The 72,089-nt window shown below is 35.5% G+C and overlaps 1 protein-coding gene and 1 long non-coding RNA gene across 3 annotated transcripts in view; one reads left to right on the top strand and one right to left on the bottom strand.

Annotated features, from left to right (window-relative positions):
* Positions 1-1,875, top strand: part of LOC149791103 (uncharacterized) — a 21,595-nt gene extending 19,720 nt beyond the window's left edge. For both annotated transcript variants that reach the window (XR_016423927.1, XR_016423928.1), the window contains 2 exons: positions 1,206-1,312; positions 1,765-1,875. This is a non-coding gene — a long non-coding RNA (uncharacterized LOC149791103). The remainder of the gene's footprint in view (positions 1-1,205; positions 1,313-1,764) is intronic.
* Positions 1,876-44,612: 42,737 nt separating this feature from the next.
* On the bottom strand, positions 44,613-70,119 carry LOC149791102 (chymotrypsinogen B-like). Its single transcript, XM_089973282.1, has 5 exons — positions 70,070-70,119; positions 69,189-69,304; positions 51,225-51,389; positions 46,657-46,833; positions 44,613-44,734 (listed from the first exon to the last, which is right to left on the bottom strand). The coding sequence occupies exons 1-5, from the start codon at positions 70,117-70,119 to the stop codon at positions 44,613-44,615; spliced, it is 630 nt and encodes a 209-aa protein (XP_089829408.1).
* Between the last annotated feature and the right edge of the window lie 1,970 nt (positions 70,120-72,089).

Genomic DNA, 72,089 nt, shown 5'->3' with positions numbered 1-72,089 from the left:
TTAGGTGCATAGAAATGTCAGACAGCATTGTACATCATGGATGGTGTCCAACATACTTTTATGATCATAAAACAAAATCCCATCTTTTAGTTATGACCACTGATTTAAAAAATATTCATCCAAGCTAAATATAATAATAATAATAATGAGGACTTTGTATAGCGCCTAATCTTTAGAAGCTCTAAGCGCTTTGCAACATTAGACAACATAAAAACATACACAATGATATGATTACAAAAACAAACACCATGAAATTAGAAAACATAAAAAACATGCTGAGAATATTTAAGGTAGTTAACATTATTAAGTCATTAAGTTTGTTTTTGTAGTCAGAATAAGTAGTTTTGAGAGCACTCTTGAATGGGATCACTGCGTCTTTGTGTCTAAGTTCAGTGGGCAATTCATTCCATGTTGCTGGGCCCTGGTATGCAAAAGAATGCTGTCCATGTGACTTTGTTTTCATAGTGAGAATAATGAGTATATGATTGTCGGAAGAGGAGTGTAAGTATCTTGCTTGTGTGTACACATAGGTGAGGTCGGATAGGTATGTTGGACTAGAGTCTGTCAATGAAACGTAGCACAGAGAACTAATGTTGTGTTTGATTCTGGATCGAATGGATAGCCAGTGTTGGGTACAGAGCAGCGGGGAGGTGTGCTCTGATTGTGGTACTCTAAGTATGATCCAAGCAGCTATGTTTTGAACTTTTTGAAGTCTCTGCAGTAGATATTAAGATGAACCAGACAGAATTGAGTTACCATAGTCCAGTCTTGAAAGCAGTAATGAACACACAAGTGTTTTAGTGGCATCAACTGAAAGATATCTGAGAATGGAGCTGATGCGTCTCAGCTCAAGATACGCAGCCTTGCATATGTTCATGACATGTTGGTGCAATGTGAGAGTACTGTCCAGAGTAACACCTAGGTTTTGTACTGATTGTGTGAATTTAATGTTGGTGTTGCTGATATTTATTGTGTGAGGTAAAGGATGTGAATGAGAAAGTCTTTGATAAGTAAGTATGGCTTGATTTAAATTGTGTTTTTCATGTGACTTGCCAGAGATTTTTAAATGAATTGATAAAGTAACTTGAGACACATTTCAAAGTACATGTTTTAAAAATATTCCATTGATTATTGCTGGCATTTAGAAAAATGCAATGCATCCTTTGTTGTGAAACTTATTTTAAAACATTGTATTACTCACGCAGAAGCCTGCTTGAAAACAAATGGCAAAGCAAAGGCAAATGGAATGGAAGAGACCATATCAGAGACCCTCAAATATGCACCCAACCAACGCAGAATGATAAAAAACAAGGTAATCCAAATGACTCTTATTTCATCAATATTGGATTCAGTTTCGTCTTTTAAAGCATAGTATTTGCAAAGCGGATGCATTTCTAAACTGATAACAAAATCAGCTTATCCTATTGCCCAGGACTATCAGAGCTAGAGTCCAGCTAACTACAATATGCATATATCTTGTCTGATCGGACAAGTGCCTCCATTTGGAATTTTTATTCACATGAAATATTTGGATGAAATAAATTCATCTTTGTGCAAATTGATTGCACCATCCACTTGCCAGAAATGACAAGTAAGTGCAAAGTTATCTTGTATCATGGCTTAACGATAGTAAGGGAAGCACAAGTGCAGTGAAGAAAATTTCATACATTTTTATAATGCTGATTAACATGACTTCTGCATATGTAACTAGTGCTGAGATGATATGACTTTATTTAAGCATTACAATTTTGTTTTAATTTGCAGGTGCCTGATCAGAAGAAGTAATAGATAAACTTTACAGTGGAGTTGGAGACTGATTCTGATTCATAATCTTAATTAAATCTAGAAAATAAACATTAAAGTCATATTAAAATATCTGTTGTATTGTTTCCTTCTTTCATTTTTCTCTTAAAAACAAATGTCTGAACCTTTAGTCTGTAAATTCAGTGGATTCCTTATCAGCCCATCTACTTTTACTTTACACCATGCTACTTTAAAAAAAAAAATGAATTATCCCCATTGGGGTAGGTCCCCCCAACCCCCCACCCTACTTTGTCAACTTACCTGCCACATTTAAATCTAATGGAAGGCCCTGCTGTAAAGCCTGTTAGTAAAACTACCCAACAAGAGGATTTCATACATTTGCAACTCCTAGATGGATGGTAATGTTTTCATTTTTGTAATGTAGATTTGGACATTCTTGCCACCAGTATGGAATATGTGTTTCAGAAACACAAGCAGCTTTCATCAGATTTGCATATAGGTTTTATATGTTGTGAGTATGTTGTAGGAAGTTTTTTTAAATAACATCATATGAGATGATGCCAGTGGAAATGGCAGAAAAGTGTCTGTATTGTTCACCAACTACACCTTGTTCTTACAAAATGTGGCTGTTACACATTCCCATGATGATGTCACTGACAGCCATCAGTGAGGAATGCCCCAACAAGCATAATACAAATTGCTTCCATTGTAATTGTTACAATTCCATTCTGACCACTCCGGTGTCCTAGTGGTTAGAGCGTCCGCCTCAGAAGCGGGAGGTCATGGGTTCAAACCCCAGCCAAGTCATACCAAAGACTTACAAAAATGGTATTAACAGCTACCTCGCTAGACGCTCAGCATTAAGAGGTTAGTGTTAGGACTGATCGGCCTGGTGTCAGGATAATGTGACTGGGTGCAACATCATACTACATGTTTGCAGCATGATGCCCCAGTGCTATACATCACTATAAACTGCCACACTGCAGACATCGTAGCAATATGACTGAAAAATTATTCAAGCTACGTTAAAAATCCAATCACACACACACAATTCCATTCTACGATCCAGAACCAACACTAATTCCGTACTACAGTTCTTGCATTTCAATCCAATTTTGCTTTTGAAATGTAGTGCCACTCAATTCATAATGAACCCATTCATTTCAAACACTCGCAAATACTTATTATTCCTGTCTACAACTGAAAAATATCTATATAAAAAAAACGTGTAACTGTGTTTTATGCAAGGGCATGGAGATGCACAAAAACTTGCACCTGAAGCTTGAATAAAACCCCGACTGTGGATAAGACTTTACCCATCGATTACCCCAGCTTGGGGATAAATTCCGACCGTGGCGATTTATTATATATCCTATGACTGCTCCAGCTTGAGGGCAAAATCCAAGCACATCCCTAAAAAGATAACAAGTATAGCGGCTCTTTACCTTCTGTAAATGCTACTTGAGCTTCCTGATGCTGTTGTATCTGCCATTTGACAGAATCACGAATGTGGATATATTTCTTAATTGCCTCTAGTTGTTGAGCTAGTTTAGCTGTATGAAATTCCTTTGTGCAGACTCACTCATTATTAATATTACAACAGTGATTTAATTACACATCACCTGTCAGCACACCGATGATAAGTCAGTTATTTTATAACACACCAACAAGCTTGCCCCTTGCACCCCCCCCCTTTTTATTTTATTTGGGCACCTGTGGACATGAATCTGCAAGGCTCAAATTGTCATTTTTAATATAAGATCTCAACATTTTTAAGGCCTTAATTTTAAAGACATCCTTAAAACCCCCAAAAGGTTATCAACTGGATCACCAGCCTTCGTTTAGAGTAACAGCAAGTATATATATATATTTAGGTATAAGGAAACACAATAAAAATGTTTGATTTAACAATGACATATTTGCCTCAGGTCTGTGATCCTGAAGTGAATATTAACTGTCCATTTATTTTCTTGGCTTTTCTTTACTAGGAAATTGATTATAGAGATTTCTGCAATGGTGAAGGCAATGTAAAAATTGGTTACTATAACATACTTTTTACGCCATGTTTGAAAAAATAAATCCAATGGAAAGGTTATAGTCTGAAAATCTTCATTAAATTAAGTTAATATAGGGGAAAAGACTTTAAGAGTTCATAAATATTTTTCAGTGCTGAATAAAGATATAACATAACACTTTCTGCTGTGATTTTAATAGTTTCTGAGAGCATGAAAAATTTCTAGAACTATAATGTATAAATGTTTTCAAAAGATTATATTAATATGAGGGAAAAGTCTGTTATGAAATAAACTGACAAGATCTTGTATGAATTCATGTTATCTTTAAATATGATATTTGTGTGAAAATATCTGGAAGAAAAAACAAGATGGTGCCACTCACACATACAATGTGGTTGCCACAGTAGCCATATTAAGAAACTTTTTATCGCTACTTCTGAATGGATAATTGTGTCAGCGTGTCAGCATGTGTACAAAATACTTATGTTGATGTCTAGCAGGTCCTGAATGAGAATTATGGTGCTGTACAGACATCCTATAAGGCCACCAATGTGGCCATCCTGAAAATCTTGGTATAACTACTTCTCCTGAATGAATCGTCATATCAGTGAAAGACTTCTTATGTCTAGTTGGACGTAAATGAAAATAGTGCCAATCTAACCTCCAATATGGCTGTTTTAATGGGCATCTGGAAAACCCCTTCCTTGCTACTTCTCCTAGATGGCTGGTCATTTTGACATTGTGCTTTCACTAGATGACCTATTTGATGTCTGGTTGGCCGTAAATGGAACTATGCATATGGTTTTGATGTCTAGTTGGTCCTAAATGTGGTTTTTGCTGCTCATAAACTTCTAATGGTATTATAGTTGGTTCCTTAATGAAACTGCTGTACAAAATTAAAAGGCCTTCTCACTTTCTGTCAAGTTGGATACAACTATCTTTACCAGCTAGGATTTCTTGATCCTCTTTTTTATACATCAACCCTTCGCATATGTAGTTAGCTAAAACAGTATTTTGAACAATTAATTGCCCTCTTGCAAATACAATCCCAATTGCATGCTTTTACCAGTGTGAGAGCTCCTTATATAAGTAGCTAAGTATTCAGTAACTGAATTTCCACATCCACATGCATCAACTCAGAATTAAAAGTTGCAAAACATATACAAATTTGAAAATCTTGAGACATGTGTCACTTTGCATGGTGGGTGTTATGATTTAAATGCAACAAGGAAATTGAATTAGGGTTAATTTCTTTAAGCTGTATTCAATCATGGGGCCCTGGATTATAGAATGGTCTAGGCATACACATCACTAATCAACTCTCTCTAGTCCAACCAATGTGTGTATATGAGAAAGCTTGCCAGTAGCGTTATGTGTGTTGATTTCTTCCAATAAATATGTTGGCTGCCATGTAAAGTCTATGATGTCCTGAAAAATTGTGTTAAGCTCCATACAAGCAAGCTAAACAATCAATGATATAATGGAACAGTAGACACCATTTTAGCTAAATATGCCAAGAATTGATTTAGAGACTTGGTTAGTGATGATGACTTAAAATTGGCAAGGGATTAAAAAGATAAAAGAAATGACCTTTCATGGCACTGTAATATAACAAATGAGGAAAAACAAAAGTTTATTGCATTTGAACCTTTTGTTTTTTCACAGTTTCAATTTAAGTCATAAGGCCCCTTATTTTGCCTTACCAAACATATAGCAAGTTATTACCTCAAGCCCTAGCACTAATAATGCCTCACAAGTAAGCAGTCTTTTATGAAGTCTCAGGTCTGAGTATATGTCTAGCAATACTTATGTCCAGTTTGTTTATAAAATTCTTTCTCACATGGTACAGTTTTCAGAGAGACACGATAAATTCAACAAGTGTGGTAATGAAGGGACAGGCATTCTTTATTTATGCACACATCCCAAAGGGACATTGCTATGTTTGAATCAACACTGAACTGAAGAATGGAGCATCAGCTGCATCAATTAAAATATTGTGGCCCACACAAAATACTGCAAGGACTATAATCAATTTATGAGTGCAATGGGCATGAATTACTGTAGCAGACTGGAGGAAGTAATCCGAATTTATTAATATCTTGAAGCTAAATATAGTAAAGTTTTCATCTATAATCTGTGGAATCATTTTTGCACACAGTTTGCAGGATTTGTCTTTGGGTCATCGTTTTTCTTTTTCTTCATCTTTCTAGCTTATGGTATCTTGATAAGTCTTATGGTGCCGTGCAACTGCACTTGATGATTACCACAGCCAGTGACATTGTATCAAATCTTCTGGGATCAGATGATTCAATGCAAATTCCACATAACCTATCACCATCCTCATGTTTGCCATCTGACTTACTAAGTTATTTTGCCTAAATAATAATAAAAACAATCTGGTCTGATGTATTGATAGCGTTCTGAATGACCATAATATATTCTCTGTATCTATCCTAGAAAATCCTGAGTGGATTGCTGTTTGGTTTTAATAAACCAAAGTAATCCAGTGAAAGGCATTTTACAGACACAAGTGTCTGTTTCCTGTATGCAGTGATTAAATGATAGTATTATGTCTTTATTTTTTTAAAACTGATGATACATATGATCACCTTCAATGTGCAATATTAGTTATGTTAATTAACGAGTGGGCAATATTTGAATTTCAAAGATAAAAGTGTATGCCATGATCACTTTAGTAGGATGATTTGTCAAGTGAGGTTATCTTTTCTGTTTGAATAAATATTGTTAACTAAACTATTTTCGCAAGTTATGACATAAGAATGATTCAAAGAAAGAAAATTCATTAAATTGGACATATAAAATGTAATACTGCAACAGAGTCTAGATGAACTATTTCTTCAGAGACACAATCCAGACTCTGTGGCAGCAAAATTATCAAATAGGACACAACTAAGAGACAATTACATTTTCAGTCACAATGGTTTGACAATTATCAATGGCTTGAATTCATTGACTGTGAGGGCAAAGTGATTTGCAGTTACTGCAAAAAAAGTTCCCAAACTGTCACAGATTTTAAATTCTACCAGTGGACTTGTAAGTGTAACTGACAAATTCAGGATTTAATCAAGCAAGTCTCATGATAGTATTATACCTAATAAAGCAAAATGTAGCACAGTATATTCATGACACTTAGGCCAGCATGTACAAAATATTCCTCAAGTTACAGTTGCTAGCACTCCACTAAGAAATGTCATTTTATAATAAATAAAAATGTAATGGAAAAAAAAATCGATAAAGTGATTGCACTCTTTAACATAGCCTACTACCTAACTCAATAATGAAAATGATTTGGTTCATTATATCTTTGTGTTTTATGGAATAAATGCATACATCTGATTGAATTTTAGGCAAGAGACTGAACTTTTGGGTTAAGTTAAAATGTATGTGGAACAAATGCATTTTCTAAAACTACTTGTATCAGTGTGCATTGTGACTTTTCTTTAAGATAACTCTAAATGGTACTGGGTATATATCATTTTCTTCAACTGCACACTGTTGTCTTCCATTTGATTTGATGACTTACAGCTATACTGTCTACACAGTAGGCCTCAACGTCAGGAAAAATTCTGTATACTTCAGTTACAGCTGAAATAAGTTTTGCATTAGTACCTGAATCAGACAAAAAAGGTTGTGTTCTGGTGTGTGAATAGAAATGGCTAAAAGTAATATAGACAAAAGCCATAAGAGTACACAAGTTACATATGAAAACCACCAATTCACTTGCATGTGTGGCATACAAGTTCAAAGATTTGCTTCAAGTTTATTTGTGTACACAGATTGTTCAACTCATAAGATATTTTAAGAGCTATTTCTCTATTGTATGCATAATTCATTTACAAATGTGATTAGTGGGCCACACCGAAGGCCATACTATTAGTTCACTTGGCAATATGGTAACGTCAGCTGAAAAGCATAATCATCCATTAAAAGAGCATTATGATATGAACATTAGGTATTTAGGACATATAGATTTTTCTTTTCCAAATGGAGTCCAAGTAATTATTGCCCAATCCAGGTATAATTTTGTACACAAGTAAAGAACAAAATAAGATAAATCTTCATTTATTTGCAATTGACAATACACTTCTTAATGAATATACACTTTTGCATTTATTTTGTATCACTTGAATAAACAATATTTCTTTCAGTTCATTTTAAACTTTTATTTTATATCACTTGAGTAAACAATATCTCTTTCGTTTCATTTAACACTTAGAAACAGGTTCTTCCAGTTACAATAATCAACTCTGGAAACAATAAACAAACTGGAACTTTTGACCTAATTATATTACATTTACTAGGGTTAAAACAATAAATTCCTTAACATAATAAATTAACAGTTCCAGTTAATCAAACACAAAATCACCTTTTATACAGGGTGTGAACTGTTAATATTTACAGGATAAAGCTTATAGTTTCCAAATTGATTGAAGCTTACATGTTGCAGTTGCTGGCACATATCTATTTCCAGCATGGTTTGCATACATTCCACCTTTAATAATTTTGTTACTTCCCTACCCCACCCCATTCAGTAACAAGTATCAAAAATCAGGCTCATTCTAAGGCAAAGTCTGTAACTTGTGTACCACAGTCATCAGAGAGACAAAGATGCAAAACTTTATGATGCCTGTCGAAGGAAGAAAACAGTTTGTTGTTTACCCAAGTTTTGAACCAGTTAACTTGAATTCTCAGACCATCAATTGCTGAAGCCCCACTAATTACAATTGTTAGGGAATAATGAGAACTCACCTTCAGTTATCTGTGTATATATATAATTTTAATAACCAAGAATACCGGATGTCTGGGAACATTATAGCATTCAATGGTAACGTCAGAACTGAGATGAGAGAATTAAACAAGCATAGTACATGACATAATATATCCATAAACTATTGACTGGGAAAAATACTACAGAACACCATTTCTGCTGGCAGTAAGATGTTGAACCTATATGTCATAAATATCAGGTTGGACATCTAGGACCAGTAATATTCATAATGGGCAGTACCCACCCCCCACCCCCAAGTGAGAAGGGCCTGATTTGTAATCTAAGCCACCCAACCTATCACAGCCTTTATAGTACTTGAAACAAATATTGAGTAATAGTAAAACAAACTCTGAAAGTTATTAAAACCAATTTGTTATATTTCCATAACTCTGCGTAGTTAACTGTGCAAGCAGACTTAAACATATCAGTGTATGACAGTTAAATTGAGCTATAGCATCGATTAACAGAAGCTACGAATTCATCAACAAGCAGTGAACAATCATCTTCACAATAAATGTCAAACATTAGCATCCATAAGCTGTCAAGACAAGTTGTTACACTGGATATATAATCATCCATTTATTTCAAACAAGCTGTGAAAAACGAACCTCACGTCCGCTATATGTACGCTGGCCATTGCAAAGGATGCCTTAATAGATTAATGTTTATCGTCGTGTCTTGACAACCATTTTGCGCGCGCACACCGGAAAGTCATGCTATATATTTGTTACTTGTGAACGTATTCGTGGGCAGTACGCTATATATTGTTCCTATGGCCGTATTCACGGGCAGAATGCTATATGTTTGTTCTTCGTGAACGTATTTTTGGGCAGTTACTTTGTCATCTTCAACCTAAAGGTCAAAACTGCCCATGAAATATATATATCTGCCCACGAACCGAAAACATGAATAGGACTATAACATAAGTGTATATACTTATTTTCAACATATACATAATTACTATGTAAGAAATACAACCTATGTATATGTATTTTGATTTGAAATGTAAACTATATCATGTCCTTCCCGTAAACCCACTTTCGGGATGACTGCCCACAACGCACCTAAAACGTGTATATATATATATATATATATATCTATATATATATATATATATATATATATATATATATATATATATACATTTATATATATATATATATATATATATATATATATATATATATATATATATATATATATATATATATATATATATATATATATATATATATATATATATATATATTCACTGTGTACGTGACAAGGGGCAATGAATTGATAAACAACATGATACATAGCTAAAATCTTATCTGTGATTGCGGAATAAATATCCAGATCAAGATGAATGTAGCCATGTTTAACAGAATTTGAATTCAAAGATGCCATCTTGACTCTGACCCTATACACTTCTAGAATGGAAGTTTCCATTAAGCGACAGAATATTTCCAGTATATGGTCATTATGGTCTAAAGCGCTCTTAGTTACGGATCACTGCCATCTCACCTCTGTCTGCGGCGGTTCGAGTCTAAGATTCAGCTAATGTGGGCATGTGAGAAAGCTTGCCAGTAGCTTCTCGTGGGTCGGTGGTTCTTTCCGGGGTTCTCCGGGTTCTTCCTCCACCATTAATACTGGTCGCCATGTATAGCCTATCGCGCTGAAAAATGGCGTTAAACCCCACAACAACAACAAAATTCATTTTCAGTTAAAATCTAGGGAAAAAAATAATTTGTTAAATTTTACAAAACCTGATGGTTTTCGCTTTTTCTATTATTTAGTTTAAGCGTCATAACAAATCCACTGTCCATATAAATTGATTTAACAGCTTTCTAGTAGCCACACAGCAATCAGTGACCTTGTGACTAAATAAGAGAATTCCTTCATATAACATCTTTGTAATACCAAATTTGCATAATCGTACCATATTTTCAAATATAGCATTCTTTCAATATTGAAGACCTTTCCTTTATATTACTATTTGATAAAATATTCAACAGAGATTGTTAAGAGGTAGGAGGAAGATTTAAGGTAGTACATTATTTCAAAGATTTATATAAATTATACCAATCTGCCAACATATATGGCTGCAATTACCAAGATAAGAACATTATTGGAATGAATTGTCGGCTTGACTGAACCTAAAAAAAAAGACATACACATATCATCCTTTTGTCCGTTTCTATCAAGTTTGTACCATGATGTTCATTTTCCAACTGATGTGCCTACCATTAATTAAAATAGGTAATTATTGAAAGTAATTATCGAAACTTACTTGAAATAATTTTACCAGGTGTGACTCATATAACATGTACATTGACATACATCATACATTTACATATATATATATATATATATATATATATATATATATATATATATATATATATATATATACATATATATATACATACATACATACATAGATATATATATATATATATATATATATATATATATATATATATATATATATATATATATATATAATGAATACCGTTTACCATGGAGATATCTGTATGAATATTGATGTGCTAAATCGGTATGAATATAGATGTGCTAAATGCATGTGCATAGAGATACTGACTGAATACAGTTTACCATGTCAATATATGCTTGACCGATGTGATGTAGTAAAAGACCATGACTAAATATTTATGAGTGTTTTAATTACGATTATCTTTTTCAATTACAAAGTCTTCAAATAATTTTAACTGTAACAATAATTCAAAAATACGTGAACTTTTCAGTGGCATCTACTCAGGAAAACTAGTTAAGTTAATAACAATTATGTTTTAGGTTATAATAATTATATCAGTAAGCATAACATACCAAGAAAGGTATATAAAACGTTTCTGCTCCTTATTAAAGCTTGCATCCTATACCAAATTATTTTCTGAAAATGTAAACACAGAACTCTAGGACAGTGACAGATGTCCATAATAGCAAATTTCGTTTGGAAGAGCATACTCCTTGTTGTAAAATATGGGGATATTTGATTGTAAGAATACTGATGAATTTGCAAAACATAGTCAAAATACCCTTATTACATTCATTCTATAGAGTCTATAAACGTATCTCAAACCAGGGTGGATCATTATACGGAGACTATGGGACTAGGTAATTTAGAGTAAAACCTGAAAAATAATTAGATCTTATAATATAGTGTTGATGATGCCAAAAGCTTTCCGAATAAGCACAATACGAGAAATATTTTACAGTGTGGACCAACTTATTTGTAATTCTGAGCTGTAGATGATCAGATACAATAGGTTACTTCCTTGCTCTGGATAATTCATTAATACTTTCCCATACAAAGAGCATAAATATCTTCAGAATTTGACAACGAAATTCATCACTAAACATGGATGAGAGACTGAATTACCACCTATCGACACAAGTCTCATTATATCACGTGACCATTATATGTCGAAATTTTTTTATTTTTTTTTATCGAAAAGTTTGAATTCATAAGATGTTTATGCTCTGAGTATGGGAATTTCTAATGGTTCATGTAGTTGAGCAGTTCATAGGAAAATATATGCAATGAATTTAATACTTGTCTAGATTCGGATCCCAACATACTGCAGGCTGCCGTAGTTCCCATAATCAGTGACAGTGCATGTAACCGTGTATACAAAGGACTCATAACTCCACGGATGTTTTGTGCTAGTTACTTGTCTGGAGGTGTAGATAGCTGTAGCGGAGACAGTGGGGGACCTTTTGTGTGTGACATAAACGGTAATAATTTATTGGTAATTTATGTTTTTGATATGGGAGTCTGTATTGGGGTCATCTATCTTTTTGAGTAGCACCTCTGCTACCACTTCAGATTTTGCTGTACAAATCACAAAAGCAGCCCTTAATTGGCAATCTTACAGATCAAAAGCGAAAATACAAAACATATAAAGATTGATCTAAAGTCCAGATATTTCCTTGCTAAGTTTTATATTGATCTTGGCTTTCATATTCGAGTCAGTGGAGCTGATGAAGTTCGTCAGGGCGATATACAAAGTTTAGAGGAGTACCTCAAATGCCTTAATTGGCCATTCATTTATTACAAAGTTACTTGATATTTATATATATTCCTGAGGCAGTACATATAGCAAACCAATTCCCAAAGTAACGTGAATGATTCATTGAATTACCATGTAATCTGTTGCATTTATCAAATCATGAACGCTAAAAAATTAAGTTCTTTATAGTTTTCAAAACAGACTTTATATTGTTATTTTACTGTTGAAAATATTGTTTTTAGGTAAATACACAGCTATAGGAGTCATATCATGGGGTGACAAATGTGCCGTGCCTAATCAACCCGGAGTGTATGCCAAGGTCAAAGAGTTTTTGCCATGGATAAAACGGAAGTTGCAGCTATACTAAAAGAAAATATAGATTGATTGTAACTTATGCATGAAACAACTTTTTGTACCCGTTACTCACATCAAATATAGCACTTTGTTTTTATAAGATGATAATAATGTCAGAGAACAATAAAAGCGATATTTCACTATTCTGAACTTTGTATAACTCTAGTTTGCATAATGTTTGCTCATAATGGATATGTGCAATCTATAAATATATCCTCTTTGCATTAATCGATAATAGTAATTTACAAATACAACCAATGTATTGCAATACAATTCACTTTTATTCTTTAAATGACTCACTGCATTTGCCAAAACTGTTAAATTATCTAAAAGATTTTTCAACTTTACGGTTTACTGCCGTTACACATCTGTCTGTGTGGGTTCGTGTGTCGGCTTTGGCCAATATGGATACCTGCTAAATCTTGCCAGTAGCTTCTAGTGTGTCGGTGGTTCTTTCCGGGATTTTCTCCGGGTTCGTAATATATTGTTCTAATCCAGTCGTTAAACCCAACCACAACATGAGATAGTTCAGGTAAAAACCGAGGTACAGCAGTCAGTTAGTGAAAGCTTTTTTGTTGGCAGTAGAGGTGGCGATACGGACTTGTCTATATGGATATGCATCAGACTTTCAGACAAATTTTCCGATACAGACCGAGCACTCTTCAGGATGATTGGTAGTGGGTAAAGAAAATATTTAAGTTCACAAATGAATTGTTAGTTTCGGTGGTCATAAACCATAAGAGCTCATGGTTTAACAGGATAGACCTGAATGGATGCCTGGATCGAATGACAACACAACATAATGTAATGAAAAATGATAGTTTATATAAATATATTTATTACAAAAGCAATTATTATTTCACGCTCCAAACACAAGTTTCAATCAAATACTCTATCCGAACATTCACAAGTTGGAAAACAAAAAATTGATTCAATTTAAAGTGAGAGTTAAATAATCTCCTGGAATATAAGTGAGATTCACGTAATCTCATGTAATTAAAAATAAAGATTCAAATAATATTATGTAATCAAAATGGTAGGGTGATATTTATTGTCGACTGACTGTGTAACATTTACTTAACAATTCCCAAATGTTCTCTGTTTCGCAGCACACGCTACAAAAGAAAATGTTGCAAAGTTTCTACAAATCTAAGGGCGGAAACAAAATTCAGAAAGCAGCACCAAAACGCTCCTCGTTATATCGACAGTATAAATTGAGTGAAAATATGTCAAACATTGTTACATATTTTCGGTACGTTTGTTTTGATTTTAGAATTAAGTATTAACCATAGGCGAGGAACTAAAATGCAAGGTCACTCGTGTCTTTCTTGAAAAAATCGTGGGTTTGTTCCCTTTCTGAAAACGGTATATCTAGTGCTAGAAATTGTATCCGTAACACATTGCAGTGCCGCTATACACATAAAGCTAATGTATCTCAGTTGTAAAAGCTTGCCAATACAAGATTTCATTTCATTCAACGATTTACTGATTTACAATTTTTAAGGAAGCAAGTTTTTAAAAACAATACGTGACACACATAACAGTTCCCATATTTATCGTAATTAATGATCACAGTTTTGGAGAGGTATATTCAACCAAATGCCATTATAATTTCAATCAAATTTATTGCGATGGAGAGAATGAGGGAGAGAGACTATTCATATTTTTAAAAAGGAGTACGACACTTACGTTTGTTTATTGTGGTAAATTTTTCCTAAAATATCACCAGAGTGAACTGATCGCGAACGCGACGAAGGCGTTCTCACAGGATAATATAATTAAACATTCATTGATGTTTTATGCAATAACATTTTACACACTTTACATGCATCGCCCCACGGTATGATTGCTAGTGCATTAGTTTAATTATTTTAAATATGTTTTAAAATCGCCTAGAAAAAACATGGCGTATGTCGTTGCGATATGTTGTTGTTGTTGTTGTTGTTGTTGGGTTTAACGCCATTTTTCAGCACACGATAGGCTATACATGGCGGCCAGAAAAACCCCGGAAAGAACCACCGACCCACGAGAAGCTACTGGCAAGCTTTCTCACATACCCACATTGGCTGAATCCGAGACTCGAACCCACGCAGACAGAGGTGAGATGGTAGTGATCCGTAACGGAGAGCACTTTAGACCACTCGACCACTCGGGGCCCCCGTTACGATATGAAGAACTAGTGAAGTCAAAACGAAACGAACGCGGTAAGAAAATAAGTATAGCCAATGGAATGATGTGATGCATTGCTTTGTGCTAAAGCAGCGTGGCACACTAATGCCTTCACTCTTGCATTGTTACCATTGCACTTAGGAAGAAATATGACCTCTAAACACACAGATATAGGACAAGCATGATTATAAACAAGACAATAGCAGCTAACTTCAGTAACAAAGGGGTTTTCATTCAAGTGGGCGTAACATAGTTTCAAAGTACTTTGCTATATACATTTTAGCAACTGACCAAACAATATAAATACCATTATAACAATAGAAAGTCTTAAATCTTAGATAAAAATAAATGCATTGAACAATGCAATGTTAGTGTCGTCAACATTTAACAGTTTATCATCTAAGAAAGTTCCTAACTCCTCTTCTGTAGTTTCTTCCATGAATACTTGGGGATACTGTCTTCGGTAGCCTGAAATTAATAATCTTGCTGCATACATTAGGTAGACGTAGGAAGAGACAAGGATCTTGAATCAAGCTTGTCAGAACATTGTTTTTTTAAAAGTTGTGCCAGTTTAACCTTTTGAAGGGCTTGTATTAGGCTGAAATACCTTTCTGCCGGAAGACTGTTGAGTAGAATTCTTATTTACAAAAGGAAATTTATGAATGAAAGAGTTCTTATCAGCAGGTCGTGCACTATTTTGCAAGGTTTCAATCTGATGCTCGTCAAGATAAGACGTAATTTTACTATGGACAGAAGCATTGAAAAATATAACAAATAGTGTGTTTCCCTCGATAAATACCGTACAAATGAAAATAATATGAGAGCATAGGTTTCGAGAATCAAATCAAAAAAAAAAGAAGAATAATCCACGTATACAATTGTTGAAGTCCTAATATTGAAATGTACTAACGATACCAAGTTAGAGTCCCGACGAATAATCTTAGATTTAAGGCGATGACATATAATTTAGTCTGTACTGTCCTGACGTCTACAATTCCTTGTACAAACAGAATAACAAATCAACCGGGTCCTGGAAACCCAAACATAACTTTCAATAAATCTCCTAAAAATATATATGAATACAACAATATTTCAAGAGAAAATAATTAATCTTTTAGAGTCTGGAAGGTTTTGGAACTATAATTTGATAGTTCACTTACCATTCGTCATAAGCAGGTACCTCTCATAATAATTTCATTTGTAATGACATAAGAGTCAGGAACTTCAGTAGCTTCAGTTTCACTAATAGCCTTCCGAAACAAACAGGATATATCAGGATCTATTTCCTCTTCGACCACAAGTGATTGTCCTTTATCACTCTGATCAGAATAAAGAGAACAAGTTGGTAATGTGATCACTAACTTCTGATTGGTCGATGCATTGAGTGAAAGTGACCTCATCAATCAAACTGATGGCATTGGATATGACGTAGTTAGACAAATATTGCTAGTTACAATCGGTGTTATAATACTTTAAGCGCGATGCTGAATTTATCATGACATTGAAACAACGACAGAATACTCAATGTGTGCGCTGTAGCAGAGTAATGTTGTGGCAATGTTCAAATAACAATGCAAGACAGTTTACCGTATATAGAATTAATAGTCGTCTTGATAACACACGCGAAATTGTGATTCTGATCTGTTTTGAATCTGATCAACCTCGAGGCGCCATTTCACAAAAGGTGAACCTGGTATTAATGTGTTTTCAGGAAAAACTATTACCGTCAATTTTGAGGAAAAGTCATCTCGTCGTATTGGTATATGTTTTTTTGCGATTGCATAGTTTCATATGCATTGCACAAGAAATTTCATTATTTACCGCAGCTATCACACTTGTTATTATTGCATCCCACTCAGGAGATCCCTTGTATTTCTGACCTTTGTTCTTTAATATTTCCTGCACATACTGATATCCAATAACAGTTCAGCAAGTGCTCGATTAAATCACACAATAATTGTCTGATAGAAATGAATTGTGGCATGTCCTGGTCTGATTTTTTATGTTAGGCTTTGCCATCAGAGGTGATAGGGCACAAAGAAATTCCTTGCCAGGATCAAGATGTAGTCAATATGGTCATCGTAGACCGACATGTTGATTAATTCATTCAAAGGCAGATGCAATTTTGGGCGCTGTTTATGTTGATATTGGTTTAGCCTCTTACCTACTTGAAAGGGCAAAGACAGTCAAAGCGTATTTATTTGTGCGTGATTGACGTCTGCGTGTTTTATTTGTATCGAGTGTAAAAACAAATGATTTGCCTGATGATCGTCATTGGGAGCGCTGACATCAAAATGACTATGTTTAGGTGGTGGCAGTTAAGTTTGACATATTGCCTGACGGGCTAACCAATTTGCAGCAACATAACTAATGACATTTGCTGCATCGGAAGGGTTACTAATCGCTGCTCTACCCTTCCAATATCCTTTAGTGCTCTAAAAATTCGTATTCATTGTATGATAACAACCGGTTTATTAAATACCCGCTCTAAATAATAGTTTACCTTTCATCGCGGATTTTCCTAGACAACTAGCAACACAAATTATGAGAGATTTATTTTTATGGAAATTAACGAGTGAATCAACTTGACATCTGCAATATGTCGTTGTTGTAAATCTGTATTGTATACGCTATCTCATGAACGTGACATGCTTGACCAATCGTATTTGTTGAATATCTTTAGGTCTTTGTTGTTAATTTTTTTGTTAAGTCAGATATCAAGTCGGGTTATAGGACCACAATACTGACATCCAGGAACATGAAGCTCTCCATGGGATTACGCTCATGGATATTCTGGTATTTTCCCTAAAGAAGCAGCACTAGCTTTTGCATCAAATAGTAGATTAAAACAATCCCCCTCCCATCCCATATATTGAAGTGTCCTGAATTAGAAATTTGCTTGAAATGAGCAAATAACCGACATGTTTAATCGGGTTGATGAAAATATTTTAGTGAAATATATCCATTAAGCACTCAAAGCAATCACATTTTCTTCCTATTTCATGTTCTAATAGCTGCCAACACTATGTATGCTTCTTTTAATTTGATGCTCAGATATATTGGCTATAAATAGTATAAGACTGATAGCATATTTCTTACTGAATCCCTTGAGCAGCTGGGTTGGGGTATGGGTTCTGGTTGGCCGACCTTTGGGAGAGGGTGCGAATATCACCCATCCCGCCATGGCCACGATTCTTCAATCAAAAAAATATAGATTTTATTATTGCCAAAAGCCAAAGCGAACCTTCTATATAAGCCTGGTTGGCAATAGACCCAATGTTGTTTTAAAATCCACAAAGGTTAAGAGCAACGAGGTGCGACAAGAAGGCTCAGATGCGGTGCCATGGTGCAAACAAAAAGTATGTACGCGCAAGTCGCTGCGTTTCCTGCGTTAACTGATTGATATGCATTTAAGAATATCCGCGGACCGTGATGTGTAACTAAATCGTTCTTGTGATAATAATAATAATAATAATAATAATAATAATAACAATAACAATAATAATAACGAGTGTATCTGCGCTAACTATGGAATATCGCAAAGCTAAAATAGCTCGACATCGACTAGAATTAATTAAGAAGTATATCCCCCACCGTGATACTATCAAGCAGCAAATATAACAGTGTCAGGAAGCTCAGCTGGAAGTTTCAGAAGGTACAAAACAGTTATCTAAATTAAATGTCTAACCAACCAAAACAAATTCTTACAGCAACTGAGGCAACACAAAGATTTTTAGACATTACCCGAGGATATTGCTGGTCATCTTCAACCCGATCCACCACCTCATTAACCTCTTCAACCAGAGTTCGAGTTCGACCACGGCCACCACTAAAGTTAGAACCAACATGATAGATACATATACTGACGACGGTGTTGCCGCTATCATGGATCCAGACTAAGTACTTTATAATGTTGTGTATAGATACGGGGGAAGACAAACGATACGTAAAACCAGAATATATTAAAAGTCTAAAGGCTGCCTATTGGGTTAAATATTTATGTTGCGTTGGTTTTAATATTCATTAGATCCCATCTGTGGAAGATGTTAATAACTGTGTTATCAATGACCGGACAGCAAAGGAACACACTTCAAGAGTAAAACAGAAAACGACACACGAAACGTTCGTGGTGATTGTCTTTAGCGTAGCCCTCGTAGGGACGATATTACCATTACGTATCCATATGACGTATCGGACGCTCGCAAATAATTAATAAAACGATTTCGACTGACCTTGCTATGAGGGTGGAAACTAAAATCATTTTTATGTTGACCTATGGCGTCAAATCCTTTAGAACACTCACGTTTTAGTAATATACCTGTCAGAACAGAACATAAATGTATACATCTATCAATGATCGCATTTTTCAATTGCTGACGAATGCGTTGAAAGCAGCATCACCCAAGGCAAGTACAACTGCTGGAAACCTTCTCGCGAGGAGTACATCACTCGTAACTGACTAACGCTTGGGACGGAATTGAGGTTAGTTCTGGCCGTCACGGAATAATTTTGAGAAACAGAGAGAGACATAATGAACCCTAGAACTCGCTGCTGTAATACGTATTGTAATTTTAAATGCCCCAGATTAAAAAGATGTTACAAGATGTATATTGCTATTTCAGCTAATGTCCTCAAACATATTTAACTGCTTGTAATACGAAAGTGTCAAGATTTAAAAATGGCGATCCATGAGTTGAACTTTTAACATAGAAATAAAAATAATAAGAAACAATTGATAAAATATTTAATTCCAGCAATTGATTGTACAATAAAACCAAATGAAATCAAATTTAATTATATATATATATATATATATATATATATATATATATATATATATATATATATATATATATATATATATATATATACATTCTGCTTTGTAATATCAAGTATTCTCCCATATACATCAAGGGATAGCACTTTCCAGCATGTTTGGTTGACATATATATATATACATATATATATATATATATATATATATATATATATATATATATATATATATATATATATATATACATATGTGTGTGTGTGTGTGTGTGCATGACTTTCGTTTCGCAACTGACTGTTTATACCAGTCAGCTTTAAAAAAATAACAACATGAAACTCATAATCAGATAACATCATTCAATAAGAACAAAATCAACTGATGTTGTTTCTTGCTAGTCAGTTGTGACTTACTATAATTATGATCCGGTTGGAATGCCGCTATTTACACGGTATTACTCATCCGCTAGTTGCAATTATTGTATTATGTGCAGGTTAGCTCTGCAACTAAGACTGCTGATCACTGATATATATTACATAATTAAACTCCAGTCAGCACACAGCAAATAACAATGTATCACTCTTATCTTGTATTGCTGTTCAGTTATCAGTATTGCATAATTATGTTCAGGTTAGCACACTGCAACAAATATTGTCTTGCTGCCCAATTATATTGCTGGCTGTTTATGCGTGCCATATAATTAGCATCATGTTAGCACACTAAAACGAACAATAGACTGCTGACCACAAGTTTGTCTTGCTTGGTGCCAGTGTGATAAACTTAGGGTCAAGTTAGCACACAGCATTCATTTTCAATGAAATGGCTGTCTATTATATTATTTTCGGATCAAAATCCTGACTTCTTGCTTGTCTGGGCAAATCTGACAGATTCCTGATTACCACTGCATAACATATACAAATTTAAATAGCAAGTTTTAAAATATTACAAAACTCCCTATATTTAATTTTTTAAATATTTAATAGCGATTTCATTTCAACTTTATTTATCTGTTTGCTATAGATTGCTAAAAAAATATCGTCATAAATTATCAAAGCTATTGTGTGTTATTTAATTAAAAAAAGAAATATGTAGCAATGCATTATTTATAGTGTATGCACTTTGCACCCATGTATTGGTAGCTCATTAGCTCTTCATGGATGGCAAACATATTTAAATGACAACATAATGATCAGGGTCTGCAACTCAGCAGAAATATGAACAATTAGGTTATCAAGTGATGCATTATTGTGTACTGATTTCCTAACTAATGAGATCTATTTTAGGGCATGATGCATTTCCAAAGATCTATGGACTGCTATAATTGATAACAGGAATTATACTTGCTACAGCCATTACTGTTGCCACATACCAAAATTACACGTCAGCTGAAATTATCCAATATGATAAATCCATTATGTTCTTCTCCAATGGGATCAGTCCTCCAAAAATTGTTGTTTTGTGGGACAAAAATACATCCATGTAATTTTTTGTCAGAACATTATAAACACAATGGCTTACACGATTGTATCACATGATCACATTGTTATGAATTTAAATGTATCATACAAGTAGCAAATAATTACATTCCATTACATCACAAACGATCTTATCAAGTCATGTAATAGAAATACGTAATAAATATGGCTTCCAAATGAATTCGGCTGTCATTTCATGACATATCTGCTGTTTGGTGTTAAATCGGTATTTTTAATCACACCGTAAATAAAATCTGCGTTTATGCTCATTCCAAAATAAATAATTGAACTAGTCAAATTATTAAAATAAGGCCTTAACAAGATGAAATTATTTTACTTATACCAGAGGGCCCCGAGCGGCCGAGTGGTCTAAAGCGCTCTCTGTTACGGATCACTGCCATCTCACCTCTGTCTCCGTGGGTTCGAGTCTCGAATTCGGCTAATGTTAGTATGTGAGAAAGCTTGCCAGTAGCTTCTCGTGGGTCGGTGGTTCTTTCCCGGGTTTTACCGAGTTCTTCCTCCACCATTAATACTGGCCGCCATGGATAGCCTATCGTGTGCTGAAAAATGGCGCTAAACCCTAAATCATCAATCAACTACTTATATCAGAATTGTCATTTTGAAATGAATACTTGTATCAGATCAACTATTTAAATATTTCTTCTGCAGTAAGATTTTTCACTTAACAATTGTATTGTAGACTTTATACTTTATTCTTCTCCAATTTCCATTGCAGCTATCTGCTATGTGTGGATTTAAAGCAAAGAATGTATCTACTTGATTTTTGTCTGAAAAACAATTAGTTAAAAAACACTTTTGGAGTTGAAGTCAGGTTACAAATAATACAGCTAGTTATGCAAACATTTACAGCTTATGTTCACCAACGTTTCACAAACACACACTCCCCCCCATATATATATATATATATATATATATATATATATATATATATATATATATATATATATATATATATATATATATATATAGATATATATATATATATATATATATATATATATATATATATATATATATATATATATATATATATATATATATATATATATAATTTTAAAACAAATTGATTATGCATATATATGTTTATTTGGAAACAAATACTGTTATGTTTTCATCAAAATATAATTTGTGGAAATCAGACAAAGATAACTTGCTCTGCGCGGTGTTTCTGGTCAGTGTATTGCAGCACATGCCTGTGATTGTGGCCGTGTCTGATTGTTGGCGCAATTGATATCAACACCATTTATCTGATATATGCAATGCTTATTGCCTTGAGCTGTAATGCAACAACACAACTATACAGGAAATACCTGGCTAAGTAGAGGGAGCACATCTACAATCATACACTATGGTCACTTGATGTACAGTTGAAAAATCACAGGGCAAAGTTGCTTTTGTTAGCCTAAAAGAAAAAGCTGAACTTAACATTTTTTATACTTAGTCACCCACTTCGTCTGGTAGCATGAATTATGCAAAAATCTTTCTGAATAGGAATACTTTATCAATGTCTTTAAAGAACTTTACTATGGAAATGCATAATTTTGTATATGTGATCAAGGTTTTGTCATGGAAATTAAATATCACTTTTTGGGAGACAGCCATGTTGTCGACTTACTTAGAATATGGAATGTGCCTGGTCTAGATTTAAGGTGGTCACAGGCACTAGGTAGTACTAAAATGTACGATCAATCACTTGATAGTTATGTTTTGGTTGCACCAGGCCACACATATCATGTTATATTGTAGGACTGGGGCAAAATGCCATTCTTTATTTCAAGTACTTGCTGTTTATGTAATAATTATTACCGCACAATTTTTTATAATTACTATATATTAAGAATTTTTCCATTACAAAAGGAAACTTTTAATGACAAACATTCTAAATTATATGAACCAGACCCCCTTCTCAAAACTACAAAAAAATTCTGCTTTTGAAACTAATTTTTTAACAACCCGACAAGACATGTGGATGTATGCATGCTAAAATATAATTGTTATTATATGCAGATACTCAATACAAATACCTTAGTTAAAAAAGTGCCCATTCCTAGAAAAAGGTGCCCCACTACTTGTTTAATAAACTAAATCATTGACCCTAATGTGAATATTTTTCTTATATACAGGACAAACATTGAAAATGAATATGAGCAAAATATCGAAATTAAAGCCGTTTATGTCTTTGATATATCATGTATATGTTATTATGTATCCTATTAAAAATGAGATTAAAAAGTATCTTCTGATTGATTTTCGCGAACGCAGATAGCTAAGAGTTTATACATGATGACCCAAATTGTGTGCCATAACAAACCATTCAAGGCATTACACGAGTAGTTTTTGTTTTTCTGTTCTCACTAGATCGCAGATTTAATCTCCAGAAATGTCAGCCTTAATTTGCTATTGGAAACGTCAGGCTATTCTTCTAAATAACACCGTAATATATAAGTATCACCAATTCTCTTCAACGGCATAAAAATAATGACCTATATCTATCAGACATAGAAAATAATTATTTTACAGTACAAAGACACCAAATTTGAAAAACAATTCTTGCAAGTCAAGAGTCTCATGAATAAACAAACTATGGGCAAAAATTCATTACTTAAATCATTGAGATAAACACTATAGCGTGATACGTATAACGACCAGTGATCTCTTGCTAATATTGTCAAAGTAGCAGCTAAATGGAACACCTTTTTGACGAAACGAACTTAAAGGTTGTAATAAAAATTAAAAATTAAAGGTACACAAATTGCGATATGTTTAATAAAACGTATTATATGTCAATGCACAATATAATAAAAATGTGATATAATGTCTTGTTTATAATGCTTTTATGTAACTAATGGTCAATAAATTCGTTTCGTTTATTTATTGTTAACAAAACAGTTCCTGAATAAAACGCAAAATATTGCTGTTTCTTTTCTGCATTTCAAAAGCTTGTGTGTGTCATTGGTTGCCATTGACTTTGATCTTAAAGAAAAACCATTACAAAGTGTTAATTACTATTTTAAATAATTTCAATTAATGTCCTAAAAATATTACTTGAATTTGATAAAAGTGGAAACATTTTTTAAAATGTTGCCTTAACGGTTATTTAGTGACGGTGGGGCTAAACACAACCTGAACAAACGTATACATTTTTGCATAATAATAACTTAATAACTAGATGTATATCTTGAGTAAACAACATTACAAACTAGTTGAAGGCGATATTATAATACTTACATGAAATTCTGTATGAGAATAAATCAGAAAGGTAATATACAGCAAGAGAGCATACATTAAGGTGACATAAAATTTGTCACCGTAATGCTACTGTCGCAATAATGACTACCCAGTGACAATGAACAATGGCCGTAATGACGGTTTCTCAGTTTGACACACATACACACATACACACACACACACAAACACACACAGGGTCACTCACACACAAAGTCACTCACACACAAACTTTCAAACCTTCCGCTTAATTGAAGAACTTCTAGGATATTTTAGAAAAAGTAAAATAACGTTTGGGTGATAAATTTAAAAAATTATTGGGATATATCCTTTGTACTTTTTCTACCATCGACTAACAATTGGCTTGAATCCGACGAATAGCTGATATACAGTGGGTGATGTTTAACTTTTTCATCCACAAGATGAAATGTATTCATTATTCACTGAGTGAAAGGAATTGTTGTTTTATATTGAGCTCAAATGTGGTGGCTTGTAATGTTTCCCATTTTTATTCTGCTGTTTCTGTCATCACTCGTATGAGGCGGACAGAAGCTGGTCCCATTTCGAGAATGACCAATTCACACGTATTTAATTGTTTGCGAGGAAATATCCATTTTATTAGGCGAGTATTTACATTTCATAGGTTGAAAGTCATAGCAAAGAGAAGCATTCTCCTTGTTTAAAAATAACGCGGTACGTTCACGAGAGCGACCTCTAAAAGAAATCATACCTAGTAACTTTCTACATGTGAATAATAACTATCAAAATGTAAATTCATGAAATGTAATGCGCATTATAGATGAATATACGAATGGTGTATCTTAATACTCGATATTGTTTTGAACTGATAAAGTGGATATTGTGTAATGTTACTCTTAACATCAGCACATCATTTCCCCATATGAAATGGAACATTCAACATAAACTCTTTGAACCAGTACGTAAATTAGGAAATATCGATATATGACATTGCAATTTCAAACATCACCGCGTAATTCAAACGACAAAATCTAAAACCTCGAGATTGAAAATATAATTTTCAACCACTATTGTTTAATGCAACAGACACAATCTAAACTTTCGACCTTGAAAATGAAACTTTGAAGAAAAGCATTTTTTATGCAACATGTGGAATTGTAATTCTTGACATCTGACATTAAAGATTCCAACGGAAACTTTCTGATTGGACCAGCATTTGTCCGCTACGGCTCCTCATACATTCGCACAGATAATATAAACAGCATTTTATTTATCATTCCCATTTCAAAGTAAAACAGAAATTTTAGGAAATAAACATTATTAGCGCCTCGTTCGGGAAGGCCATCTGAACCACTAAAATACATAATATTCCAAAAAATAACATCAAAATTTGATGCTTATAATGTTACCAGTGCCTATTGAAGGCAAGCCGTACATTTTATGTTATTTTTCTCCAGTGAAATATCTAGGTTATAGCTCTTTGAAACTCAAGTACTTAATTGTCAAGAATTAATTCATAACTCTAATATTAAATGATGTAACACTGCTAAATAACCAAAACTAACTGGATCTGGCAGCAGTCGACGCATATATATATATATATATATATATATATATATATATATATATATATATATATATATATATATATATATATCCTCGTCTCTTTCTGAGTAGAACCGAAGAGAATGATAGTCTGCTTCTCAAAATGCAGGCTCCGGGCGGACGAACATCGTATCTATAATTTCGATAGCCTTTGTAGATCACTGTCAATGAAACACATTACGTGTCTCTTGTGTGCATTCTTTGATAATAATGTAACTTTATAACTAGAATACATGTATTTCAATATTACATACAGCCTAAGTAGATAAAAATGCAACAACTATATTAATTAAATACGTGTATTTAAATGTTGCAGTCTGTCTTATTTAAATGTAGAAGTATCACATACTCATAGTCATATTATGAACATATATAAATTATACATTATATATATATATATATATATATATATATATATATATATATATATATATATTTATATATATATATATAAGTATGTGTATTGAGAAAGAGAATAACCTAATAATTTAATTCAATTAATACACATTGTATGTGACTTGAAATTAGTAGAATGGTTGAGAAGGTACGCAATCAGACACTGATTTTGCTAAACTAGCCCCTTTCATGTGATGTTATGTTGTTTTCTTATTACAGAATATATGTAATGTGCATATAAATCATCATTGTCTGTTTGATTCAAGTTATTTCCATTTTGCTGTATTTACTACTATAACATGTATAGCACGTGTGCATGAAACAGATGATTTTGTCAGATTCAAAGTATATCCCTTCTGTCTTATCGTATCTATCGGATGTGTATTTTTAAGCATCTCATTCTGTAAGATTTTTAAAAAAGTCTCCATATTCCTACTGTATTTTATTACTAATGATGTTTGCTTAGAGCATCTTAGAATGTCAGATTCGAGTTACAGAAGTAATCAGATAATGTTTTTTTTTTTTAAAAAAACAATTTATAAAGAGGTTCCAGAAGACTAAACACAATTACATAATGACTAACTAGACAGATCTGATTTTACATTTGTTTCATACTAAAACTGATTACAAAGTTTTAAGAATAATTCGAGATTAAAGAGACAGATGGAAACTAACCAACATTTTGGCGGGTTAGACGACTAATTGCTTTACTGATAAAAAACTTCTATATTTCACCTTTACATCTGAATCATGGAAAACCTGTTCTATATTTCATCGATATGGAAACGATCACTATTCTGTGCAAGAATACGCAATACCTTTTTAATTTCCGTGGTTCACTTGTCGCTTTGTCTAGGTACGTAATATGTAAGCAAATACCATACAGATAAACATTTTTAATGTCATATGTATTGCTCTGTGTGAATTGTTCAACCGTGTACATTCTCCATATCTACAATGAACCAGTGAAAGAATCATACAGAGCTTTAGGAAGAAAATGTGTGGATAAATCACCAGTTTACACGGAAGCGCCATCCAGTCTGTTTGGAACAGTATAGCGTGCAACGGATGACTGAGACAGTAAGTAGTGCGTAGGAACCTTGATGGCTATCCTAAATGACTTCGACCTTGCTGCACACGCGAATGCCCCAGCGGGAATTATTCATATGCATGCAATCACGGGTCAGTGGCAGCCAATATGTTTTCACAAACCAAGCCCAAACGGTTTCGAAACACCAAATCAAGAAACTAAATCACCCACAAATCAGTTAAATTAACATCAGAACCACGATCGCCATCAGTGATCTGCACGACTGTTTTCTGCGCGAGAGCACTTATGATGCCACCCAGCGCGAGATCCGTCCTTGAAACCCTTCCTCTTATGGGTGCATACAACTATACTATTGAGTGGTGTCTAAAGCACCACTGATTCCTGGAATAGTAAAGTGTCTTTAATTTTCCAAAAACTACTCTCAAGTAGAGCTCTCTAATCTTTGACTGGATCCTTCCATTTAATTAAAGCAAGGGAATATAGTATAACATTGACAACAGCTGTCATACGTCTAATGTATCACAGACACGGACAACAGCTGTGCGTGTGTTTGTGTGTGTCCGCGAGTTTGTGGTTTTGGGATACTATTCCATTCAAATTACATTGTTGACCAAGTAGGATTTGAACCACAGTAAGGCAGTATCATGAATGCCAAATTCATGCTGGAGACGTTGAAGTAATATATCATGGTCTAGTGTGTCAAATGATGCAGACAAATCAAGGAGGTTGAGAACTGTAACCTGTCCGCTATTCAAAGCAGAGAGAATGTCATTACCTACTTTTAGTTTCAGTACTGTAGCAAGGGCGATATGCAGATTGTACATTGATTTAAAAAAACTGTTTGAATTTAGATGAGATACAAGCTGGGATAGAACAACCTTTTCTAAGATTTTTTATATGACTGGGAAATTAGAAACTGGGCGGTAGTTCTTTAAATTGTTATGGTCTAGCGTTGGACTAATTGCAACAATCCGCACGAACCTAATGATGCAACGTATCAGTGAATACAAGTAAGTGAATACAAGTACAAAGTTTAATGGTTAACAATAAGTCCACACAACAAGAATACTGTAAAGTAGTAAAGGTGATTTACTTTACTCATATAGTATTTTTATTTTTACACACATAGTGAAAAATGAGATACTTACTCAAATAGTGAAATGATGAAATCATGGCGACAGATACCATACAATATATATTTCAATCCCTAAGCACTGTGTATAACATACCCTACAATTACCCCACGGCTAAAGGATTACATTTATGGAGTTCCACAACACTGTCACCAGAATACTTAGGTACAAGTTAATCCAGTCAATCAAACAGTTGGTATTACAGGTAGTCACCGACCACCATTCAATTATTTGGCCAATCAAGCAATCACCGCCAACCTATAGGGGGTTTCACAGTCAGTATCTCCCTTGAAAACATCAGATGGCATCTCGGTGCAACTCACTTCTGGATAGTTCAAGCAATTACGATGGCAGATGTAGAAGAATACAGTGTGACAGACCGCCCACATTATGCAAGCAGGATCGATATCTCATCATCTTAAAAAGAATTGAAATCAATATTTGATCATTGCTTTTCACATCTTTTATTTTCTTTCTCACTAACCTGCGTTGCTCCCATCTTTCAAATAAATATTCTCTGCTAATTTCAGAAAATAATTATCTTTCCATTACTACCTTATGCTCTAGTTTGTATTAGTTGATTGTGCGAAAGTGTATCGCTTCGTAAAAAAGTACTTTCATTTTATCTCGCTTGAAAAATAATGAAAATAAGTTTATTTTGTACAGCTTCAATCATAACAGTTAATGGAGGTCGAACGACAACGGGAACAAATTCTAACTTCTTGACGTTCTTTTATTATTGATTTAGACTGTTGCTTTTCTATTAATGTTCATTATATTTTTCATGATATAACTTTATTTTTTTCAAAATGCACAAATGTCAACCAGGCTTGAACAGACAGGCGCACGTACGAGTCTCCTTGATGATTATTTTAATTGTATTTCCTTGAACCTTTGGAAACTTCCGAGTATACAATTTGGATAAATATTGATATCAGATACACTATGAGTGTATAGGACATGTGTGGCTTTCACCCATGTGCCTGTCTATATGTATGTATGTCTGTCTTATTTCATCTGATGCATGGGTGTGTATGTCGTCGAACGATTGTGTGTTCACATACGTATATTACATAAACATACTTCTGGTTAAGAACACGTATAAAATAATTTTAAGATAGAAAGAGTGACTGAGAGATAAATTATTGACTCAAAGAGCAAGTTCTTACAATCAGTCTCTTTTTAAAGTCATAATGTTTGCAATTTTACATCCGGTCACGCGGATTGATACTGATTTAAAATGCAAACCAAAGCAATATGACGGAATCTGTGAAATAACTTGATCTTTAATTCTTACATATTTGATGCAAGGAAAGTTAAACAGAATGCGACTAATTTTAAGAAGGCCGTTCATGATGAATTTGCTTGTGGTAATCATACATTGTATCTAAAGACCCCAACGAATTTGAGAATTATTATATGTCAGCATAAGCAAATAAAAATCATGCTGAAAGTTATTGCGTGTACCGTCCGATACTTGATGTTTCAAAAGTCAAAAAGAAAATGAACAAAAAAAAGTCATTGGGCATGTTATTTAATGTGATTATTGTTTCAATATTTACACCAAAATATAATTCAATATTCAGTCTGCATTGATTACACTCCTTTATCTTTATGATATCTAGTGTAAATATTGCTTTGTTATGTTCCACTGAATACTTTAAAATAGTGTTCCATTTTTGTTTTAAAGTTATCCTTTCTGGTTTAAAATATCCAGCATCACATATCAGATGGCGTATCGAATTCTTGTTATAATTTTGTTATCGAACTGGTGTTTTAACTTTCTTAACTCGTGTTATAAACGAACCATTAGCCTTGTGAAAGTAACTGATCAAGAAGGATATATCAACATATGACAAATACAAATTTTTGAGATTGTTTTCGTCAAAATTATACGGCCAAAAATGTGCCGTAGATGTTTACCATTGGAGAGCAATGTGAAATCTTACATAAAATGTGTATTAAATCATGGATAATGAATATATATTATGAGGTAAGGACAGTGTACTTAATTTAATTATTTGATATAATATAAGTATGGAGACGGAATCTAATTATCTGATTTAATTTATATAATTATTCTGCTAGTATGTTTCTTAAAAAAGACAAAACTTGATTGATAATATAGATCTCTTGTTAAGACACATCGAGAAAAGAAAATATTTCCAGAATACTACCCAAGCCTGAGTGACATTGAAAATATACAAAACTAAACTTCGTAGTATAAAAGTTATAACAAATAATGTACATAACAAAAATAATAAATAACTCGCATACCTCTACAGCCGAAGAGATTTGCAAGTCCTTAAGTTGACTGCTCACTGACAAGACGTTAGAAAATGTTATGATTTCGCCCTACATTGAAGCATTTATACACAGGAAATGTGGCCCTACACCCTGTCTGAACTTGAAACATTTTTTCTTCCCATATAAAGCACTTCGCACGTGCGACATATGATGAACCGAACTCACTGTTTCGAAATATTATACAATATCCACAAATCACCTTCCGGTATCGTTGTGCACACAAATAGAAGTCCAAGCACATGGATTTAATAAATAAAGGGATTTGTACAATTCATTGACAGTTTCTCAATGTTCAAAGTATTTTATCACATATTTCCTTATGTGAAGCAATCGCATAAATATATCCGTATATATATATATATATATATATATATATATATATATATATATATATATATATATATATATTTCTATATCTATATATATATTAATTATGGCCGGTATCACTTAAGCTACTGTTCCATTGTAGTGCCCTTTATCAAGATATATGTGCTTGTTGTCTGTTTTTGTCTACGTTATTGTAATCACCATGCAATGGATGCTCAGTTCGTATGTGTTTATTTATTTCCTTGCTTTGGAAACGAGAACAATTTGACTTTTTCTCAGCTTTCTTGCTCCACTGCTACAAAGTCAGTTGTTGTTAACAAACACCATCAATTGATACTCACCAATTCATCCGTTTGTGTTATGATGGATCCACATTAATTGCTTTAAATTACCACTCCTTGGTTCTCCACACTACATTGTGATCTAGACAAAACGAACTGGGACTACATTCATCATTATTTAAATGCAGACGAAAGCGAAAAAAGAAAATTTATTTAAAAACTGGCCGGTGTAGAACAGCCAGACGGTTTCCAGTTATCTCCCTTGCGCCCTTTCCGGCTGAACAATTTAAAAATTAGGCCGTTAATTTAGATAACCTAATTAAAATGCTTATTAAATTCTCAACCAAGAACATTGGTGTCAAATATCCAAGAGATCCCACTGCGTATTGCATTTTGCTTTGCCGTATCAGTAGGACCATCGGAAAAGGGCATAGACAAATTTATTTTTTTCAACGATCTAAATATGGACATATTTATCCTGACAGAAACATGACTAAAAACATATGGCGATGAGCACAAGTGAGCGGATCTGATACCCACCCGTTACTTGAACATGTCGGTCCCCGGCCACTCTCGTGGAGGTGAAATTTCTGTCATTAGAATAGACTCCATAATCAAACCTCTTAACCACACCACACCACACCATAACCTTAAATTTCTACCTCACATCTTTTGAACTAGTCAAAACCATCTTCACACTGGAATAAAGGGCAATCAATCTTTTGCTGCCTCTACCGCCCTCCCCCTTGCATAAAATGTCAAGCTGACTGAATCTCTCTGCATGGAGCAGTTTCAAAATTGTCTGAAGTATGGAAATTCGATAGGTGGCAATCTGAGCACTCTTATAGATTTCAACTTTCACTTTGACTGTCATGAAATCGTATACACATCAGACCTCTTAGATTACATTAATGTTTTCAACCTCAGACAGTCAGTTAAACAACCCACTCATAAATATGGTCACATTGTAGACGGGATTCTTCATAGACCTGATGATACTTTTATACGGTCCTCCTTGGTATCCATGGACTTAATGAAAACAATGTAGAAATACATAACAGATTGCAAAACCAGAATAAAACTTAATCATGTCTTTAACAAGTGAGAGAAGCAGGACATCAATACAGATATATATTTGTCTCTAAAACAATAATCATTGACGGAACAACGGTGTGCTGCAAACATGTAAAGATTTTTCACCTTATGTGTGACGCAAATTATGCCAAACAAACTTTGTTGGAAGATATAAGCCAATTTTGAAACTTTTCTTTTTTTTTCAATCATATAACAAAGTCTTCGTTATTTATGATTTTGGTACGGTTTGCATATTCCTCAGTGTCTAAAAGGAAGCCATTTGACGCACCTATGTAGAGAATGCATACTTAGCATGCTTGTCTCTCTGCTTTCTGTAATTCATACTCTTCCTCGATAGTTATTACACTTTTCCAAGATATATGATGAACATCATATCAATTACTCTTCCGAAATATACGTTGTTTCTGAAATACTCGTCCCTGATATACAGAAAATATGGAATAGTCTTCTTTGTATCAGCAAATATATACTACTCTTACGAGTTATTAAGCAGATCTTGACTACTTGTCCGAGATAGAGGGTATATATGGAATACTCTCCCGAAATATTAGCCCATCTGTAATACTCTTCCAAGATGTAGTTTAAATCTGGAATACTCTCCCAAAATATTAGCACATCCATAATACTCTTCCGATACATGCAATACACATGGAAAAATATACAGTACGCATTTACAAAAGCTATAAGGCACGTCTATTAAAGCGGTTATATTGGATTATATAGAAATCCAGTATCCAAACTATGATGAATAATAGTAATACTAACAATAACAATAATCATAATGATGAAAAGTATTATTATTATAATTACCATTATTTTTACTACTATCATTATTATTGTTACTAGTTATATTATTATAATTAGTGATATCATTATCTTATTATTAATAATAGTATTATTATTAACATTATCAACCCACTATGCGTCTATGAATGTAGGGTTCAATACGTAATCTTACATAATAACTACTACTTCATGTAGTCTTAACAAGTAATAAATGCTACATTCGTGGTAGGGTTCGCATGTCCGATATCGGAGCATTAACACATATTTTGAACATACAACTTCAAAAACTTATAAGATAAATTCTAACCGTTCATCTGCCATCAGTTTTAGGAATCAGACATTGTAAGAAGAAAGGAAACACAATGAATATTCTACACATACGAAACCCCCTGGGCTGGTCATTCATGTGTCAATACAGATTTAGCAGAGGGTGTTAAATCATTTGCACAACACAATGTTACCTCTTGGCACACATGTGAAAAGACAGGAAACCCCATTTAAAAGATACCGAAGGAAATGGGGAACCTATTTCAGCATTTTATAACCATTTTTTAAAATGTGGTTAGACTGTATCGGTCCATAATTAGTACACGTTGACCATAATCTATTGGTCCGAAAGATTTCCAGAGGCTAGTCATTTGTGTGAATACTAAAATTAAAAAATATATTAAAAGTTTTGAAAATGTTTGTTTTCATTTTTTTCTTTTTTTTTTGTTTGCTCTTTCAAAATCTGACCAGTCTGACCATAGGTCAATTTCCGAACATTTTTAGCAAGCAATGAATGACTTAGTCATACAACAGTTTAAATCCTCTTCCTATCACCCTCATGACCAACGGTGATGGGTAAGTTTATTTCAAATGTTGGAAAATATGATCAATTCGTATTGCATTGATGCTGGTTAAGAGTGGAACGAAGGTGTTTGTTGCTGTCAAGGTTTGCTCTCAGATTATACCCAAACACAACACCAAACGCATCAGCAGACTCATAGCAAAACTGAAACGTAGGAAGAAAGGAATGAATACAATCTCCAACACGCAAGCGCGCGCATATATATATATATATATATATATATATATATATATATATATATATATATATATATATATATATATATGTATGTATGTATGTATGTATGTATGTGTATATATATATATATATATATATATATATATATATATATATATATATATATATATATACACATATATATAGATATTTATTTATTTATATTTACATGTGTATGTGTGCGTATAATTGTGTGTGGTTAATTGTCTCCAGTTCTAATGAATGTAAATAATGATGCGTCTTGGAAATTTCGATATGATTAATTTGTTTTTTTCTACTGCTTTATTTACCTTTTTTTTTTTAAAAAAAAAAAACCTTGGTACATCACCTTAGTATACAACTATATATTATTTCGATATGGCCGTCAATATACATGTTACAAATTTAACTATTAAAGTACTTATGGATGCCTCCATCAAGGTGAGTATTATTTTATATTGCTTACTATGCTATTTTCTTTGATTTAGGAATGATAATTAGATAGCACATGCTTTATAATAATATTATAATGACAATAATCACAAAACACAGGAGAACATTCGCAAATGGCCCACGATAAGACCTTTGAACATATAATGAAAATACAATGTTGTTACTACAAACAAATAATGAATATACTCCATCGTGAGTCGATAAGGCTGCATAGTACCTGTGATATGCTGAATTCAACTCCTGAATCCCAATTAGTTTCTGAATTTAGTTTTATTACGAAAAATGATTTTTTTCCTTCATTTTCGTGATTTGTATTAATTTGGTAAGTTTGTAACGTTGCATGCGTTCCACATGGCTGCATTTATATACTGGAAGGATTGCGAGTGTATTGCTTGTTGATAAGGATGACTTGCGTCGACGTAAAATCTATAATGATAATTCAATGCCTCATTATGACGCAACGTGATCAATCAAGGTTTTAGAATGTCTATTCGACATCTGCCGTGTGGTTATTTCGTGAGCAGCTAAGGTCAGATTCAATCTTGTTTTGCGCATAAATAATGACATTCATAATTTAAGAAAGGAAATTCAAAACTCCTACGCAATGAATATTAATATAAATATTTTAATCTGATTTTTACCAATATATTTTAATGTAAATAGACGAAAAAAAAACAAAAAAACATTCATACCTTTTAAAATTGTTGAAAGAAATAATTCGAAAAAAGTGCTATTTCTGGATACAATATAGTCAATTCTTGAAGACTGTTACTTGTATGACGATATCCTGCATAGTTGCAAATATACTGTTAGACGATGTCCTTATGGCAAAGTTAAAAATATGCTATTAGATGAGGTCCTTATGGCATAGTTCAAAATATGCTATTTGATTATGCGAAGAGCCGCATGTACTCTTAGATGCACTGTCGACTAGTCTGATCCGGAATAAGATTGAATTAGAGTTTAGAAATTTGTTTGTGGTATTTTTCTTCATGTATCGGACGTTCAACGCCTTTAGCGTAATCATCATGTAAAATAATGCCACTACTATTCCTACTACTACTGAAAATATTAATAATATTAGCAGCGCTTAATTTATTTGCCTTTTTAATCACAATAATATAGTGAAGCATTAGTTTATGCAAAGAATAAGTACCATCATATAATCAATAATATTATAGTATAGCTTTTGATGATTCTTATGTAAGATCTCCTGGGTGATTGCTTCAATATTAATAATTTAAGACATCACGATGAAGTGAGGCTTGTCTATATTTTAAAAACTGATGAAGTGATGACAGTTTTAAATTTCAGCTGTAGCGAAATAATTTTCTGTGAATGACTTATACAATCCTCTCCAGGACTCATTGCATCCTAATGACATAAGCTATTATTATTAGATATGGTTTAATTATCATCGAATTTAACAAATATTAACTGATATAACTTGATACAAATTGCTGTGGTTTAGAGATATCCCATGCCATTGGTTATCTATATAACTATGCATTCTTGATCGTACTAGTTGGTGAAATCGGAACCCAATATACCCGTAACGTCCTTTTGACGCCAAATAATACACTGGTTGAAACAATTGGTGTTCTGACTGGCTTAGACAGGCCATATAATTCATTGCATGTGAAATCTCGTCTCAAATTGTATCAATGTAAACCTTAGGACGGGAGAAAATTTCATTTAGTATAAAAACATAAAGATCGGAAATACGTTAAACAAAAGACCAAACCAAATTGCTTTTCTTGCGAAACGCCAACATCTAAACTTTGAAAATGAGATTATGGTGAGATACTGTTTCGATATAATTCATTTGAAGGCTAATATTGTTATTAATCTGGAACATTTTACAAAATAAAATTAGACTCTCGAAGTCAATTCTGATTAATACGGAAAGTGAAGACAAAAAGCTTTGTAAAATTTAAGAAAAAAATTATTTCCCTATAATATGAAGAGAAAATCGAAATAAAAAGAACTTACGGTTTTACGATTAAATCCAAAATTAGCCCCGGAGTTAAAAAAAAAAAAATGTCTTTTAATCAAATTGCATGTGTTGAAATCCTGATGAAATCCAAAATGCAAGACGATGACGTCATTAATCGTCGGTGAAGTGATGCACAGTCTCTTGTTGAATCATATAAAATAGCATTCTTTGTTTTGAATTATATATCAATTTTGATAACTGTCCTTTTTCAAGAATCAGTTGAAACCACAAAAATGATTCTCTCGGAATTCGAATAATTTGAAGAAATATACAATAATGAGTCCAAAAACTGGTTGCAACATACAACTTTTTATCTTCTCAAGTGCCATGACACTACTGACTCTTCTTTCACAAAACACCAACAACAAATCTTGTTACATCGCAAAACAGATGCACGGAAGTTTGTCAATCCTTTGCATATATCTGATTGATGCATTGTTATTTGTCACGTACTCCAAATATGGCCTCGATTTCACCTTGTGAATGTTACCTCGAGGACGAAAATAAAAGTTGTTTACTACAACTATCACTGGTTTTGAATCAAAGTCAGGAACTAGGTCAGCATTATAAACAAAGTTTCATTTTTTACTGGTTTTAAGAAAATGCAGTCAGATCGAACTGAATTTCTAGACAATGACAAATCCAGTAAATAAAGTTACATTACAATATCATGTAATAGAATAAAAACAATTTAAAATGTACAAACAATTAAATCAAATCAAATATAAATTAAATTAAATATGCATAACAATCCCCCATAAACAAAATTAAACATAAATATAATAAAGCTTTCTTTTTAACATGGAGCTATTATATTTGAAGAGGCATCAGGAATGGTGGACCCTACAAAGAGTCGGTGGACCATCCGCGAAAATAAAACTTCCTACGAAAATGAAATTGCATGTTCAATTACGCCAAAACGAAACCTCTAACCTACCGAGAATGTTTTAATTGCGTTAGATCATTTTTGGAGTTTGTGTTTTCGTTTTTGTTTACACACCGGCTAACCCAATATTTGTACTCACCTTTCCTGCTGCTGTGTCTCAACTGAAACTGAGAGAGAGAGAGAGAGAGAGAGAGAGAGAGAGAGAGAGAGAGACTATCTTATTTCTGCTTTCAAAAATTATCACGACATAATTTTTGCGTTCTATTCAGGCCCAATATTCCCATGTTAATGACACATTGTCCCCAATGTGCCAGTCCTTTGTTCCTCATCTTAAATTACATTCGTCGCTAGACAGTCATATTCCATTGCCATTCATTATCCCTATCTTAAATTCCCCTTGCCCCTATACAGTCATAATACATTATATATCCCTATGAGACCAATCTGGTGTCCTGGTGGTTAGAGCACCTTCCGCGGACTCTGACGGTCGTGGGTTCGAACCCCGGCTGTTTCATGCCAAGATCTTCTCAAAATTATACGAGCAGGTGCCTCCCGTTGTCAGTGTGCGCGCGCGTGTGTGTGTGTGTGTGTGTGTGTGTGTGTGTGTGTGTGTGTAGTAGTAGTAGTAGTATTAGTTTGCATCACCTCAGCACAAAAGAGTCTACATAGTGCAAACTAAAATTTAAGTTTTGAAAATGTTAAAATGAGCTGCACAATAATGGAAGACAAATCATTCTAAACAAATGTAAAGTTTAATTACAAAAACAATAATACATAAAATGTAAACATATCAGATGTCTGTACAATATGTATACAATAACGTATTAGGTAACACATGTATATCATTATAACGTGACTAAAATTCCTCGCATCCTTCAGCATGTACTTTAAACGTTTATGGCTGTATCGAGTGGTACGTCCTCGTAAAGTTTCTTCATGCAGTTCACATTAAACTAATTGTGTCCCATAATTGTACTTAACGGTGAAGCTTATGTTAAGTTCACCACTCGAGGTGATGGCCTTTTTGGATGCGAGTGATGTTCTCCAATTTCAAGAATTATATTTAAGCAGCGACTAAAGTCGTGCGCCAACCTGGTATATGGGCTTAGTGATGATTGTATTTCTTACAACTGCATGCTTAGCAATAACTAATTTTGAAATAAACTTTTTTTTTAAAGTTCCATAACATAGTATTTTGGTATTTCAGGTCAAGTATTAAGTAAACTGCTTCCCTAAAGACATTCTCGTGGTATTGATAAGAAATATTGAATATCTAATCATGCTAAATCCTTAATATTTTCAATATTGTATCAGTTATATTATATTCTATCAGATACGTTAGTGAATTTCATGAAATTAGTACAGTTGAAGGAAAATTGTGATATGATATATATTTTTTAAATCTAAAATGTAACACATTATCTACATGCATTTCAATACTCGGACTGTGACTCTCTATTGCAAACATTATTTATTTTCAATAAAACAGTTTTTCCGTTGGGCTTCATGATGATAGTTACCGTTTTCGTTTCAATTCGCATACGAACTTCTCTCTCTCTCTCTGTCTCTCTCTCTCTGTATCATCAGCGGTGTGAAATCATATCATCGGTAGAGTGACAATACCGTAAAGGAGTAAAATTGTCACCTTTCTATCGATCTGATTGTGTCCGCCACCAAAGTCTGGTCACGATGAAGAGTACATTTTCCATAAATCATCATCCGATAATAATGTTTTGAAACATAATACGTATATGAGAAAATATAATTTCATAAAAAGTTATGAGAAAATTCCCTTCATGATACATCTACCAACTCTTCTAACTCCATCTATTGTATTATTTACAGGTTAACACAGTGTAAACGTTTAGTCGTACTGGCATATTTCTAGCTGTATTAATGATATATAAACGAAACTTCTTAATGTAATGTCGTACGAAGGTTACCCCTGTGTGAAACATCTGTGTATATGCATACGTGTTTGTCCTTTGAATATATATCGTCATACTCCCAGTGACAGTTCACGCATTTTACGGTCATGAGTATTCAGATGACATTACATTGCACGTGCATTTGAGAGATACAGTACTGATTGGTAAAGTTTTGTCGATATCTATATTCAGTTTAAACTTGTGAATATAATGGAATAAAAACTGTTGTCGAGAATATAAAAATCCCACTTGAGTAATTGAACGAATTATTAGATACCGTATTGTCTTGATGTAAACTATTTGTAAATGTTATTTCGCAGCATATTTGTGGTGGTTAGCTTGACAGGTAACAATACAGATTGACATAAGGGCTATGCTCGCAATATATCGGAAGATTGCAATGCTTAATCACTCACTGTTTGATGGCATTTTTTATTTGTTGCTTAGGAATCTCTAGGATAACGTTAATCAAAATGACTGTAATTATGTGACGCATTTATTAGTTTAAAAATTCATACTTTAATTTTCATTGAGCTCCCATGGTAAGATGGTATTCATTCGTCTTTAATGTTATATAAGTCATGTATTATACAATGTCATTCACTATTATATTGATATGAATGCGTTCGGAGTAAGTTTCATGCCGAGATTGCTTGAATATATGTCTTAAATGATATCGATCTTGTATGCTAAAATAGTGATGTCATAGTGTAACTAGACGTTTCTAGCAGTTGCCACAGACATTCCTTTTTTGGTAATGAGGAGATAATGTGTATATCAGTTGATAGGCTGAGAACGGATCGCATTGGCCTTACTCTGATGAATTACGATAAGACGGCATCTGACATAACGGGAATGGAAATAAAGTTCGACGCCAAAAATAAAATAATGACAAATACTTAGGATAAATTTCATTCTTTTGAAGATAAAAGTAGCCCCATATGTGTACCACACGGTGGGAAAAGAAGACATACAGTCAAAGTACGGTTGATGACCCGAAGAGGATGAGCATATAAAGAGAAAACAAGAAAAACACTACGGCGACTCTTACTTGTCATCAATTTTGAATTGGTGAGAACCGGAAGCAACCAGGTTAGTCATGCATGCTGAGCTAAAGAGTTTGTTAATTCACTTTAGTATGTGATGAAATTGGTATTTTTTTTAGAAAAGCAGAAATGCTAATTCAATTTCGTATGATTTTTTTAGTTCTATTTCCAAAAGAAGAATTATCATATATTTGTCATTTTCAATTTTATTTTGTTTATGCAATTTATTAAATTGTTATATTTTGTATACGGGGGCTCGTGCTGTTCTAGAACATATCCGTGTTATTCAATCCATTATTTCATATCTTATTTTATTATTTACTCGATCAGGGTAATAACACCAAGGTTGGTAATCTCCTAGATAATAACAACCAAAGCACCATAAATAGGGAACATATCTCCCCGTAATGCGGATATTCTCGCTTAATGATCGTCTCAAACTGCAAACAACAAATATCCTGGTGTGCCGTAGTATAATGCATATTCAACAATGATTCTTTTTCTCATTACTCCAACTATCTGCAGAGACCCATACCTGCCAACACATTTCCGACGGCAGATCTGAAGCCGTGTCGGTTGCAGTTGTATTCGACTTATAATTGTAGTTGTTGAGAGCAATCAAAACTAATTTGTTGAAGATTTGTTATATTTTTATATTCAGATTAGAACTGAGCATAATAATTCTAGAGGCAAATAGTGTTGTTCGTTCAGAAGACATCCACGAAGGCGACGTATTAAATAACAACACATACAAAAACGTCAATGTACGACAAATATATACACAATTCTGGCAAGCAGGACAAGAAGATCGCTTCGTAAGTTAAATACCGTAATCCCACACATCATTTTATCACATGCACACAGAGCATCTTTAACTATGAAGAAACTTTACATAAAACAGTTCTAAAGTGAAGCCCAATTATACTGATTGAAACCGGTAATAATGTAGTTTCAGTGATATAAAGGTAAAACGATATTCTGCAAATTCGGTAGCACGCAATTGGGGTAGAATGGTATTGAACGACGTCCCCATATTCCACATAAGTGATAAGCTTCTTAAGTTGTGACTCATGCAGGATGCAAACATGTATCGTTCAAAACATTTAGGATAGAACAAAGTATTATATATGGTCACCTAAGCTACGGACAGGGCAAGTCAATGCAAAACATAGTAGTTCTGACGATTTACAGATCGCGGTGTATGAAAGGGGGTTTAGAATAGCATATGATCGTTAGATACTTGCATATCATTATCCACTGTGTCTTTGTTTTCAACAGGAATCAACATTATCATACTTCCAAACCTACCTAAAGTTATAAGGGTAAAAATGGAGATTGGCAACTAAATATCATTTGTTTCGAATACGATGTAGTTACTATGGAATAATTTGCAAACTTAGTCAATGAATGGATTTGCTTTTTTACGACTTCATGTTGAGAGAGGGAGAGAGAGATACACAGAAGACAGAGAGATTTACAAACTATACGTTTGATTTTCCCGTAATGAACTCAAGGAATTTTCGATATTGTCCTAAAAAAGCGATTACAATGATTAATAAGAGTTTCATCTCCCATGAGATCTGCCTTTCTTCAGCGAGGGTGTCCAGCTGACAAATCAGTGTACGGAAGCCACCAAACATTGTTCAACGACAAAATACATTTATACCGTACATGGAGCAATGTATACATGTTTTAAACTGCTGGCTAATGCATCAGGTTCGCACATATGATAATATATTTATTAGTAGTGTACTTCAAACAATTCACATTCAACAGCGTACAAACGATCACAAAAAGCAAATATGTTCCTTCAGATGCTTTGAGAGACAACAAAACCAACAACTTAATCTAATAATATGTACATTTTCGTTGTACATGCGTACAACGTTACTTAGGGCCAATACTTGTTTTATAGGTAACCAACTGAACTAATATGTATCTCGTCGTAGATACGATTGAGGAAAGATTCACTAAAACCACAGAAAGCACGTTTACTTTATCCTAACTAATACTCATTTTCATGTGGATTTATGGCATGTTCCGTTTCTAACTGACACTCTGGTCTATGGAGCTTGTCAATTGTGTGGACGCTATCCATTTGTGTTCTCCAGCCATAGGGGTACGTGTTCAATTTGTATTGTATTTGAAATGTGAAGCCTATTCGGTTTTTAATGTCGTATCGTGAAAAGATGCTTTTATTACCAGGTAGGTTTGAATCGTTGTGAACTTCTGAATTGCATGTTGCTATTAGTTTCATTTTGTAGCATACATATACAGATATTAATTCCGGAACAGGTTTTATGACCAGGTTGGTTTTATCGTAGCTGTTATGGGCTGTCTGAAGCTGTCAATAGATGCATAGGGCTGTATATAGCTCTGCACGTATGTCTATCCGTGAGTCTGTGCGAATGGTGGATCCAATAACTGAGGGTGTAGCCAACACAAGTTGGCCAACCTATAATAGGAAAAGTTTGTGCTGTCGGTGCATATGCGTGCGGGTATCTCAATATATCTGTCTGGCAGTCTGTTTGTCGATACGGAAGATGATGCAAGACCATACGAAGACGAAACCGCTAGCTTGTAAATTTGTGTGCATGGTCTATACATTAAAGGTGTATACTGTCTACACAAGTGAGGGCCAACCCAATAATTGTGGAGAACTGTGGGGTTTGGCAGTGAACTAATTTTACAACTTTTATACACACACACACTAACACACACACACACACACACACACACACACATATATATATATATATTAGTTCATTTTATATAAATTATCATCTTTCATTACATTGTGCTGTGTTGTTTTTCGATCCAGGGATCCATTTATGTCTATCCTGTTACACAATGAATTCTTTTCTTTTTTCGATCAACGAGGTTTACAATTCATTTGTGAACTTGAATATGATTTTTACCTACTATTCTTTGTCCTGAAGAATTCTGGGTCTGTATCAGAAAATACGTTTGGATGTCGGATGTAAATTGATGGAAATACGTCCTGCTCGTCACTGTCACCTCCAACAAAAGAAGCGATCTCTAACTGATTACTGTACCTCGGTTTTTTTCCTGGACTATCTGATGGTGTTATAGGGTTTAACTCCATGTTTAGTACAATATATGAGGAACCCGGAGAAAATCCCGGAAAGAACACTGATCCACTATAATCTACTGGCAAGATTTATCTCCTGTCAACATTGGCCGCAGCTGAAAATCGAACCCACACAGACAGAGGTGAAACGGCAGTAATCTTTAACTTTGAGAGCTTTCGACCACTATGCCATTCGAGGCCCCTTGACAATCTGCTTCTCAAATCATTTTAGATAATCTAAAAGTTTTGGGAAATGCAGTGAAGTCATTCAAGGAATAAATCTGAATTGTACTGCAATTGAATTGGTTTAATTTGTGAATTACTAGTATCCATTATGTAGCAAATATATTGCAAAGTAGAGATATGTATTGATTACACTTATCCATTATGATAAAACAATTATGCAGACTGAAGTTATAACAAGTTCAGATTAGTGAAATATAGTTTTTATTATCTTACATTATTCTCATCTTATAACAAATCTACAATAGATGTTCCTCAAGACGATGTGGCCACATCCCTTTGAGAATTATGTATATCTCATACAGATATGAGTAACGGTACAAACAATTTGTTTCATGCTTAAGTAAGACCCGACATCATTTATTTTATTATAGCTTCATTTTTGCTTGTATCCATGTCAGGAACTCTGTGACCTTTGCATACACTCCGGGCTTATTAGCCAAGGCACATCCATCCCCCCATGATGTGGCTCCTATAACTGTGTATTTACCTGAAAACAATAGTTTCAACTGTAAAATAACAATATAATGTCTGTTTTGAAAACTATAAAGAACTAAATGATATTTTTGAGCTCTAAGGAGATGATGTATGAAGCAGATTACATCGTAATACAATGAGTTCTTCAAGGTACTTTGGGAATTGGTCTATTAGATATACTGCCTCAGGAATGCAATGAATGTGACATCTCTATATTACATTTTACTAAGATAATGATCACAAATTTAGAAAATGATTTTCTCTGACATATAGGTGTTCCATTCTTGAACTCGTAGATTAATTTTAGAAGCCTGCCATAAAAAGGTGATTGTTATGGGTGTTCTCCATTACATCCACACATGATTAAGAAAGGTAATTCACAATTGCATCATAAGGAGCAAATCATTAGTAGGAATAGACTGAACGGGATCATTGATAAAATGCTTGACTAACTGCGTGCAACTGCATGCATGAGTACGTTTAGTAGTTGCATTATCCATGCTAAATATGTCAAGAACTTTGCTTATGTCCATAAAAGCATATATATATATATATATATATATATATATATATATATATATATATATATATATATATATATATATATATATATATATATATATTTCCTTCAGAACATACTTCCTCCGCCTCTGGATTTTCTGAATTAATCCCACCCACCCCACTTGTCACCACTTGCCTGTAAGCCATATGATTTTTTTCAGTTTAAACTTGTGCTGTACCTCATTGAGAATGTTATGTGCTGTACCTCATTGGGAATGTTATTGTGATGTACCTCACTGAGAATGTTATTGTGGCTACATGACAGTACCAACCATTGCAATTTAAAGTAATTAATGTTTTAATAACTACTGTTTATTTTCCTTTAATGCTGGACAGTGTAAACGTCTATACTTTTATGATCATGTTAATACGATCATGCTCAAACCTTTTTCGTGTGTATTTGTGTTAGCATGGAATTTTCAAATGTAAGGCTTCTTTTATCTAATCAATCCTAAATGAAAATAGAAATATGATACCAATCTGACATCCAATTTGGCCACCATGGCAGTCAACTATACAGACTAATTTCAATGTTACGTAGCTATTTATAGCACTTTGGGTTGTCCTGATTTATCGTAATAAGGTCATCATAATACCAGTCCTTCAACCAATGAAAGCCAAATTTATTCCTTTATTTTTTTTAAATATTGTTAGAATGATGTTTTCTTTTAACACATACTTCGTATCTGCCTTCACTGACAGTGTATGTCTTATGCTGTACTCGTGACTATTTATAGAAGTGGTATTCATAAAATATTGTAATCCTTTCAGTTCGAATAGAACTAAATGCAATTCATTTTGATCACGAGGTAACATTCTGACCAACGGAAATGTTACTTTCCTTTACCATCTACTGGCATTGCAAATGCATGGGGTTGACACCATAAGACAGCATATTCTATTTAATTGGTTTTAAATGAAAATAGTGCCAATCTTATGTGAAACATAACCACAGCAACAGTCATATTGAAATTCTTACATTTGAACTCTTTCGAAATGAAGAGTCATATTTTTATAGGATTTCAAATGTAGTCTTTGCTAGCTGTCTTGTTGATCCTGGATGAAATATATACAGCTCGTGTATCACAGGAGCCATCTCGAAACTTGTGTTATTACACTGACTCGAATATAAAAACCAAGATCCAGACAAAACTTTGCAAGGCAATATGTGGACTTTAAATCATTGATTATATCGTTTTGTATTTCTCGCTTTTGTTCTGTAAGATTGTCACCGAAGGGTTGCTTCTGTAATTGTTATAGTAAAATCCTAACGGGTAGCAGATCTGCCACTCAAAGAACTGACTACTCTAACTGTAGATGACCCCAATGCAGACTCCCACATCAAAACGGAATATATTAGCAATACATTATTACCGTTTATGTTACACACAAAAGGTCCCCCACTGTCTCCACTACAGCTATCCACACCTCCAGTATACAAGTAACCAGCACAAAACATCCGTGGAGTTATGCGATCTTTGTATACACGCTTACATTCACTATCACTGATGATGGGAACTACGGCAGCTTGTAGTATGTCTGGAAGCGATCCTGGAAAAGTATAAAAGCCATATCATATATTTTCCTATAAACTGCTCAACTATATGAATGATTAGACATTCAATTACTCAGAGCATAATTATCTTAATTATTCGAACTTATCGGTAATAACAATGTTTTTGTCATATAATGGTCACGTTATACAATGAGACTTGTGTCGATAGGTGGTAATTCAGTCCCCATATCCCTGTTTAGTGAAGAACTTCGTTGTTAAATTCTGAAGATAGTTATGCTCTGAGTATGAGAAAGTACTAATGAATTATCCCGACCAAGGAAGCAACCTATTTCAGTTGAACATCAAAAGCTCAGAATAACAGCTAATTTGGTCCACACTGTGAAATATATATCACATTGTGTTTTTTTGGAAAGCTTTTGTCACCATGAAAACTATAAGATCTAATTATCATTCAGTTTTTAAATCTAAATTACCTAGTATCATATTCTCAGTATAATGATCCACCCAGCTTTGAGATAAGTGTATAGACTCGATAGATTGAATCTAATTTGGGTATTTTGACTATTGTCTTGCAAATTCATTCATATTCTAGCAATATCATATCCCCATATTTTACTGCAAACAGGATGTTCTTCCAAACGTAATAGACTATCATTGTCATCTGTTACTCTCCTAGAGTTCTGAGTTTACATTTTCAGAAACCATGTTGGTATAGGAATCTATCTTTAATAAGGAACAAAAACCTCTTATATACCTTTCTTGGTATTTTCTGCTTTCTGCTATCATTATCATAACCTACAACATTTTTAGTATTAACTTATTTGGATTTCCTGATTAGACGCCACTAAAAGGTTCATTTATTTGTGAACTACTGAAACAGGTCAAATTATCTGAAGACTTTGTAACTCAAAAATACAATTATATATACAACACCCATAAAAGTTTATTCATGGTATTTTAATTTAGCGCATCTTTCTAGCATATATATTCATGGCAAACTGTATTCAGTCACTATACCTATATATATATATATATATATATATATATATGCAACTGTATACAGTACATCAATATCCACACCTATATATTGATGGTAAACTTTATTCATTTTATCAATATCTATACCAATATCAATATATACATGTATGAGCCACACCTGGTAAAATTCTTTCAATTAAATTTTGATAATTAGTTTCAATAATTATCTATTTTAATTATTGGTAGCCACTGCAGTTGGAAAATCAACGTCATGGTACAAACCTGATAGATACCGACACTGGGTTGATACATGTATGATTTCTTCTTGTTCAGTCAAGCAGACAAGTCATTCCATAATGTACTATTCATGGTAATGGAAGCCATATTTGTTGGCAGATTGGCATAATTTAAATACAATGAATTTGAGAGATTTAAATTTGAAAGATTTTACTACTTTAAATCTTTGACCTCTGGCCTCATGACCACCTCTGTTTATTTTATCTAATATCAATGTAACGTCTTCAATGATGCAAGAATACTAGTCTAAAAATATGATAAGATTCTGCAAAGTTGCTGTTACAAAGATGTTATATAAAGTATTTCTCTTGTATTAGTCAGGTCGCCAAGTGGTGGCTGGGTGACTATTACAAAGATGTCATATACAAGATTTCTCTGTCTTTTAGTCATATGGCCAGTGGTTGCTGAGTGGCTACTACAAAGATGTTTTATCAAGTCATATAGTTAGTGGTTTTGTTGTGACTCTTGAACACTAATAGCGAAAACCAACAAGATTTGTAAAATTTAGCAAATTAATTTTTTCCTAGATTATAATTCAAAATGAAACAATGAACTTACATCATTCTAAATTAAATAACACTATATAATTATTTTGTATCACACATCCAAATGTTAAAGATTTAACTGAATTATAGTGATATTCCGAACAAATTCCATTGTTGAATGTGTTCATGTTCCTGAATTCTTGAACATGGTGGTGTTCCAATGACTTACATTTTCCTGATATGCTAAGTCTTTGAATTTGTCACAATACTATAATCCAAAATGTCCTTGTCTCAATTCAAGATAAATCCAAATACTCCGGTCCAAGAATATTATTGACGAGCAATTTGCATTTCCTATAAATAGTAATTTAAATACATTATTCCACAAAAATGAATAACCCGATATAACAATATAACCAATTCTACTTCAAGATGTTAAGAAAAGAATGAATCATGTTCAGATCAACAAAATTATATACCCCTCTTCTTGCCCTACGTCACAATTACCATTTTCTGGAGATACTCTGGCATTTATGGAAACTTCCATTCTAGAAGTGTCTAGGGTCAGAGTCAAAATTGAATATTTTAACTCAAATTATGTTAAACATGGTTACATTGATCATGATTGGGATATTTAGTCCGCAATCGCACAGAACATATTAACTATATATTATTATTGAACTTGACTTTAGCCTAAGGTCAATTAAGCATTATATATATATATATATATATATATATATATATATATATATATATATATATATATATATATATATGTTTATATATATATTACAAAACAACATTAGAAAGGTCAACAAATAATACAAATTAAATATTAGTAACATTTTAGGAGAAGCAGTACAAAACAGATAGAGCCTATTACAAATATTGAAAACTTGTTTCTGAAGTGTCACCGTCAACTCACTTCATCACCCACCCCCGTTTTGGCACATATGTTTCAAGTCCATGTTGTTATATATTCTATTTGTGAAATATAGTATTAACTATGATCACTATCCCTCAGTTATTGCATCTGGAGTTCAGGTTACAGGGAAGCGTCCTTATTACATATGAAGTTGTAAACTTTGACCTCCTGTTTAACCTAGGGATGCAGCATCTGAAACCTGTATTGTCGTTCATCCTTTCTCATGATATAAGAATAGCATACATTATCACAATATCTAAATTAATGTAAAAGCTTCAACTGGTGGATATGATTAATTGTAATGATGGATATGAGTAATTTCAATGATGCATATGATTAATTAAAATACGGCTATGTGTTTACATGTAAACATGGATCCCTACACGGCTAAAGCTCATTTGGAGTACCTGACAGTGCACCTGCTTATGGAAACCTTGATGCCATGCAATGGAGTAAAGAATGTTCTAAGGGTAAAGCCGTGACCGTTATTTCCGATTGGCTTGGATACGATTTAAGCCAATGGTTGTGTGTCTAGGTAATTGACTAAGTCTCAGATTAGTGGGTAGTACTTAACATTTGTGTATGTCTCGCCACTGGGTAAATGCCTAATTCATCCAGGTTTTCCACAACACAGTCAGACATGTGATATCAGCCACCAATGGGGAAAAGTCAAACGGGTCATTGTATGTAGGCGACTGCTTATTACAAACCTAAGGCATTATAATAAGTACTAAAAATACTCAAAAGCAACAAGCTTTGTATAATTCAACAAATAATTTATTTTCCTAGGATAAAAAGTGACAATACAAAAATAACTTACTGTGACTATTCTAGAATTTTTAACACAAGTCCTAATGAAAACAGTCTAAATAAACTTTAGCGGTATTCTAAAAATCTAAAAATCTAAAAAAGTTTGTGTTGTGACAATGTGCGAATAGGCTTTTATGGAATCACAAAAATATAATCAAAAAATATATCCTTATTTGAACTTCATTATAAATCCAAACCTCTAAGTCCAGGGATATTAATTTAAAGCACTTTTTATTTCCAATACAGAATAATTTGAATAAAATAAATTTGCTCAAATCATCATTCTGCACAACAATATTACAAAAACGTGATTTTGCTCAGGTGTTAATGTAACACTGAGTAATTGTCCAGTAAAGAAGATTTACATAAAAAACTAAGACTACAAAAAACGGATGATGGTTATTTTATATGTGTAAGTGTTGACGGTCTAAGAAATGAAAGGTTGATTGTATAGAGGGCTATAATTGTATATAGTTACGTTTTTTATGTTAATATATATCCACATACCAATTATTTATGAGCACCAGTGTACTAGAATAAAGGGTATTAAGAGTGTATTGAAACAATGGATGACAACTTACATGTTACCTAACGGCAGCTTCAGAAATCAGGTCACACTAAGTTCTTTATTAGTTACTCTTGATGAGATACATCAAATACAAATGTCATATGTGTAGGTAGAAAAGATTCCAATATACAACGGGCATAACGAAAAAACAAACGCAAGAATTAGCAGCAAAAAAAAAACACAATACACCTTATCCCGTAAATGTTGATTGTGTGGGGATGAAACACACAAAAATAATCGGGACAATACCTTATGGACTTGAGAATTCCAGGTAACTATGTCAGAACTATCAATATATCGTACCTACCTTTCAACAGAAATGTAAGCAGCAAATGTTTTGAGCACCAGCAAACTTTTACTTACTCATAGACGTTTTCCCCCATCCTGTAATGTGGCACTGCATTCCCGCTGTGTACTCAGTGTTACTTTGTGGGAGGCATGCTGGCTGTACATAGTCATTGAACACAATGCCTCGCCCATCCTTGGGTCGAATCTTAAGAAGTGCCAGGTCATAATCATGATTTACATCTATAATTAATGAAAATTAGTATCAATACATTCTGGACTCAAACACAGGATGAAACCCGTTGTACATTTTTTATCAATTGAAAATACTTCATATCTTTTGTACTGACCATCTTAAATAGAATGTGGAAGTGTTTTTCAACTAAAATTTACTGCAAATATAGGTCCAATGTGCAGCACCGCAGAGAGCTGTTTGATACACTAATAATACACTACTGATGCATCACACTAAAATCAGTCCCGTTGCATTATATAGTTTGCTTATAATGCATCTCTTCCAAGAGTCATATATGAAAGAGGAAATAAACATTCAAACAAATACATTTGGTAGCTGTCAGTAACATTAGTAAATATATGGCACTTTGACACATTTGATCTACATTGCTTCCAGCCTCAAAGACGGTATTTTTTGCAATTAAAAGACTTAATCATTGGACTTATGGTGTCATGTGCTTCAGCATATCCAAGGAAATATTTTTAAAATTCAATCAGAATAATGGCAGGGTAAAATAATACAATTCAGAAAGATCATTAAAAGGTAATACTATAAAAGACTTAACAACTGCCATAATGTCCAAAATGTATAACAAATCAACCTATTTTGCCCATCATAATCATTGAAATGAAACATGAATGCGTTTCAAAAATAAAATAGTTTACTTGCTTAACTTGCCATGTTTCTATCATAATAATTATACTGTTCCAATGTATGTACTTCATACCAACACATTCATGCACTAATAATGAAAGCTAATGCTTTTTCTAGTTATGGTTGTTGTTGTTGTTGATGGGTTTAACGCGGCCAGTATTAATGTTGAAGAACGAACCCGGGAAAAACCCAGGAAGAACCACCGACCCACGAGAAGCTACTGGCAAGCTTTCTCACATACCCACTTTGGCCGAATCCTAGACTCGATCCTATGCAGACACAGGTGAGATATCAATGATCCTAACTGAGAGCGTTTTAGACCACTCAGCCACACGGGGCTCACTAGTTATCTAGTTATGGACACCCATTCACGCATTGATCATGCAAACACATGAATGTACTAATCGTACGCACCCATGAATGCACTAATCATGCACACAAATACATGAACTTATCATGCACACACATGCATTCACTGATCATGGAAAAGCATGCTTGTTCTAGATATGCCAAACATACGTTCAACAAGCATGGACACATATGCTTGTAATAATTATGCACAAACATACATGCACCAATCAAGCATACACGTGCATTTAGTATTCGTGCATAGACATGCATCCAGTAATCATGCACACACATGAATGCATTAGTTATGTACAAACATGCATACACTAATCATGGAAACGCATGTTTGTTCTAGTTATGCACACATATGCACGTACTAATAATTCAAATATATGCATGTACTAGTTGTGCGCACCCATGAATCCACTAATCGTGCATACACATACGTGCACTAATCAGGCACACATATGTATGTGCTAATCATGGAAATGTGCTTAATGATGTACACACAAGAAAACACTAATCATGCACACACATGCTCATACCAATCATCCACACACATGTATGTACTAATCGTTGACACACATGCATTCACTAATCATGCAGAGATGGTAGAGATCCGTAACAGAGAGGGCTTTATACATCTCGGTCACACGGGCCCTCTAGTTATCTATTTATGGACACACATGCACGCATTATTCATGCAAACACATGCATGTACTAATCATACGCACCCATGAATGCACTAATACTGCAAACACATACATGAACTAATCATGGAAACGCATGCATGTTCTAGTTATGCACAGACATAAATGCAATAATCATGCACACACATTAATGCACTAATCATACACACACACATGGAATAATCATGCACACACAAGAATGTGCAAAACATGCACACACATGTTTTCGATAATCATACATCATGAAAAATGAGAACATCTGCAAATAATGTAACATAAATACTGGTAAACGTATATTTAATGAGGGAAAACATATCACTCAGTTATACTAATTAATTGGCAATGGTTTTGTCATAATAATTAATTGAAAAGAAGCATTATAATTTCAGCAGCAGAGGGGGCGAATCGGACATTTTGTCCAATCGTTATTTTGCTTAATTATTACTTTCTGCACTCAACGATCTAGTGTCGTCAGCGCCTGGTAAAAAAAAAACGACGACGTCGTTGGGGGATCGTCCAAACGTCATTTGGTTTAATTAACACCTTCTGCGCGCTGATCCCCAGCGTCGTCAGCGTCCGGTAAGCACATCGACGACCGCGTCGATGTCATTGCCCCCTCTGCTGCTAAGAAGTTATTTACAATGAAAATTATTTACAACTAACCGAATATTTGGTCAAGTCCGATACGATATCGTGTCCGAGGATCATGTAAATTTATCGTTATGAATCCATGTGGGGTCGACTGAGCATGACTAAAAAAGTTTCGAAAAACATTAAAGTCCATGTCACCGCCGCACCATGTCTGCCAAATATTTCGTAGCGTGTGTGTATCAACGCCGTTGAATACAGCAAGAATATTGCAGTTATCTCTGATTACTTTTGGAATCTGAGTGTATCGTTGAGTGACATATATCACGTCAGTGTTTTTATGCCTGCCTCTGGAAAATATCCTAGCTGGGTTCTTTTGATTGTCTAACATAACATCATCGTACACGACTAGATTGTTAACGTCGCCATCAATATCATCAATACCCGGTGCATCATTGATATCCGTAATAAACTCAATAACATTCTTTTTAGCGATCGCTGATGCATTCTCGTTGAAATCTTTCAACACCTCGTAGCATCGTTGATCATCTACGCTAGGAGCAACCAAATACAACTTATCCCACTTCATCCATCTCATTATTAAATTGAGTAACAATTGCGTCTTGCCGGATCCAGATGGTCCGATGATAATCATCCGGATCGAGTTTGGTAACGCTGCAACATGCTTAACTGGTTCTCTTGTTTTAGTCGCCGAAAAATCAATTATATTCATATCTCTATACATAAATTATGGATCTATATTGTGTGAAGTGTAGAGTGCGTACTGGCACAAATGATATGACAACCGTTACGACAAGAAATAACAGATCGGCGCTTACTGGTAAGTGTGTACAATGCGGTACAAAGAAATTTAGATTTATTTCTATTAGACCCGGAGATGTTTTAAAAAAAAGCGAGGAGGTGACATCGCAGCCAAATTGGCAAAACTCCCCGGAACACCGTGGGCAAAGTATCCAGGAGAAAAACACCTCCCAGGATATAACTACTGTGGCCCCGGAACACGATTAGATATTAGACTCGATGATCAAAATCAGCCCAAACCCGGTGAGTATCCAATAAACGCTATCGATAAGGCGTGTTATGCTCATGATGTTGCTTACAAAAGTAGCGATCTGCAACAGCGTCATATCGCGGATGTAAAATTAATTCACGCGCTAAATGCTATTCCTGATAAATCCGTCAAAGAAAAATTGGCCTCATGGTTGGTAAAATCGGCTATGAAAGGTAAATTAATGATTGGCGCTGGTAATTAATAACAATCATCCAAGAAAAACGATGGATTCCATCTATTATTCTCCGAGAGGATACTGGAAGGGGAAGGCCGCAATTGGTAAGCTTGCAAGCGCTGCAAAGGTAACAAAGACCACTGCGGCTAATTGGTTATCCAAACAGGCTATATGGCAAATCTATCTACCACCGCCTAAACAAATCAACTTCTCGCGCTTTGATGTCAGCGTACCTAATGAAGTTCATCAGGCTGATATACTATTTCTGCCGCATGACAACGGTTACAAATACGCGCTAACCGTAGTTGATGTTGCGAGTCGATACAAACAGGCGGAGCCGTTAAAAACAAAGTCTGCAACTGAAGTAGCCGATGCGTTTGAGCGGATTTATCGAAGAGGCCCTCTGCGCTGGCCAAATCTATTACAAGTTGATCCTGGTAGTGAATTTCGCGGCGCTGTTTTATCAACGCTGAAACATCATAGCGTCGCGATACGACGAGGTCATACTGCGCTACATCGTGATCAGGCAATTGTTGAACGATTCAATCGGACTCTTGCTGAACGGTTATTTGGATATCAATACGCGAAGGAATTCATCCAAGAAAAACGATCTCGTGAATGGGTCAAAAGGTTGCCAGGTGTAATTGCAGCGTTAAATAACGAGATTACCCGAGCAATCAACATGAAGCCCAGCGACGCGATTAAATACGAGTATATACCCGGAAAATTAAAAATAAATAGCGTTTCTAAGCCGATTCTTGGCGATGTCACTGTTAGATATCTATATGAACCAGGAGAGCTTGAAGGCGGTAAAAAAAGGGCTACCGATCCTATTTGGAGTGTTACCACACATAACATATCAACGATAACACGATCAACTGGTAGACCACCGATCTATAGACTGGATTCAACTGCTCCTCAGCGCGGATTTACACGCGAGCAACTACAAGTGATACCTAACGATACTCAATTACCCCCGCGTGGTCTTAACTAGCGCCGTTGCGTCTATTACACTCAAGACAGGTCAACCTCACATTGTTTTTGACATGACCGAGACTGTTATCGATCCTATCCACGGTAAATTGGCGAGTGTCTTTATCCGAATAACGCCAACTCATTATACAATTGCAACTCGCGCAGTGATTATTCTGTTGTTGTCGTAGCGAGATTATTAATTCGGCATCAATATCAAAACGCCGCTGTTTTTTTTTATCCTGTTGGCGGTAACCCGAGAGTTTTCTATCAATGACGCTTGCATCGATGGTGACTTTGTCGCCGGCTTCGTCAGTGACTCCGTCACCGGCTCCGTCAATAACAATTCTTTGAAGCTGATTTATCCTTCGTACTCGGGACACTGCAAGATAGACTAGATTCGACCATTCGATGCGATTATCAACTATCCAAACAATTGTGTCCGTGATGGTTAGTCCCTGCGAGGAATGTATTGTTGTTGCGTATCCTAGCGTCCACGGGGATTTATCAGCACGTAGCGCGTCCTCGACGACGCTGATATCAACGAGCACGATATCATTCAGCACGAGAATTTGTTTTTTTGTCCCTGACGCTGTCGGGCCCGGGATTTCAACTTCAATGTTCTGCTGCCGTGTGTCCGCGGGTCTATAACATAACGGCACTGGACGCGTTGGAAACTTTTCCTTATGCAACGCAAACAACTTCCGCTGAAGTGTGTCTCTGACTATCTTTCTACTCGCTACAATCAAATCGTTTGGTTTCCATGTTTCCCAGAATTCATTTAACGGCGTTTCCGGAATCACCTCGCGGATTATTTCACATTGAACTCTATCCGGCTGTAATCTGATTAGTTTTTTAACCTCGCGCAGTTGTTCATCAAGTGCTCGGTAATCAGTATCGGTTTCTTCATAATAGTCTACGAACCCGCTCAACCACTCATGTGGACCCTCGCCGACAAATGGTGGTGGTTGGCCATGGTCCCCACACATGATTACCGCTGTATTCGCGCGCAGCAACCACTCAAGAAACATTTGTAAAGTATCTAACGAAACAGTACATATCTCATCCCAGATGATAATGTCGGGAATAAATTTTTCACCCATTCGATCAGGAGTCCACTCGCCACCGCTGTATCGAAAAAAGCTGTGATAAGTAACGGCGTCAACATTTCGTTGTTTTATCTCTCGCGCTAGTCTATGGGTCGGTGTAAGCACGATTATACTTGCCCGCGTTCGAAATAATTCAATTGCCCGAGTCGTCTTTCCTGACCCGCCACAGCCGCTTAAATAAACTGTTTTATATCTACAAATTGGATCAGAACACGGTGGTGCATTAGACCATTCTGATAAATTATCACCGCGTAAGTAATTGTTTTCAACGGTGACATCTGCTGACGGGGAATAATCGCGTCGTATTTCATTTTTAATTCTCCATGTACCCCAACTCTCGTCCGGATTAGTAAACTCGGCTAAGTTTCCCTTATACGCTACGTCTATATAAAATGAATCAACGGCTACTCTAACCGCGGTATTGGGGAATCTATTTATCATCGAGAATAAATTGATAGCGGCGTAACCCAGCATAGACGCCCTCAAATGTGGATACGCCGGGCTGTCTCCATCGCCGTAGGTAACAACTGTACCCAACTTTGTTCCATTGGACAAGAAAGCTGTTTTGCAGTTCACGTATCTATTTTTTGCCACTGCGTCCTTGATTACGAAATCATATTCTGCGTCATCTATAATCAGCCGTGAGCAATATCGTTTGTAGTCGCAGTTTCTTCCACCTTGTGTGAACTTACCAATTATTCTTCTACCGAGATCTTTTGCCTCGCAGTTTCGTTGGTTGAATATCCTCCTGGACCATTCGATGATATATTCCTCGTCGGCATCAATGTGTGCTCTGGACTCGTCAATTATGCTATCTAGACGCTCTGGTTCTGGTAACCAGACTTCAGTCTGCGCCCGGTATGATATAATCGCGTCACTGACAATTAACGAAACTAGCATTTTACAATCAATCATATACCGTAGCAGCGCTATTGGCAACCACTTCTTTTCAGTCATGTGTCTACCGATCCAAATATAGCAACAGCGATGAAGTCCTGCCGCGAATTCAAATGATACTATGCGAGCGAATCCGGTTAAATCAAAATCAGGCAGTGGTCCATTAATAGCAACACGAGTCATTTCATGTCTGGGGTGTCCAAATCGTTTGAAATACTCAGCGGCGGATCCATACCCGAGAAAACTCGCTGGATAACAGGCAACCATATCAACCGAGATCATAGCGTCGCGGTTGTATTCAGTGTTCCATAGTCCACCGTGATAGTATTCCAAACAACTGGATTGTACATCCGGCAGAAATTCCTTGCGCGTTGGTCTCCACGCATTTTTCCTTGCTGCAACATGAGCTACAACCGATGGAATCGTAAAACAATTTGTTAGCAGTTGTTCATCATGCTCTTCAAATTCTATGGCGGTTTTTTTCATCCTGTTGTGAAATGCTTCAGTGCGATATAATTCGCCGTTTGGTCTTACAAACTGATCAAAGGTATCCGCATCGTTTTCAGCGCTGCGAAGTAACCACACTGATACAGGGTCGTTTTTACACAAGTAGGCAATAGCATCAAATAGTTTCCTCTCCGCGAGAAAACCATCCCGGGAGAATTGTTCTCCCAGGAATTCTTCGGGTATATACTTTACTGTTCTATCCCGTGGAAATATTGTGATCGCGGGCGTCCATGCGTGTTCGTTATGATCGATAATTTTGATTGGGGCTCCCTTCGATTTATACTTCGATTCGTATAATACTTCACCGGTTATCGTTGTAACGGTTATTGGAAATCTCAGCGATGTTTCTAATCTCGCTATGTCGCTGATGGTTGCTCCACGCTCTTTTACGGTTAGTTCCCACTGGTTGATTTTGCTACGTCGTAAATCAGTCAATTTGTTTCCTCGACATGCATTTGTAAAATGCTCTATTATTCGTTCTGCTACACAATTTATCCCAGTTGACTGTTTCATCGGTTTCAGTTTTCCGATATCAGGTTTCTTATTTAACGGGTATATTCCATAAACAACTGCTGTTTCAGGATACGCTCGTTCATAGTATGGTTTGTCAATTCCGGTTAACAACCCCGGCTTGGAGTCGCGGCTGACAGTGACTGTTTTCTTGTCGCTGAGAACTGGTTCAAATTTATCACGCATGATCCAATCGCCTGATTCCACCCGGACAATGAATTTTACTCTGAAGAAATACCTTTTACCGTCAAGTTGTGATATTATCATTGCTGCGCGGTTGTCGTTCATGGTAGCATCAACAATGCCATCAATTCGAAATGTTGACCAACTGTGAGATGCGCCATCACGCTTGAATTCATTGATACAATCGCGTATTTTACTCAACAGGGTTTTATCGTTTATTAACGCTTTTGGTGTGTCCTTGAGGACTCTATCGAGATTAAACCTAATATTTTTCCGGGGCTTAATTGCTGCCAATCTCTCGAACTCATCCATATAATTAAAACAAGTATTTAAATGAAAGAATATAGTATAATGAATCACTGCAAATGGTTGATGATTGGGTCGACAACCCCGTGCAATAAATCATGTAGAGGTGAATTCTGCGGGTATCATTTACAAAGCGTTCGTAATGGTTCTCTTGGCCCCCTCCCGTGCTTGGTTTGCCACGTCGGTGTAAGAGGAAAATCACAGTTATGTATTAATTGTGGCGGAAAGCGATACAGGGAACTAAAACGCTATTATGACAAGCGAATTAAAAACGCCGTCATTGACCCCACCGCCGATTTCGTCATTAAAACCCCCCAAGACTACGTTGAAAGATTCATAATTAAACCAAATAATAAATTAGACAAATAGTATTATTATACAAATGGACCAAGAATTTCAGCCGCATCCTGTGTTCGTCAGTTACGAGGCGTCTCGCGACGGCATTGTTAGAAACCGCAAACTGAAGAAGCCGGTTGGTACCGTAAATAATCACGGGTATTTAATGTTTGGTGCCGGAAAGAAGAAATATCTCTGTCACAGAATCATCTATGAATGTTTTCACGGATTAATCGAGAATGGGCTTGTTATTGATCATATTAATAATAATAAGACTGATAATTCTCTTACAAACTTGCAAGCCATCTCTCAGAGTGAAAATAGTAAAAAAGGCCAAACCGGTAAATACCCAAAGAAAGCAAAACCCGTAAAGTCATTTGATACAACAACTCACGAGGAAAAAATATTTCAGTCGATGAATGAAGCCAGTAGATACTTTGACATTTGTATCGCCTCAATACGAAAAGTAGCAGAACGAGTATATCAAACAGCAATCTCAAAAAAGACCGGGCATAGAATTCGATTTTCATATGTAGATACGAAGTCACCGGCGCCTATGGCGCTGACGAGGTCACGTCTAACGAATTATTAAACACCTCGGGATTGATACACGGGGTTTCATTTTTCTTTTTATTAATATTTTTGATATTAGAAACAAGATGTTTTATAAGAATAATGAATATCGAAGACATCAATAATATATTAGCCGAGATTTCAAAATTAAAAAATCAAGGAATTGAATTATCTGATGGTCTCGACAGTGAAAAAATATTATCCGATTATGAAATTATTAACGAACAATCGAAACGGGGGCGTTTTACCCTGGCCCGCGAGTATTTTTTTATAAAACGATTACAACATACGATCAATGAAAACTTGTACCACAATGACGCAAATGCATTCATTGGACTATTCACTGCCGTTGAAATAATACGAAAAAAACTTGGACGTGTTTATGAACGACGCAGGGAGATTTCTAGTAAAATCAAAAACATTAGAAGAATTATAGACGGAGCCTCCGGCGAGAAATTAGAAATTGCTTCGCAATTGCAATAATGGTAGGTGAATCACTTACTACTCGGCTAGCCAGAGAGCGGCTAGCAGCGCTTAAAAAGTTCATACCGTTACGAGATAGGGTCCGAGAACAACTTCAAACGCGACAACAAATGCAAACCGATTTTACTGTTGGAAGCGAACAGTTATTTGCCCCGGTAACTAAAGCGACTAAGGATGTTACGGCGGCAACTGTACCCGTTCTTGGTGCGCTTGAAAAGATAGCGGCTCAGACCGAACAAACAAAAAGGTCTTTAGAAACACTCCCTGCAAAAATAGCGGATGCTACAACACGGAGGCCACCACCACTCGCTATAACCGAACCACAAGAACCTTATGTTACAGTGGCCGACGAAGAAGAACCAGGCGCCACCGCAAGAGAACCAGAAGAAGAAATACCCGAAGAAACACCAGAAGAAGAAATACCGGAAGAAAAAGAGGGGAATATACCCCGTATTGTACTCAAGAAGAGCACAATAGATCAAATTAGAGGCTTCAGCAACAGGGAAGAATTAATTAATTTTACTGCCAACAATTTTGCTAAGAACATACGAGATAAGAAGCATATCAATAGCGGTTACGAGAAAAATATAAAGTCGTTAAAAGACTGGGCAAGAATAGTGTATTTAGCAAGTAAACATAAAGATGCATTACCACATCGTAGTAAATCCGATTACGACGCATTCCACAAGGAAGTTAAGAGTATAACACCAAAAAAAGGAAAAGGATACCCTGTTGGTAAAGAATCCTACGGCGTTACCTGCCCTAATAGTGTTCTCAGTGATATATCACGGCTGGAAGTACTAATTGGAGGAAAACGAGCCGGAAATAACTCTACGGAAATAATCAATGAGGCCGCTGATATTTGCAAGCGTTTATTTGCAGGCGGTATTATGGACATTAATGCATATCGAACGCTCATAGACGAGCTCGTGGATGATTAAAAAAATTATAAAATTATAAAATTATCGTTTTTGTTAATTTTTTGACTGTTTTTGACCGTTTTTTGACTGTTTTTTGCCATTTTTTGACTGTTTTTGGCCATTTTTTGAGGGTAAAAACCCAAGGAAATCATTTAGAGAAAATCGATGTTTTTGCTGAAAAATCGAAAAAAAACGACTGTAGGCAACAAAAAACGACCAAAAATGACTAGAAATCAAGAAAAAACCAGAAAAAAACCGGATTTTTATCGAGGGAAAAAACCCAAGGAAATTTTGATAAAATTTATTCCGGTTTTCCACACGGCGGTGGGGGGGGTCAATCACTAATTGGAAAACTGGTGTTTTTAATAAGGATGATCATACACTACAACCATGATAAACCAGTACTCGTCTACGTGGTAAACTCGCGATTGCCTGTTTACCGCGCGTACTATGGAGATGGTCTCGGTAGCACCATTGCGGGGTTATTTACAAGAATGGCTCCAAAAGTAGCGCCGTTAGCCAAACAATTAGGAATGAAGGCTATTGATGTTATTCGTGATAAGGGTATTAGTGCTATTGGAGATGTTGCCGGAAGGGCGTTTTCAGCCGCGCGGGACAAACTAATGTCATTGGTGAAATCCAAGAGATTTTCAAAAAGAAAACAGAAACCACCAGTAATGCCATCAACGACAGTGATGCCTGCAAATGTCAGTAAAGTAATAAATAACGCCGTGGAAGAAAAATTAGAGTCGTTGGCGACGACTTCGCCATCCGCCGATGCGGCAACCAACGCGCTCATGAACGCGATAGCGGGGAGTGGTTTAAATTCAAAGAATTTACGACGAAAAAATCGCAATTGAAAACATCAACATGATAAATAATAGAATGTTTGCGCGTACCGCTGATCCCGCGTTTGATATGGACGCCCCAGTGCGCAGGGATGATTCTGTCCGTGATTATCAATATTATTCTTATTATGCAGCGCAACCCGACCTACGATCGCGAATTGAACTTCAGGTCCAAGATACCAGTAAATACTTTCTACCGTGTGAAGCGTTTATCGAAATTGAGGGAGAACTCGTGACAAATGCCGCCGATAATACACCATACGCAGATGACCATCGTGTTCGAGTTGGCTTCGTCAACAACGGTATCATGGCGTTATTTGAGAGCGCCAGATATCTTATTGACGGGCGAGAAATTGAATCAATAGAACGCGAGGTTGATGTTGCAACGACGATAATTGGGTTGGCGAGATACTCGGATGATTATACAAGATCGGCGGGCCCATCTATGATGTTTGCGAAGGACACCACCAATAACGCTGATCATCTTCAGTACATCAACGTGCTGGCGGAAAGAGATACCGCATTTGACCCACAAGCTGAAGCAGCCAATCCAGACCGCAGAGCAAGACCAGGCGCTGAGTTCAATATCATAAAAAGTACTAACGATAATTTTAATCTAGGATTCGCAGCACGAGTAGGAATGTTGCAAAGACCACGCCGAAAGTTTTCATGCGCGATTCCACTCCATCACATATTTGGATTCTGCAGAAATGTCAGAAAAGTTGTCTATGGGGCTAAGCATACAATCGCGCTGACGCGAAGGGGCGATGATAACAATGCAATATGGCATGCTGCTGGCGTCGCTGCCGGTAAAGTCATTTTAACTAAAATGGCATTGTGGATGCCGGTGCTGACTCCATCAGTTACCACGGAAGCACGATTGTTAGCATTTATGGAACAGGGAGGGAAATCGTTGTTGAGTTGGCTAGCGGTAACAACTGATGCTAAAGAGGATAACGTCGCCGATACGTTTACATGGCACCTGGCGTCAAAACAGGGTGTTTCAGCCCCGCGTCATATTTTTATAGCGCTACAGAATAGGGAACGATTGGGCAGTCAAGAACGCAGTCATATGATATTTGATCAATTAGGAGTCAGGGATGTTTCGCTGAGAATAAACGGACAACAGGAACCATCCGAGGATATACAGCTTAATTACGGCGACAACCATATCGCACGTGTGTATCATCGATTGCTGTCGTATATGGGTCGTGATCAAAACGTCGACACTGGTTTGCAAATATCACAACTTGATTTTAAAAACCTGTATCCGATTTATTATTTTTCGCTGGAACATCTTGATTTAACGAGACAATCCGTCGTTGATATACACTTCAGAGCTCGTATAGCCCCGGGTGGTGTTAATTATAGAGCGGTCGCTGTCATTCTCAGCGATAAATCAATGCTGCTAGAAGGTGTTGGTGGACGAATGAGAATCGTTGATGCGCCAGTGGAAAACATGTAATTGAAAGCACAAAACGCGTTTACAATAAAATGTCGTATAGTGTCGTCAGTGTAGAGTTGACTGATGGTCAAGTCAAGAAATTACGATCAAAGTCGGCTAAACAATGCGGGACCACAATAACGCTGAAGCCGTCGCAGATGGCAGGTGGTAATCATAAGATATCGTTGACGGCGCGTCAAATAAAACATTTCAATGATGCGATGAAGAATAAAAAGGGTGTTCAAATAGATTTTTCAGCCGCAGCAATTAAAAACATGGAAAAGACCGGTGGGATATTTCCGCTGTTAGCTGCGATTCCGGCATTGATTGCCGCGGCCGCACCAGCAGTGGCTAAGGCGGCGGCGTTAGGAGCCGTTGGTACCGCGGCGGGGATGGCATTGAAGAAGGCAACCGGGAAAGGCTACAAAAAAAAACGACCCGTGGCCGGAAAGGGTCTAAGACTACCGGGAACCCCGTATTCATGGTACTCGGGAAAGGGTCTAAGACTACCGGGAACCGTTTATTAACGCAAGAGTCTATGACTCCTGAGTCAATGACTCCTATGTCTAATTTTGATTTAATAGACGCCGCAAACGCGTTAGCGATAAAAAACTTCAGAGGTGTTTTTATGAGGGATCAATTACCGGCGGCCCCAAGGAATACTGAAACAGGCATAATTAACCTCGATGGGTCCTCCGGAGCGGGAACTCATTGGGTTGCATACGCGATTGATCCGCGTGCGATCGTCTATTTTGATTCATACGGGTTAGCTCCACCGAAAGAGTTTATGCGGTATATCCGGGCGTGTTCAGCCCGGGCGTGTTCAGCCCGGGTTTTTTATTCCACGCTGCCAACACAGCAATTGAGTGACCCACCGATATGTGGCCGTGAGGTATTGAACGTACTCGCGGCGATTTCATCATCGCGGAAACCACCTCATGTGGTTGTAAACGAATACACTAGTGGGGTCGTAGAAGCTCAACGGATTTTAGAGAATAACATTTACAATAACGATGATTGATATTTGGGGACGACCGGTTTCGGCGCTGAAAGAATCCACGGAAACGGCCGCCGCCGACATAAAAAAACTAATTGAGGATGAAATCGCTGATACGTTGAACTTAACCAGTGTTGACCCAGATGAAATAGTTGTATTTCAAGACCGCCAGGGTAAATTGAAATCTAGTAATGTGTCGCTAAATGACGTTTTATTACGACAGCGTGATGCCGCCGAGAACACCATCGCGTTGTATACCGGCGACGGACTACTCAAACCGGGTAGACATATAGTGGAGATAGAGAATACGATAGAATTAATCCAAGACGGTGTTATAAGGTTGAATAGATCAATAATCGAACTCGAAGGGTATGTGAAAGCAACTATCGATAGATTTTTTGGGTACCCGATAGTATTCGAACCAAATCTTGCAACAATAAAAAATACTATTTTGGAGTTTACGACGCTGTCGGGCCAATTTTACACGTTACGAAAAAATGTTAACAGGATCGATGACAACTTTGATAAATTCCTTGGTAAAAAAAATACCAAGCCGGATGAAATCACAATAACTATAAATGATATCACTGCGTATGGACAGGAAATAGAAACAATCAAAACTGATGTTGAAGCGAACAAAATGGGTGTGGACGCGCATGAACGGGAAATAGAAATAATCGGCGCTAATGTTGCAACGATCATAAATAATGTAGACTCGCATGGACGGAAAATAGAAACAATCAAAACTGATGTTACAACGATCATAAATAATATGGACGCGCATACACAGGAAATAGGAACAATCAAAACTGATGTTGAAGCGAACAAAAAGGGTGTGGACGCGCATACACAGGAAATAGGAACAATCAAAACTGATGTTGAAGCGAACAAAAAAAATGTAGACGCGTATTGGCGGGGAATAGGATTAATCAAAACTGATGTTGCAGCGAACAAAAAAGGTATAGACGTACATACATATGAAATAGGAACAATCAAACTTGATGTTGCAGCGAACAAAAAAAGTATGACCGAGAATACACGGGAAATAGAAACAATCAAAACTAATGTTGCAACGAACAAGAATAATATAGACGCGCATTGGCAGGAAGTAGGAATAATCAGAACTGATGTTGAAGCGATTAAAGACGGGCTACCGAGAGTAGCAGAGCAATTCGAAAAAATAAAAATCCCTCATGAGAACATCATCAACACAGTATACACAATTCGGCATGGATCATTCGATTGGACTCCTACACAGAATACAGTAAATATCACCGCAACTGTTAAGGGCATTTATCGATTGACACTGGTTTCAATGATGCAGTTTAATATATTATCGTCGAGTTCATCCGGGTTTAACAATACAATATCAACAATTATAGACAAGAACGCAACTGAACAGTTTACAATTTATGCCGTTGATAGAAATCTAGCCCGGGCAAACATTACATGGTATGTGGAATTTGTAGCGAATCTAAGTAATTAAAAACACTAGTTCTTTTAAAATAAAAATGACCACCAAGGAAATTGAATCAGAGGTATCACCGACGTCACATCAATATCGATTCGATACCGCAAAAGAATTTTCCGCGAACTTGAAAACGCTTTCCGAACAATACCGTGTAAAAATAAAAAAATACCGTCGTAAAATAACCGCCATCGACGCGGTCGTGTACTCGGTGTCGGGTATAGTAGCTGGCGCCGGTGTTATTTTATCCACGGTGACCACGATAACCCCAATCGCTGTTCCAATCGCTGTCTCCGCAATGACAACAGTTGCTGGAGTTGCCAACGCAATCACTAGGAAGATATCATCGTGTTTTCAGAAAAAACTCAACGAGTATACAGTAAAACATCAAATAGTATCCGACGCATACTCGAAATTATCCGGGTTGATCTCGTTGGCGATAGATAATTTGTTCGTATCCGATGTTGAATTCTCCACGATGGTCCAGTTATATAGCTCCGCGATGTCAAAAATCGAGGATTTTCAACTGGAAGCCGAAACCACCTGGTTGTTAAAATTAGACACTAAAAACAACGAATAATAATAATGTCGCTGAACCCCGAAGGGTCTCAATTACTTCAGCGGATCGCGGAGAACACCACTCCGGTACAAACAAGTATGATATCGATAACATCAACGAAACCCGAATTCAGTGTGAACTTCCCATCACCGGTTCCAGTAAAGGAAATAGCGCTGGCAAAATTGCGAGTATATCACAGTTGGCCTAATATCCGAGCGGACGCATTTAACGGACAACAACCTAATAACTCGCTGGTTTTTGCACGGACAAATAAACCCGATGGGACCCCAAACTGGGAGGAGGTTACAATACCAACTGGGTCATACCAAATAGAGCAAATCAATAAAGAATTTCAACGCAGGATAAAATCGATCACAGGAAAGGAATCAAAAATCGCTATTACGGTTCATGAACCGACGTTATCGTCGACGATTGAAATAAACACACCGGGGTATATGGTTGATATTTATAACAGTTCAATAAGAACCATACTAGGATGGCCTGAGAATCCACCCGCGGACACCCCCCCATCAACTATCCTCAGACACGATAACGGAGATGGTGGTAGGCATATTGCTCCATGCAACGTAAATATTGCATCGGTGATAGCGATCAATCTAGTGTGTGATGTTATCGAAGGGAGTTATCAGGTGGATACCAAGCAATCAAATCAAGCTCAACAGGGGTATATCCTTTATTCGTTTTCACCAACAGCCCCTCCGGGATTTTTGATCATTGAGAGTCCGATTAATCCGGTCTATATGCGATGCCATGATCGGTTTTTAACGAGAATTAATTTCAGACTTACCGATCAGTCAAATAACCTAATTGATCTGCAAGAGGAGGAGTTAGTGATCACTCTGTTTGTAGGATCATAGCAGCAGAGGGGGCAATGACATCGACGCGGTCGTCGATGTGCTTACCGGACGCTGACGACGCTGGGGATCGGCGCGCAGAAGGTGTTAATTAAACCAAATGACGTTTGGACGATCCCCCAACGACGTCGTCGTTTTTTTTTTACCAGGCGCTGACGACACCGGATCCGCTGAGTGCAGAAAGTAATAATTAAGCAAAATAACGATTGGACAAAATGTCCGATTCGCCCCCTCTGCTGCTATTTCACAAAGATTAATTGTTATATGTATTTATTCCTGCTTCAAGATTAGTTCATTCATCTCCTAAATCCCTATGCAGTCTTTACCTTTTACTCAGTTAAATTCATTCCATCAAATTAAAAACACAGATGTACACATAGCTGTAGAAATATGATCATTTTTGGTTATACTAGTTATGTGATGTTATTTTCACTAAAGATTTCTGAGCAGAGTATGAGTGCATTTGTTCAGAAAAATGCCGCTCTTAAACACAACTCTAAATAAATGACCCAGTTATGTTTTTTGAATATCTGTATCTCTGATGAATGATGAATAAACTTGATGAAGACATGAAACGTCCATTAAATTAAATCATTTTTTTAAAAGTCTAGACATAAAATGACCATGATAATGTTCCCCTTATAAATCGTAATACAGCAAAATGTAGAACTCAGTCTTTTAATTTGCATTTCATGTTACAGATGATTGTGATGACATTAAATACAACAAAATGAAAATCATATTGCATGTGTTGCCTTGAGTTATATTCACACATGATTTTTATTTTTAATTTTGAATTGATCTTTTCCATCATTGGAAATGCTTTCATATTATTCATTTTAAGTTGCTCTTTTGAATCATATGACATGCTTTTACGTTATTCATATTGAATTGTTCTTTTCTTTCATAAGACATGTTTTTATATTATCAATTTTGAATTGGTCTTTTATTTTATAGAATATGCCTTTAGCGACGTATTCCTCGTCAACTTCCATAATATATGCTTTGTTTAAGCTTTGTATAGCCAGCTAACTGCATATGTCTCTAATATGGATCATGATTAGAAATGGTCTTACAAAAACTATTATCTATGTAATTGATAGAAAACTATCAAACGTATATACCAGTATATTTACACTATAATGCATATTTTAATCCTTTTGAATCAATGTTGTAAATATTCTTGTAATATGTCTGGTTACGGGCTATAACATGTTTATCCCAAAGCAGGTACAACATCCAATATATATTATAATGCGATACAGCGAAGTGTGAGATAGACATCCGCGGTTACCATTATATCGCTCATGGGTGAAGAAAGAAACAATCCTAAACTCCTTCTCATGGCTATCATAACCCGTGTTATCGTGGTCACCTGTTCTCACAACGATTTCATCACTCCTGAGACCTCTATGGAAACAGAAACATAAGATTACACATGCTATTTATACAAGTAGACATCGTCTTCATGATAGAAAGAATGGGAATGGGAAACCTAAAATTAATGTCCAAAACAGTTAAAGCAATCCAAGAGAAGTCAGTGTATTTTACTTTTCTGTTCTTCTTAAAAACTCACTAATATGTTTGAAAAAATTCAAAACACCAACCCGTATGTCTGGAGTAGCATGCATTTCTTGATGACCAATAAGTGGTACGGTCAGACATCATATAAAAGTCTTATTTTGAAAACACCATGTCAATATGACAATCAATTTAAGGGAAGAGGCATTAACAAGGCTGTCACGATGGCCATTATGTTAGCCATATTGATTGTGAGATTAGAACAATTAATAATAACTATAACTGGACATTATAAGAAGTAACCCAATAACAGTTTCAAGCCATAGTGAATGTACAATCTGCACCACTTATGACAAAATAAATATAATAGGTCTTTTATTGCAAGTAAACTTTCCAATAAAATATTTTTCTCCTAGAATACGTACCTGATTACATTAAAATCAAATATATATGCCTACTATCTCCTCATAACTGCCCGCTCAATTATGGAAATTTGGCTGTTTTTATGTCCATGTTATGTAGACAAGGGCAACAACTCTGCAGGTCCCGCTAATCGTGTGAATGGATGCTTGCATTGTGGGGAGGATTGGTGTGTATTAAAGTAATACGACTGGGTGAGCATTCTTGAAGCATCCTGGCAGAAACAAAACATACTGCAAAACATTGGGTGTCGCCTTCATATACGTTCCCATGTCATATTTCATTTGGAGAAGAGGTAATAGGTAGACGGAATGTCCCAACGTATTTCTTTGGTAATTTCGGAGTGCAAAATATTGAAGGTAAACCCTCTCTACTGATTTTTTCGAGCTGCACAACTAGAGTTGACAGGGTTTATGTGTGGGAAGAAAAAACAAAGGAAATCATCTTATCGCATGCAAATTATGGGTGAATCCATTTCAAGATGTACAGTGTGTTCATATGGAGGTTGTGCTGATCTCATCCTTGTCTGATTGTTGCTTGTGCAAATGAGACTGGACCTACCAGATCCAGGGCTTGCTGCGTTGGAGCTATGTTTGAATGTGCGTGCTAATCACAATGATAAGTCCTGAGGAGTTATGTGCTATTTCTCAGGTATATATGCAAGAAAGAGGCATGTTTGAGTTCCACAATATGCCCAGTCTAATTTAGATAGCACTTGATCTTACATAATAGTTCCTCTTTGAAAGCCTTCTGAATTGTGTTAATACAAGAGTGAAGTCATAGGTCTCCTTTTCTATTGCACAATGATGGCAAACGATTCTTGATGACGAAACTGGATTGCATCATAAGGATTGCTGATCCATTTCATCGAAACGGAAGGCTGACTGGCTCAATAGAGAGTCCATGGAATTAATTGCATGCCAAGGTAGATGTGATCAGGAGAAAGGTTTTGTTTTAAAGAAGTTTCCGCTTCAGCAAGGTCAGTGCTGAAAGGGTGAAATTTTGAAATTCAGGCTTAACATAACAAATGATATTTTCCACTTTGGAAAACAGTGTGAATGATTAAGGTATACGAAGGCCAAACAATGAAAAGTCAGAGAGGTCTTTGCTATGACCAAGATCATCATAGCCACAATGATCGAAGGATGTTCCAATATGATAGAATGTTAGCCAACATTTTGTCATAGAATTATAAGAATAAATGACGGCTACCTATGTGACAGACGCACTCAAATGGAAATTGTGTTATTTTTACTCCTAACCAGTCCTTGAAAACAATGTAAGAGGGGCTCATTAAAGGCTTTTGATACATCAGCATATTCAAGATTTGGAATTCATTCAGAATACCACTGGAATCCATTCTGTATGCTCTATACCTTTTGACTTCTTTTATAACTTTTAGGATTCTTTGGGATTTAGAGAAGACTAATCTAAGTTACTTTTAAATTTCCATATGGTGTCTTAAGCAAATAAATTATTCGCTGAATTTTACATACCTGTTTAATTTCTCTTTTTCAGTTGCTTAATTTACTGCACAGCCATAACAACAAACTTGTTCTGAAAACAGTTGCTCTAAAAATGAAGACGTTCATGATAACGTTCATCCCCAAGATACTGACATGAAGGCCTGTGTCCTACTGGTTACTGACAGTGTCGAAGTTTGGTAACAGATGGGCTTTGCATCCAATGAAACTTGCATTTATATACACAGTCACATCCTTTTTAGTGGCAGCTTTAATGATATTTATGTTGTTCGCAAAACTTGGTTGCACCATACATCCAGGAATGATACTATTTTGCTCGTTATGCTGATATTGTAATCGAGTGGCATGGAATATGAGTACACGTGTGAGCTGCAAATGGCACACGTTTAAGTGATACAGTAGGACGATTTGCATCGTTGAGATAGCAAGGCCATCTGCAAAGGTCACATGTAGAGGTGATCCAGTAGGATAAGATCTGCTGCAGCATTACACAGTCTGAGGAGAAACTCCCTCGTTATGATCCACTATATGTAGGAAATGGATTACTTGAGAATGACAATTCAGATGAATGGGAATACGTAAGTGATTACGATATATAAGAAATCCATATTTTGATCATTTAAGATGAATTAGAGCTGATGGATATAGTACTCTTCATATATGCGATATATGAGACGTGATATTACGTGCTAGCTTTGAATTTTTGCATTCAGCATACCTTGTTATTATAGTTGACTCTGAAATGACACGGTAAGAAATTAGAAACAAAG

The sequence above is a fragment of the Sinohyriopsis cumingii genome, chromosome 10 (genome assembly GCF_028554795.1).
Source record: "Sinohyriopsis cumingii isolate HCF-2022 chromosome 10, ASM2855479v2, whole genome shotgun sequence".
NCBI lineage: Eukaryota > Metazoa > Mollusca > Bivalvia > Unionida > Unionidae > Sinohyriopsis > Sinohyriopsis cumingii.
The sequence above is the reverse complement of the archived record's forward strand: the minus strand, read 5'-3'. Positions and strand labels throughout refer to the sequence as shown.

Coding starts and splice junctions, on each gene's coding strand:
- LOC149791102 (XM_089973282.1), bottom strand. CDS start 70,119: ATGAAATATGACATGGGAACGTATATGAAGGCGACACCCAATGTTTTG. Junction 51,390..69,188: donor CACCCATGAGCGATATAATG/GTAACCGCGGAT, acceptor CATTAATTATAG/ATGTAAATCATGATTATGAC. Junction 44,735..46,656: donor TTTTGTGTGTAACATAAACG/GTAATAATGTAT, acceptor TATTGTTTTCAG/GTAAATACACAGTTATAGGA.